Genomic DNA, 56,731 nt, shown 5'->3' with positions numbered 1-56,731 from the left:
CATTGTTCTCAATTTCCTACTATAGTAGATGATGGATGCCCTATCATTATCATTAGCCTGGTGATCCGTTCGGCAGACAGTCTCAGGCACCTGTGTTTCCCAATGAATAAATCAAGTGACCCTAAAGAAAATCCCTTGCATATATAGATACACATTGGTGGAATAAAAGAAGAGGTTTTTCCAAATATAGTAGAGAGTAAAATGTAGATCGCAGAGAAGGTACTTGGTCCGGAAAGTCTTATGTTTATTTATAGTTTTCTTAATACATTTTCGTCCTATCTTTTCATATGCTTAAGGTTTCATGCCTTTCCATCCATTTGATAACCATCAAATATACACCTTTTCGTATCATCCAAACGAAAACATAAACCATCACCATTTCATTAATATTAGATCACACGCGATCATCAAGATAGAAGTACAATAATGAAGCCATACATGGGCATGCTTAGCAACTACATGCACCGTTTATAAAGTATATTACGTGGAGACGCACAAATTCTCATAACTAGCTATAGTTAACAAATGACCGATAGGTGGTTCCTGCCTGCCACCCCGTCGGAATCACGTTGTTGGCCACCAGCTTCTGGCCGGAGTACTGCGTCGTCAACCGAATCGAGAACGGCCCATGGACCGGCGATGAAGTGTCGAGCCTCCATACCGCACCCCATGATTGTCTCATGGCACGCCACTCACCAGAACCTTCCTTAATCTCCACAGCAGACAGGTCTCCGTCGCCGTCCTCGAACTCCACCACCACTGCGAAGTAGTAGGGATTGGAACCATGTTCCACGTGGAAGGTGACCGTCCTGCCTGGGTACTCGCATGCAACTCTGAAATTAAATATATACAAACGAGGTTTTAGTTTGGTTGGTCATAGATGTTAAAATTAAGGAATTTGTAGATCTAGTTTAGAATTTGTACCTTGAGTATTGGATATAGATGTATCCAGCGCTCCTTAGCTCATCGGCCATGCCCGGCTTGGCCATGGCTCCAAATGCGGTGCCGCTGAAATCAAAATGAGCGGATTCTCTTTGGCATACAGTGCCGGGACATGAGTAGTCGGCGATTACGACCGTCACCGGCTTCCCTGAGCATGCCTTGTGAGTGGTGCACATCACCTGCATGCGTTCAACACAAGGCAAGGAAATGTCATTAAATTGAAGGGTTGTTGGTTGTTGTTTTATGGAGTTAACAGGAGAGCAATTGGCATGTGAACCATATAAATGACATTGGAAAGAGACTTGGGCAGCTATAGAATTATATTCAATGTACGCCAAGTCAAGTGCACGCAAGAGAATTAATTTCGAGTTAGATTTTGGAATTAATTGCATACCTGATAGCAAGAACCACAACCCTTGCCTTTGTTGAAGATGGTAGTACTTCCGGCGGAAATCATGGCAGAATAGGGGGCTTGATCCACGGCATTCCCATATCCACAGGCTCCCCCTGTTTATTTTTGACAAGAGCACCTTATCATTCTGATGCAGCGTAATATATAATTGCGATAAGGCACAAAAGATTCACAAATTTTGACGGGCAATTTGGTTAGAGAGGAGCATTTAATTCATTAATTGCTATAGATATTAGCTGCTTCTAATTCGATATTTACTATTACCATATTGCATGCACAGCCTAGGTCGATCCTTCCTCCTTTTTACTCATTGGTCAATTTAATATTATGTGAAAACAGTGGCAAACATAAATACTGTTCGAAAACAGTGCTCAATTGTAAATATCAAGTACCGAAGATCAGACAAAATTTGGCCAACAAGCGATAAAAGCAACCAGGAATCTTTTTAGCTAAAAGGGGGTTCATAGAAATCCATGAAACAATTTATGAACGCATGCATCCATGCATATTTGTCAAATTAACAATTTTTCCATATGTACATGCACAGTGACACATTAACATTACCTTCACTTCCAGCTCCACGAGGACTTCCATACCAAGTTGCTCCGGCCGGCAACCAGTCACGTCCGGCCATCGGCAAATCAAAGCGTTTGGTTTGGAAGCAGAAGCTCAAAGTAAAGAGGCATGACAAGCTAAGAAAAGTAGCCAGGAGAGAAATAGCCATCTCTCTATGCTCACTCTCCTGCGACTACAGGTATTAGGATATTAGTCGTTACTAGTGGTTTGATAGCTTTATTGGAAGGTGCTCGGCCATTTATAGAGGAAGAATGTGGCATGTTACACGCGGCCCCTTCAACGCCTTGCACCGAATTCAACTGTCACCTACTGTGCACCCACATGGAATGCCTTCTTCCGCCAAGCATTGGAAATTTTTAAATCGATAGAAGTTTCTCTTTTGGGTTTGCCTCTACCTTAAAACTCGGAGAACCTACCGTTGTGATTCCCTTATGATCGGTGGTGTACCCAAGAAGAATAAAACGTAAAGAAACAAGCTAGGAAAACTAAGTTTTAAATATACGAAGTTAATAAAAATAGTATTTTACTTATAGAGTAACATAATTTGTGTCGTAAATTAGTCATCTAAGCATTTTTGAGGGGGGAAAAAAGGGTTATCAGAGTGTCAAATCGAATAAAAGTAGGGATTCACGATAGAAATGACAACTTTGTCAGAAATGCAAGCTGAGGGACCTTTGAAGGATTTGTGCCGTTGATGATGGTTACTAATCGTTGCCTTTGATAGTCACGTTTCCCGTGAATTTCGCTTGATCAATGACTAGTCACCGGATACCTGATCTCCGTTCCTATTAGCGACGTCAAGTCGAACGGTTTGACTTATAATTAGAGGAAGATGTGGCTTCACATGCATTTTTGCATGGGGACAAGGATGCTTCATGTGATTCAAGATCGCCTGACAAAGAACACTTACCTGCTAAATCTTTTCTATCATTTGTTCCGGAATTGGAAGAAAGTTTTAAAATTTACAGGTGCCATCAAGAAACATTAAATTTGTTGATTTATTAAACGAATTTTGCAATGGTAACCCACCATTTTGCTAAAAAATATCATTTAGTTATTCTCTAATTTAACTCTCAATCTCCATTGCCTCTTCAGGAGTCCATATAGATGACTCGACCATGCTCATGGTAAATTTAAGAAAAGGTAAAAGAAAAGAAAGCAAAATTGGGGCTTCATAATTCATCTCGCATTGGCTTGTTACATTGCGGCTTTCTCTTTCTTTCTTTCTTCTTTCTTTCTTTCCTTCTTTTAAGTTCACAGCTGTCCACCAAATACTCTTTTTTTATTCACACATGTGAGGTAGATGCCAAAACCTTATCTTAGAAATAAAAAATTTGAATACATATACCACGCAACGTTTCTCATGGCAGATCTACAATTCACTTTGGAGGGACATGCCCTCCTTCATAGAATGCTGATCTCACGTCATCATACCTTAAATTTTCTCTCCAAATCACCCGATCCTCCTAATTAAACCATAAATGAACTATGTTTAGAAGATTTCTTGTTATATCCTTCACACAAATGAATGATTAATTTTTCGCAATGTCAATTATTGGATTGCACTTCGCACAGTTTTCAAATCTTTCATCATTTTCTTTCTATCTGTCAGCACAAATCACAAGGTAGACACTATATTTAAAGGTTGTGCAAAGCACAATCCAACAGTTCATGCCGCTAAAAAAAATCAATCATTCTTTCATGCTAAAGATACAACCACATCTATTTAAAGAACACAATTGCTAAAAGTTACTGAGATCTTCCGTAATAAAGTATATTGACGACTACTTTGTATTACAAACCTTCCAATGAGATCCATTATGAGGATGTGAAAGAGGACACATCTACAAATTGTGAATGCAAAACGATTTTCTTTTCCCATTTCGTTTTAACTTAAATCATCTTTTCTACTTTCAATGACCTAAAATCTTTATTGTTTAAAACAGATTCTTGATCCAATGTAACTCCATTTGTATTATACCAGCAAGATCCAATTCAAACTAGATTATTTTTGAGCCGACCATATTGACCTTCAGTGAATACAATATCACAGAATATCAATTGCATGTCTTAAGGTTCTGCACAAGAGCTTTTGTCAAATTTGGTGGTTCTTAGGATCCCTTTGTCTAGTGCTTTGCATGTCAGGTTCTGCTCAAGAGCTTTGTCAAACTTGGTGGTTGTTAGGACCCCTTTGTCTAGGGCTTTGCATGTCTTAAGGTTCTGCTCAAGAGCTTTGTCAAATTTGGTGGTTGTTAGGACCCCTTTGTCTAGTGCTTTGCATGTGCGAAGGAGGGCGAGGAAGATGGATTGCTGCTGCTAGGTTAAAATTTCATGTATCAGACGCCCAATAACATCCGATCAATAACATCTCTTATGGGAGAATGTTAATAACATCTCCTATGAGAATGATCATCTCAGTATGCAGGTTTCGAGTGGGAACAGGTTGCATGGTGCAATGATGGGAATTGTTTGGAATAATCTTGCTGCTCATTACATTTCGAGTCATGGTGATCACAGATTCTTATCAGTTGCACCACCACCCTGTGGGTCACCAGTATTTATCAACTAACGATCATCCGAGTCCTGTTCTATCATGACCTATGTTGGGTGAATGTCTGGTCAGGACACCACCTCCCAAGATCCTTTCAGTACCACACGATGCAGCAGGAAGAAAGAAGAAACAAAACAAAAGGAAAACAATCAAAATACGTTGATCAGCCACAAAAGGGCTCGTCTCCACGGGCATGCAAACTTCACTATGAAAAAAAATTTTACAAGAGGAGACCTCACCCTCAACCCTTGTACACCCAATTCTCTCTCACCTGAAGTTCTCCTCACAAAAGCTCTCTCTCTCTTGGAGACCCCCCTGAACCCCTGAAGAGCCTGGCGACCGCTGTCCAGGAGCCTCCTGCTCCTTCTCTCTCAGCACTCTCGCCTCTCTCTCTTCTCGGATTCGTACGGCTCCGTACGTGCAAAAATCGAACCCCTTACTCTCTGTTTCATCACAGGACCCTTTTAAAGGGCTAAACAGAGTTTAAACCTAATCTAATTAGGTTTAAGAGTCCTAAACAAGCCAAATCAGCGTCCCAGACCGTCGGATCAAGATCGGGAGCCACCTGGGCCGTTGGATCGCGCTCCGGTCCATGGAATAGTGTCGTGGACCGCGAGAAACGCGTGGGAAATGCCCATGTGTCCACAGGCCCCGCCGTGGACCGTCCGGTCCATGGTGGACCGGGGCAAGGGGGCCAGCAGGGCGCTCGCCTGGGCCGGCCCGCGCGCGCCCGTTGGGCCGCGCACCGCCTGGGCCGCGCACCCGGCTGGGCCACGGGCCCCCCCACGAGGGCCTGGGTGCGCGTCCCGCGCGCCGCTGCCGGTCGCCGACGGTTCTCCGTCGCTTCGATTCTCGTGCCGACTTCAAAAGCTCGTATCTCCTCCATTCGAGCTCCGATTCAGGTGATCTTGGTCTCGTTGGATTCCGTTTTTCGCCGCGAACCTCACTGTGGGCTCAATGTGGGCTGAATCTCGAGGCGTCAAATCCTAACAATCTCCACCTCGACTCGATATTCGGCCTCCTCCAAACTCTGAGAGCTTTGGATCTCCTCGCCCCCATGCCCTGGGGCAATCGCCTGCTGATCATGGATGGGCAAATATGGGAGTCGAGCCAGGCTGCTCGATCCCATCTCCGTCGTATGCTGTGCTCCTCCTGACCTGAGACCTGCTCTGGGCATCATCCTGCGGCAATAGGAATCTTACCTTGCGACGTCGCCTCTCGTCCTCCCGAGTCTTCTGTCTCGTGCCCGATCCGCCTCCTGGAGCTCCACCTCGCTCTGGGCTCTACCTGGCTCCCGAAGCTCCACCTCGCACTGGCTCCCTGCCAGGTAATAATATCCTCTGCTCCCTTTCTTCCCCTCCAGCACAATCCTATACCGCGTAGCACCCTCCGGATTCCTCCACCAGCTACCGTCCTGTAGTCTCTCGAATCCAGTCTGCTAAGTGAGATAAGATTCCGTCTGAAATCGGGTATGTATCGGACCTCCCCCAATCTCCTCACTGCACCGTCATGTGTCCTCCAGCTGACCGTCCCAATACCTCTGATCGCACAGCTCGATCCATCCGACAGATATACAGTGCTCTCACTATTCTCGAGGGAGTCAAACTGCTCCTCTCTGCAACACACATGATAGGGGCATGCAGAATCTAATATCCACTGCTGAGAAGAAGTAGATACCTCGTCAGATATCTCCAGGACATCTCCATCTGAATCGCTGCCGGCCGTCGCTACAGCAGCCACCGTCCGATTTTTCAGTTGAGGACAATCTCTGGCTAGATGCCCCAACTCCTCACACCGGTAACACCTGGTTTTGCTCAAGTCCCTCCTGGACTTAGACCGCCCTCGTTGCGATCTCCTGTCGCTCTGTCTACCGCCTCCTGCACCTCAGAAGCCACCAAAGCTGAGCTATTGACACCTGAGCTCGAAGCTGGGTTTTCCTCCTGAGAATCTCGTTCTGGAGTATCGCCGCGGTGACTTCGTCCATCTTGATAGTGCTCTTCCCCACTAGAAGAGCAGTCACCAAGGACTCGTACGAAGGGGAAAGCGACGCCAGCAAAACCAGCGCCCTGGTCTTCTCCTCAACGTTCTCACCAATGCTGAGAAGGTCGGTGAGGATCTTCTGGAAGTGCTCAGATGCTCTTGCACGCTCTGTCCCTCAGTCATCCGCAGTTGGTAAAACTGCCTCCAGAGGAAAAGAGTGTTGGTGAGAGACTTCGCCATGTACAACTCCTCGAGCTTCGACCACAGCACCGTCGGGAAGTCTCGCTCAGCATATGGATCACTACCTCATCCGTCAGGTACATGCGGATGGTACTCACCGCCTGCATCTGTAGCCGTTTCCAATCCCGCACCTTCATGGTGGTCAGATTCTCATCGCACAAGAGAGTATCGATCAACCCCTGCTGGATGAGCACGTCCTTCACCCTTGCCTGCCACAAGGAAAAATTGCTCTTACCATCGAACTTGTTGATCTCCATCTTGATTGTTCCTGTTTTCTCCATCTTCAGTCTTGCTCACCACCACTGCAATCTGCGTCCTTGTACCGCCTTGCTCTGATACCACTTGTTGGGTGGATGTCTGGCCAGGACACCACCTCCAAGATCCTTTCAGTACCACGCGATGCAGCAGGAAGAAAGAAGAAACAAAACAAAAGGAAAACAATCAAAATACGTGGATCAGCCACAAAAGGGCTCGCCTCCACGGGGCATGCAAACTTCACTATGAAAAAAAAATTTTACAAGAGGAGACCTCACCCTCAACCCTTGTACACCCAATTCTCTCTCACCTGAAGTTCCCTCACAAAAGCTCTCTCTCTCTTGGAGACCCCCCTGAACCCTGAAGAGCCTGACGACCACTATCCAGGAGCCTCCTGCTCCTTCTCTCTCAGCAATCTCGCCTCTCTCTCTTCTCGGATTCGTACGGTGCGAAAAATCGAACCCCCTACTCTCTGTTTCGTCACAGGACCCTTTTAAAGGGTTAAACAGAGTTTAAACCTAATCTAATTAGGTTTAAGAGTCCTAAACAAGCCAAATCAGCGTCCAGACCGTCGGATCAAGACCGGAAGCCACCTGGGCCGTTGGATGCGCTTCGGTCCACAGAATAGTGCCGTGGACCGCGAGAAACGCGTGGGAAACACCCACGCGGTCCACAGGCCCCGCCGTGGACCGCCCGGTCCACGATGGACGGGGCAAGGGGGCCAGCAGGCCGCTGGCCTGGGCCGGCCTGCACGCACGGGCCTGGGCCGCGCCTGCGCGCGGGCCTGCGCCCGCCTGGGCCGCAGGCCCCCCCGCGCGGGCCTGGGCGGCGTCCGCGCGGCCTGGGTCGCGCGTCCGGCGCGGGCCTGGGTCGCGCATCCCACGCGCCGCCGCCTGCGGTCGCGCCGCTGCCATCCGCCGCCAGTCGCCGGGGTCCTCCACCGTCTCGATTCTCGTGCCGACTTCAAAAGCTAGTATCTCCTCCATCCGAGCTCCGATTCAGGTGATCTTGTTCTCGTTGGACTCCTTTTTTCGCCGCGAACCTCATTGTGGGCTCAATATGGGCTGAATCTCGAGGCGTCAAATCCTAACAAATCTAATATTACACACACTCATAAAACTCCTTAGCATTTTTAACTTTACCTCTGGCTGATCCAAAATAAATCATATTATATATGCTACATGTTGTCAAATAGTACAGCACAAAACTTATTAAAAGGATTGCACAGTGAAACATCGAAGGCCATCATCTTGAGAAGTTTTCCTGCAAACACGTCCATAAAAGAACAAGGGAATTATTGAATTGAATAATTAGATCATGATGATATCCATGTATAATAATTACCAGGTTGCCGTAAGATGTCTCTTACATCTTCCTTTCCAAGGAAAGCTGAATGCGTACCTGTGGCACATTATCCTTGCAAGGATATATTATTAAATTTTTTCATGGCACCTAGTGTATTTGAATATATGAGTTTTTTCACCATATGATTAACTCCTTGTGTTGATTGACACTACACTTTTATACTTGTTTTTTTTTTATAACAACACCTTTATACTTGTTAACCACGACTTCCCACTCATAGTCTTCGATCAGAAATGGGCTAGAATTCATGGTATCCCACAGGCAAAATCAATTCATTTTGCGATCCTTCCATGCTCTTTCATAGAGGACAGGATAGGAAGGCCCATCATAGTGGCCAAGAAGGCAACGGCAGAGCCCAGGTGATGGTTGGTCTAGTTAAATGTGTGAGCAAGAACTCCGGCATTGGTAAAAATCTGCAACAAACCATGATTGCAGCTAATAACTTTGAACATGATCACTTATTTCATCATAAGTTGCATCTGTGGAAATTTTCCTGGGATAGGAATCAACCAGTAGCCAATCCAAAATTAAAGAAGGGTATAAACTCTCCTAACACCACCAAGATTAATAAATTAATTACATTGAAAATGCCATAGCATGATAGCAATCCAATACTGGAAATATGAAGCTCGAAGCTGCTCATTTACTAATGCAGCCTGCTTGATTGCTGCCTGCATAACTGGCAAAGTCTTTTTGAAGCTGTTCTTTGATTCCCTGTCCTTGAGTGTCCCGTTGTAACTTCTCAGTAAACCTGAAATAAATATTAAGCACCAGATGAAACAATAAAGATGGATATATAGGATGAAGAAGTTGCCATTGAACGCAAGGACGGATGCAAGTCTAGAAGAATTGGTATATGTCATCATGGATTTGAGTAATTTTAGCACTGGCAATTTGCCGGGGCTTGGTTTTATACACAAACATTGCTTGACAAATTTATATCCACAAACAGTTAATCATCACTTGGTTGGGCATTTATTAATCCAAGCTACAAAACTGTAAAAGCTCAAAGGTTTTGTTGGGTATAAAATAACCCTAGCCGAAGTTTGTAAAAGGCCGGCCCTTCCAGGGCTCTTTCGACTTCCGACCTTGTGTGGATCTTTCCGAACTCCCCTGACCGTCCGAGCTTCCATAATACCATCCGGACTCCTCCAATAATGAGCTCCTCCATTCATCTACCGGACTGCCCCAAATGCTCTCTGAACTCCACTATCAGTCGATTCTTTACAGTGATTGACTATTCTCCGAATCTCTTCCAGACTTCTTCCGGCCACGAACGACTTTACTCCGAACTTCTTCCGAACTTCGTCAACGTCCGAGTTTCTCCAACGGCAGGACATCTACAGTAACCAGACTCCATCCAATTTCTACGGTGATCGACCGCCTTCCGAATTTCATCCGAGCTCCTACAAGAATCGGACTCCATCCGAACTTCTACAGTGGATGGATTACAGATGAACTTCTCCGACGGATAGGCTCCACCAAATCTCTACTCCGAACTTCTTTCGGACTTCGTCAATGATCGAGCTTCTCCGACAGCGGGACTTCTACAATAAGAAGCCTTCATCCGAGCTTCCACGATAACTGATCTTCGGTCGAGCTTCTACAATAAGCGGACTCCATCCAGACTCCTACAAGAGCCGGACTCCGTCCGAACTTCTACAGCAGAATTGAATCCCGGACTCCTCCAACGTTCGACCTTCCACAGTGTCTTCAAGACTCCTCCAGCGAACAAACCTCCACAACATCATCCGAACTCCACTGTCGGACGACCCCCTGCCAGATTTCTCATGAAACTGGACCTCTCCGATGGACAATCTTCAGACGAGCTTCCACATCAGCAAATCCCAGACGGACTTCTCTAGCAATAGAACTTCTACCGGACTTCACCAACAGAAGTCCCCGTCCGAACTTCTACAGGAGATGACTCTCGCCTATAGCATCAGCGCCAAGGCATCCGACAATAGTAGACTCATCAGCAACCTTGGAAACATTCGAGTTTCTCCTGGATTGTTGAGACAGAGAGCCATTCCGCTCCATCGGACATCCCGACCAAGCTTCAGTCGTCAGGTCCGAACTCTCTGGCAAGTCACAACAATGGCCACTATCCTACTCCACTCTTTGTAATGGATTTCACGTGGCTCCACCACTCTTTGCAAGTCGCGACAACGAACGTCACTCCATTCTCCATAACAAACTCCACGTGGCCCTGAATGGCCCCTTGACACCACTACTCTCTGCAACAAACTCTTCGTGGCTCTGAACAGCCCACTACCAGGCAGTTACAGACGTCGCTGTCAATCAGTTACGCTCTCTGTCTATAAAAAGGGATCCCAGAAACGTTCTTCTCTAAGCTCAAAAACTCTATCTCGAAACTCTGCTAAAATTTCATTTGAGTGCTCCATTTCTGTTGAGGCAGAGTACTGACTTGGACGTCGGAGGGTCTTGCCGGAGCACCCCAACTCCGATTTAGACTTCCCTTGCAGGTCCCAATGGCGGATGCGATTCCTCGACTCCAGCTTCTCCGAGTCGGTGAAATTCTGCACCAACAGAATTGACGCTAGAAGGAGGGGGCCTGTGTCTTCGCAGTACCCTTATTCTTAAAGGAGTACTCAACGGGACTGTCTTCGATCATCTTCTTCGACACTTTCTCCTTCTTCCCCTGCTAGACCTCCACCTGATGCCTCCCCAAAAGGCATCCACTAGGCGATCTATGGCCTCCGCGGTCAGATCTCAGCGAGCCTCGCAAGCTCCGCCTCGTCTCCAGTTTCTCAGGCTCCTCCTTCTCCGACAACGACAGTCGGCATGGAGCAGTTCGACTTGCTGGTTCAGCAGATTAGGGGCCTTACCGAAGCAGTGCAGGCCATGCAACAGCAGCCGCAGCAGCCGCAGGCATCAGTGCGGCTGGAAAGAGCATCATCGGAGTTCCAGAATCCAGTGATCGGATGGGTCACTTGGGCCAGTCGCCCTATCTTCCCCGAAAAGGGAAGCAGAAGGTGGAGAGCCCTCCGTCCGATCATGATTCCACCCCGGAGGGTCCCTACCTCCGTTCCACCAGAAGATCCTCGAGACTCGCAGTCGAGAGGACCTCCTGGATCAAAGATTCCAAGAGATGAACTGACGGATTGTGAAGCTCATCAGACGAGATCGGCTCGACAGATTCACCCAACACCGACCTGAAGGTAGGGAGATCAGCCGAGGGCCCTACCCCAGCTAGAGCCGCCAAGGAGGGAGGAACAGCCTGAAGATCAACCTCCAATCGGGATCGTCAACACCATCTCTGGAGGACCCCGATGGGGAATAGCCAGTGGATCGACCGTACCGCCCAAGCGGCAGAGGACTGAAGAGTCTATAACTTTACTGAAGAAGATGCCCGGCAGATTCAATTCTCCCATAATGATGCGTTGTAGTTTCTTTAAATATTGCTAACTATGATGTACGCCGCATTCTTGTTGATAGTGAAAGCTCGACCGATATTCTGTTTTACGATCTCATGTCATCATACCTTAAATTTTCTCTCCAAGTCACCCGATCCTCCTAATTAAACCATAAATGAACCATGTTTAGAAGGTTTCTTATTATATCCTTCACACAAATGAATGATTAATTTTTCGCAATGTCAATTATTGGATCGCACTTCGCATAGTTTTTAAATCTTTCCATCATTTTCTTTCTATCTGTCAGCACAAATCACAAGGTAGACACTATATTTAAAGGTTGTGCAAAGCACAATCCAATAGTTCATGCCGCTAAAAAAGATCAATCATTCTTTCATGCTAAAGATACAACCGCATCTATTTAAAGAACACAATTGCTAAAAGTTACTGAGATCTTCCATAATAAAGTATATTGACGACTACTTTGTATTACAAACCTTCCAATGAGATCCATTATGAGGATGTGAAAGAGGACACATCTACAAATTGTGAATGCAAAACGATTTTCTTTTCCCATTTCGTTTTAACTTAAATCATCTTTTCTACTTTCAATGACCTAAAATCTTTATTGTTTAAAACAGATTCTTGATCCAATGTAACTCCATTTGTATTATACCAGCAAGATCCAATTCAAACTAGATTATTTTTTAGCCGACCATATTGACCTTCAGTGAATACAATATCACAGAATATCAATTGCATGTCTTAAGGTTCTGCACAAGAGCTTTTGTCAAATTTGGTGGTTCTTAGGATCCCTTTGTCTAGTGCTTTGCATGTCAGGTTCTGCTCAAGAGCTTTGTCAAACTTGGTGGTTGTTAGGACCCCTTTGTCTAGTGCTTTGCATGTCTTAAGGTTCTGCTCAAGAGCTTTGTCAAATTTGGTGGTTGTTAGGACCCTTTGTCTAGTGCTTTGCATGTGCGAAGGAGGGCGAGGAAGATGGATTGCTGCTACTTGGTTAAAATTTCATGTATCAGACGCTCAATAACATCCGATCAATAACATCTCTTATGAGAATGTTAATAACATCTCCTATGAGAATGTTCATCTCAGTATGCAGGTTTCGAGTGTGAACAGGTTGCATGGTGCAATGATGGGAATTGTTTGGAATAATCTTGCTGCTCATTACATTTCGAGTCATGGTGATCACAGATTCTTATCAGTTGCACCACCACCCTGTGGGTCACCAGTATTTATCAACTAACGGATCATCCGAGTCCTGTTCTATCATGACCTAGTATTACACACACTCATAAAACTCCTTAGCATTTTTAACTTTACCTCTGGCTGATCCAAAACTAAATCATATTATATATGCTACATGTTGTCAAATAGTACAGCACAAAACTTATTAAAAGGATTGCACAGTGAAACATCGAAGGCCATCATCTTGAGAAGTTTTCCTGCAAACACGTCCATAAAAGAACAAGGGAATTATTGAATTGAATAATTAGATCATGATGATATCCATGTATAATAATTACCAGGTTGCCGTAAGATGTGTCTTACATCTTCCTTTCCAAGGTAAGCTGAATGCGTATCTGTGGCACATTATCCTTGCAAGGATATATTATTAAATTTTTTCATGGCACCTAGTGTATTTGAATATATGGGTTTTTTCACCATATGATTAACTCCTTGTGTTGATTGACACCACACTTTTATACTTGTTTTGTTTTTTATAACAACACCTTTATACTTGTTAACCACGACTTCCCACTCATAGTCTTCGATCAGCAATGGGCTAGATGTATTCATGGTATCCCACAGGCAAAATCAATTCATTTAGCGATCCTTCCATGCTCTTTCATAGAGGACAGGATAGGAAGGCCCATCATTGTGGCCTAGAAGGCAACGGCAGAGCCCAGGTGATGGTTGGTCTAGTTAAATTGCAAGAACTCCGGCATTGGTAAAAATCTGCAACAAACCATGATTGCAGCTAATAACTTTGAACATGATCACTTATTTCATCATAAGTTGCATATGTGGAAATTTTCTTGGGATAGGAATCAACCAGTGGCCAGTCCAAAATTAAAGAAGGGTATTGTTGGGATATACCGATGACCCCCATACGCCGACCTACCCTCGACGACTCCGACGGATGACCCCGGCGTCCGACTCTACTGACCGTACCAAACGACGACTGCCGACAGTAGCTGCCGACATTATCCGGCCGAAGGAGTGTCGGCCGAACCGACCCATGTTGTTCCCGACTGATCGAGCGGCCGAACCCATATTACCGACTCACTGTCAGAGGTGGCAGTTGACGTCCGACTTAAGCAAGGCACCAGACCAGCCGACGGTGCCTCGGGTCATCACCCGACGTCCCGGCAGCCGAATACCGACGTATGGTCGGCCAGCCCCCCCAAACGCCGTACGACTGCTGAGGGCCGCCGTCCTGACAAAGGCATGCGGCGTAGCCGCTCTGGGACATCGTTCCACCCAAGATATGGGTCAATCCTATGATTTGACAGCCCCACGATGATTTGACAGTCCCACGGTGACTCTGACAGCCTCCGGCATTTGACAACTTTCCCATTGTCTGCGCCATTAATGAAGGCGCCATGCCGCGCTTTACTATAAAATGAAGAATGCAACAGTACTGGAAGAGGTTCCTTCGAAACCCTTGGGCTTACTCTCTCCTTCTCTCTGCTGAGCTCCCTGATTCTTTTCTACTGTTGCCTAGTCTCCTCTCTGACTTGATCGTCGGAGGGTCCCCTCGGAGTCACCTCCGGTCATACGGATTCTTTTGCAGGCGCTCGTTCCGGCGATCAGGCGACGAGGGATTGGCCGCAACAGGTATAAACTCTCCTAACACCACCAAGATTAATAAATTAATTACATTGAAAATGCCATAGCATGATAGCAATCCAAAACTGGAAATATGAAGCTCGAAGCTGCTCATTTACTAATGCAGCCTGCTTGATTGCTGCCTGCATAACTGGCAAAGTCTTTTTGAAGCTGTTCTTTGATTCCCTGTCCTTGAGTGTCCCGTTGCAACTTCTCAGTAAACCTGAAATAAATATTAAGCACCAGATGAAACAATAAAGATGGATATATAGGATGAAGAAGTTGCCATTGAACGCATGGACGGATGCAAGTCAAGAAGAATTGGTATATGTCATCATGGCTTTGAGTAATTTTAGCACTGCCAATTTGCCGGGGTTTGGTTTTATATATACATAAATATTGCTTGACAAATTCATGTCCACGGACAATCATCATCACTTGGTTGGGCATTTATTAATTAAGCTACAAAACTGTAAAAGCTCAAAGGTTTATTCGATATTAAAATCAAGCTCATCCATAGGCATGGCCTTCATTATTGGCATATTTTAGGCCATCTTTTGAATCATTGACATTATATTCATATTAGGCAAATAATGCTGTGAAAAGATGAATGCTGGAGGAGTTCTGGACGGTGGGAGGAACAACTTACTTGGATAAAATAATTAACTGGCTGTGAGTTATAGCAGCCTCCAATAAATCAGCAAGCTCAGAAAAACCTGAACAATATGAATTTGAAGATAATGGAAAGTGAAAAAGGAGAATAAACAGTGCATGACAGTCAAACTAGAACATCAAATTGTCATACTAGTGGTAGATGGCAGAAGAAGAAACATGAACAGGAGTAGAGCGGGAAAAACTGGCCTGGCCTGGCGGGTCTGGTAGCTTGAAATTGGATGGGCTCAGGAAGGGGATATTTTGCGAATCCAAATTCAGGCTGTCTGCGCCAAGTCACAACTAGATAGGCCTTGGTTTCCCAATTTCTTTCCTTTGTTGAGCCATGGGGGCATCTCACTCACTTCAGAAAGCAAGCCCTAGATTATTTTTAAAAACTTGAAATTTTGTTTCTAAAGTGCTTTAGGGGCCAGTTACAATACCAAATAAAAGCTCTATTGCCATATGTCGCTAAGCAATTGAATAACCAAAAGTTAGTCACACATCAGTTTCCATTATATATAGTATGGAATTTGTATTTTAGATTTTCTATATCATCTTTACTATTTCAACTATAGTTACTTAATTCACCAAATCATGAGGGAATCGTTCACAATATGGTCTGACGTAAAACAACACCTACTCCATCAGAGCAGCTGCTGGCTGCTGCTACCACCACCTCCTCTAGACCTAATTAAAAACCCATCATCTAAACCAGAGGATTACGTGCGCAAAGAAATTAAATCCCACTTTGCTAACCTTTAAGGAGTATTCTTTGAAGCAGAATTTTTCAACATTTCAAGAAACCAAAGATTTGAAAGTATCGGGGGGAGGATAGTCGATGTTCTTGATTCTTTTTTGCCACAAGTAGGATCGGAAGGATGATCCAAGGGCAGTTCTAGAGGTACAAATTCACCGTTTACAAGGATCACCAAAGGGAAAACTGATACATATCTCAAGTGATCATATGACATATTTAAATCTAGAAAATTGGTGCATAGATACAATGCACTGGACGCTACTTCTGGATTCAGTTATGTGTAATCTGCAACACTGAGCATGCATGATGTTTATGCATATGTCTCTGAACGGCTTCTGAGATGATTCATGATTTATGTGATGCTGGATTCAGTTTAGGTTGGTAAATCTTGTACGGGGGGTGAATGTGGAATTAAAATCACTGAAAACAACTAAGAAAACTTCATATTTATGAACGTTTAAAGTTACTCTGACAAGAAAAGAGCATATAAAATGGAACTCATGGTGAAATTAAGCATGCAACAGAATTGTGCTTAAAGAGGTACCATTAGTGCTAGCTTGAGTTTTCTTGGCTTGGGTATACAGAAAGGGCATATGGGTGTCTCAAAAAGGATTAATTCAATGTGTCACACAGAGGACCTCGTTTGAGGGTTACGTGGTCGTTTAAGTCACTGTGAAATATCTTTACTTGCATGATACAGAATGTTGGGTTAATGGAAAGGGATGCAAGCATAATTGAGATGAGGCTGCTAATCTTGGTAGAATTAGAAGGCTAGAGTTAGAATGTTGCAGAACTGGAGGGAGAACTGCATGCACTGTAAATTTGGAAAGCTTTGTTTATGAGCTTGTGATTGAGGTTGAAAGGCTAGAATGAGGGGGAAGCAGAAGATGCTCAATGGTGGTGTTAAAACGTACATGAAGTCGCTATCCATTTTTACAGGTAGAGAGAGAGTGTGAGTGAGTGAATTTGAGGGAACTTATACCAAATTTATGTGAGGAGTGTTTATAAAATTCTCCATGTATTGATCGCTCTGTTTTGTTTGATAAGTGGTTATATTATGATTCATGTTGTAAGTAGTCTGGCCATCGTGATCTTGAGAAAATTTCCTCTTCCATCTTCTTCTTTCCTCAATTAGCTACAAAAGGACAAATTTCGTTTGAATTACATATATTATTTGCAGCAAGCTAGCAAATTGTCCATGAGGGTTAATCTCCCTGGATGGTTTTTCTCTTAAATCAAATTGATTTTCTCCTAACTGTGTTAGGCAGGCAGGCATTTCTCTAAGAGATCCTATGCACTGATTCTGCTTTAATAAGCTAATGATAGAGTTTTCTAAGATGTGATATAGTAAGAAATAAAAAATTAATGCCAGACATTCTGCCATGTTCTTCATAATTTTGTCATTAATGGATACACACGTAAAGTTGATTGGATAAAATATATATATATATATAAAAAAGACTCAGAAATTGCACTTATTACAATTTGGCATAACTTGGAACAAGAGTTCAATAGGTAAGTATTGATATCATATCATGATGGCTTCTTATTTGCCGGTGGTTGCTTTGTTTTCAGTCCTCTTTGGTTATGTCATTGTGGTCTCACTGGTCAGATTTTCAGGAATGGAAGCTGTGGGAGTGGTGACTGCTGTAGGCCCTTGGTTGACTGCCAGAAAAGTAGGGGATATTGCATGTTGCTTATGCTGGCAATCCAATGGGTTCTTCTACTGAAGAGCAAATTCTTCCTGTAAGTATTGCAGTTCCTGTTCCTCTGCAGTTGATTATAAAATTGCGGCATCTGTTCTGCTGAAGGGCATAACTGCTTATGTTCTACTTCGCCGGTGCTTCAAGGTTGATTCTGTTCATTCCAAGTCTCTAATCATGTTGTAATCTCTTGCATTTATGTGCCCTTCTAAATGATCTACTATCTTCTTACAATGACATTGTGAGCCAACTTTAAGTAGAGTTATCGGGGCTCTGCTAGGACTGAAATTGGGCTGGGACCGGACTGATTTCAAATCGGGCTTCGGACTAGGTCTGAAATAGTTTAGGATAGGCTTGAGCCTAAATATAGAACCAGTTTATCTTTCAAGCTGGGCTTGGACATATCTTTGGCCCGACCTGAGCTTGAGTCCAAATTCCAACCCGATCAACATGGCCTTTGATAGAAAGGTTGAAAAAACCCAATCGGTCTCTAGATAAGGAATCAGCACTGCATTGAAGCACCACAGCACCAGGTCTAAAAACTTCCATTACTTTTGAAACGATAGGTTTGAATAGAGACTCATAGCTATCATCATCCATCCCAATATCTAAAGAAACATTTACAGCATAGTCTTTCCCTTTCCCAAATCCAATGTCATGTATATCTCCCATTCGGAAAATAATCTCCAAATTTATGAAAAGAAACTATTATCACTCTATCAGTTGTGTAGAAGACCTCTACACCATCTCCATGATCGCTATCGATGTCCATATAAAGAACACGCTGCCAGAAGTGTAGTGAAATTTACCATCAAACAAGGCGGATAAACAAAGCAAGTGAAATGATAATTTGATAATAAAAAAATTAAATGTAAACAATTGGGTTGTGAATTTAAATAAATTTTGTCTGGTTAAGAAAAATATTGAATTGTATAATCCATGAGAAAAGAGTTGGCAATAGAGCTATTCACTAACCAAAGTCTTCTCAAGTTATTATATGAGCTATTCAGTATAATACAATATGAGTGCATGCTGCACATACGCATGCATTTATTAAACTAAATTGGAATTGCATCTAATTCAGTGAGATGGCATCAAGTGAGATGGAGTTCTTTTCATTTTTGTAGATTCGGGCCATCTTAATATTTGGCCCAAATAAGTAATTCGAGCTAGTCTGATTTGGTCCGGATAGGGCTCGAGCTCTTGCCTTAAATTTTAAAATACTTTCGAGCCTAAGCCAGGCCCGAAGCCTAAAAAATAATTCGGGCTAAGCTCGGGTAGGGGTGCAGCCCAGTCCTATCCGATTCGTTTCCAATGCTAGTTGTTGTTGGCTCATATTCTTAACAAGATATTACTACTAGTATGACTCGTACTACATTTCTTTGCTATCTTAGAGGGACACAAAGCATATGCCTGATAGCCCAATACAATCATCATTATCATTTTGTGGATTCTCATAAAGCTACATAGAAGTTTATATGCCTCTCCATGAGAAATAGTTTCGACGAACTATTACTTCTCTAACTAAAGCTGAAACTAGATCGGATATTAGTATTTCCATATCCATATTTATTTATTTTTTGATGAATATAAATATAGATACAGATGTTAATCGAATATAAAAATTTATATTCATATTTATTTTAAACGGATATAATTACAAATCAGATGTCGGAAGTGTAGATATAAATATGAATATAAATCGAATAATTAAATTTTATGAGTATAGAATTAAAGATATTGCTAAATGGATGATAAATCGAGTTAATAATATGTTAATATAGTTATATATTTTTTTTTCAAAAATTAATAAGTACCATATAAAATTACATAGGAATACAGATAGAATCAGATATTCAAATACGGATCACATATGAATATAAATATGGATATTAGTTGAATATTCAAATTTTTATCCATATCCAGATGTATTCAGATCTAAAAATAGATCCGAACCGATATTTTCTATACCACATTCATCGCTATCTCTAAATGACCATATTGACCTTTGACATGAAATGATATAACATATTCAATCACTTACACTTTTCCTTTATTTGACCTGCCAAAACATGCTCCCGATCAAGTTCTACGGTAAAGAGCGCATGGGCTTGATTTATACAGCACACAATCAATTAAAACCTGAATGGCCCTTGAGATGATTATAATTCTCTCCGTCGATTTTTCTGGTTCTTATTTTAACCATTAGTGACACTAACCCGCATAATGCTGATTAATTCTGATTTTAACCATTAGTGATTATATTTGTATACATGGTAAACTAAAAGGTTCTGATTATATTTGGAATGCAGGTGGAAGCAGGACACACTGTTCTTCTTCATGCTGCAGCGGGTGGTGTTGGTTCACTACTTTGCCGGTGGGCAAAGGCCCTAGGTGCCACCATCATTGGAACTGTTTCAAGTGAAGAAAAAGCATCTAAAGCGGCTGAGGATGGACGTCACCATTTCATAATCTACACAGAGGATTTTGTAGCCAAAGTCAATGCAATAACTTCTGGCAAAGGAGTTAATGCTGTCGATGATTCTGTTGGAAGAGATAAATTACAGGTAGATCGCACAACCTTTGCTGCAATATTTCTCTTCACATGGATGATGGTCTAATGAGTAATGACTGTATAAAAAGTAGAATCCACTTCATGCCTTTTCTATTTTTACCATCATGGATGATGATTCTCTATCAAAGTTAGGAGAACTGAAATGGCATGTGCTGTTCCGGTCGAGGATAAACTGTCTTGATAAGTAAATTACGTTTCATTTCAAGTGCAATCTTTCAATGAAATTATGTTTCTTCCTTCATGACTGGTAAAAGGAAATACAAATTGTGATAACAATTAACAACTGGAAACTCAATTGGGACCTCTATTGTATGCAGGGATAGTTGGCATGCTTGATGTCACAAGGGTATATGGTCAACTTTGGGCAGTCATCAGGAAGAGGAGATCCAGTTCCACTTAGCGACCTTGCTCCGAAATCTGTGTTCCTTACCAGGCCCAGTCTCATGCATTATACTGCTACCCGCGAAGAGCTTCTGCAAGCTGCTGGAGAGGTCTCTCCTACTATTGCATCTGGCATGCTGCGGGTTCGCATCAACCATACCTACCCATTGTCTGATGCAGCACGTGTCCATGCTGACCTTGAAGCAAGGAAAAAACTTCTGGTTCCATAGTTCTGATACCAGATAGCAAGATGACATGTTACTTCATATCAAGTTGTTGGTGAATACTTCTGGGAAAAATGTGAATTGTATCGCTTTCAAAGTGAATTTTGTCTTCTATGAATGCTATAAGAGAAGAGAGTTTTCACGATAAATTTATTTGTGATGGATAAAATATTCATCGCAAATAAAGATATCAATGACGAATTTAAATTTTCGTCGATAATTAAAAAATATTTACGATGATTCTAAATTTTTATCATAAATAAAAATATTAGCGACGAAAATAATAATTTTATCGTAATAAAGAACTTATTTTCGATGAATATTTTCGTTGTAGATAATAAAATATTATTTAAATTATAAATATCTAAATATTAGCGACTAAAGAGTTTTCATCGTTAATAGATAAATTTTTTGCTACGAAAAGCTAATTTTTGTTTCCAATTAACTTATTTACGATTAAAAATTTTCATCACTAATATTGAAAGAAAAATAAAAAATTGAATATCATTACTTATTAGCGATGTAATGCTCCACCGTAAATAATTTAATTATTTTCGATGAAATAACATATTGTGTCGCAAATAAGCATTATTAATGACGAAAATTTTCATCGTTAATACTTAAAAAAGTTAGAGAATTTAAAAATTTAAAATATAAAGATTATTTGCGATGAAACCATTAACGTCGTAGATAATTAAAATATTTATGATGAAAAAATTATTATCCATCGTAAAAAATTATAATTTATGATGAAAATTTTCATCAAAAAAAATTTCATCGTAAAAAATTATAATTTACGATGAAAAATTTTTCGTCGCTAATAGTTGAAAAATTAAAAAAAAAATTAAAAATTCAAAATGTAAGATATTTGTGACTTAAAAAAGTTTTATTGCAAATAAGCTATTATTTACGATAAATTATTTTCATCGTAAATAATTAAAAAAATAAAAATTTAAAAATTATAGAATATTTATGATAAAAAATTTTCATCGCTAATATTTATATATTTACGACGGAAAGACACATTTCATCATAAATAAGCATGTTTTAAAAATTAAAAATAAAAAATAACTGACGATGAAATATATTCATCGTAAATAATCAACTATTTGCGATGATAAATCGAATTACTGTCACAAAATCGTTGGTTATTTACAATGTATACCTTTCATTGCTAATATTTAAAAAATAAAAAAATTTTAAATTTTAAAAACTAGACTATTAGCGATGGAAAAAAAAATTCTATCGCTAAAAGCCCTTTTAACGATGAAAATTTTCATCGCTAATAGTTTAAAAATTTTAAAAATTTAATAGCTTACTCTTCTAATCGATGCCATGACATTGTTAGATTGCATATACATGTAAAAAGTAAAAATATTAGATATTGTCCTTCTTTGTCAGACTTAAGTTAGTAAATTATTGTCACACTAACATCAACATCATAAAAGACCTATAGGATTTATCATAGTAGAAAAGATCATATCGGGCTCTATATTAATTTGGAACGACAACCATAGTTTCTAAGGTACCACTAATAAAGCCAATAGTGATAAGTATATATAAACTCTTATTGTTAATCAATTTTAGTATATTTACTTAGCATCTCCTCACCCAAGGAAGGCTCATAATTTAAACCTTGGTGGTGACATCATTATTATACTATTTATACCAACAACTTAAATTTATAATAATGATAATAATTAATTAAAAATAAAATATTATTAATCATCTAAAAATCTAATGGCTATTGAAACTTAAGATTATAAAGCTTCGAATAAAAATTATAAGCAATAAATCATATTTTCAATCCCAAAAATTAATATTATATTTATTTATTTATTTATTTGAGATAGAGTAGTCATACTCCATGATCAAACTTAGAACTTCAGCACCAAGAGGAGGTGCCTCTTGGAGAGCACCATTTATGTATCATAATTTATAATTAGTCGATCTTAATTACCGAAAAATAAATTCTTTAGGAGTATACTTTTGAGCTACTGAGATCGAGAAGAAGACAAGGTGAGCTAGGCAGCCTGCTTCTATCAACCAAGCATATAATTAAGAGGCACATTATTTGTTAAACTCCTGGCCCATTCCAAGTCGACCTTACCATTCTCTTTTCAAAAAGACTTTTAAATTAAAACTTTATTTTTTTTATTTTTAAATTTTTAAAATTTTAAAAATTTTGAAATCAAATTAGAACTTTATTTCTTTGATCTAGGTGGATATTAATAATTTACATTAAATTTTTTTAAAAATAAAAAATTTAATGTAAATTTTTTTAAAAAAATGAGAAAAGATAATTATTAACGATGAAAAATAATTTTCGTCGCTAATAAGTATTTAATGATGAAAATTATCATCGTAAATAACTTTTTTATCGAGAAATTTTTGGCGAAAACTATTAGCGACAATTGTTAAAAATTATTAGCAATAAAAAATATTTTTTATCATAAATAATATTTTTGAAGGAAATAATATTTTTTCAGCAAAAAAATTTTTTATTTGGCGAAAACTATTAGCGATGAAAACTTCTTCATCGCTAATAATTTTATTAGTGATGAAAAAGCATTGTTTCGTTGTAATTTTTTTTTTATTTAAATTATGAGTGATAAATATTTTTTATTAGCGATGAAAAATTTTTTCACTAATACCACGCGTCCCTTCACGTCCTATCTGAAACTCATTTTCTTCTGAGTTGCCCCCCCTCACTCCGGCCCGGTAGCTTCTCTCGCGCTCCCCCCTGCATCCACATTTCTCTCTCTTACCAGTCGCCGTCGCCATCGCCGTCCCTATAGCCATCGTCAAAATGAGCCGTATATATTAGCAACTCAAGTGAAATAAGTAATATATTTGAAGGATCTAAAGTATCGAGGTAATTGACATATTATATAAAAAATAATACCTAGAGGCGTACATGACATACCAACTCGATTAGAGATGGATAAAAATTTGAATTTATATGAAGAGGAAGCTTTTCAAGAAGAAGAACAAATATTAGCTGAGCTTTTGGTTGATGAAGAACTTGTAACGGCACCTTTGAATAGGACTGATCTCCCGTCCAATGAAGTTGAAGCTGATTTTATATTTAATCTTGATGAGTCGAAGGGCGACCATCAGTTCTTAAATGACGATGAGATAGAAGACGACATATATATCGATTAATGTGATTCGGACGAGGATCTACACATCGAGAAAGATACGAATATTGATGAGTAGATCTATATTCTTCGTTCAATTTTTTCTTTCGATAATGGTATGCGATATAATTATATTCATTAAGATATTATTTGATTTTTATTATTATTATTCAATATTATATTTATTTATATCTCAATTCCTGCAAATATGGTACCAGGAGACAAACGACGACGTTCGCATTCATAGTTACCTGCAGATACCTCGGAGGTTGAGGCACCTTCATCGATCTCCATTGCCGTACCGATTCCACTGTCAGAGGGTCCTGCACTGGCAGGTCCCAGTAAGCTGGATCTCAGTGAGGCAGGTCCCAGTGGTATTAATTATTACACTTTATATATAATAAAATTTGATTCTTTTATTTGGATCATACTAATGATTTATTTATTGTTGTTTCAAGTCAGTCTTCATCGATGGTGAGGTGAGGGCGAGGTCCATCGAAGAACCTCTTTCTGGAGCGTTGGAGATGCGAGCACTCGGGACAGCATCTTCGGATCGAGATACCGATCGGCTACACCAGACCCATTAGGAGATGATGTGAGCCATGGCAGACTGAGCTGGACATTATATGCCGCAGTTATGCCCTCGTGATGCTCTTCAATTGGCATCACGTTCTATTGGCTCAGAGAGAGGTTTTCTACATCCATTTACAGGTAAAATAAATTATATTATAAATATTTAATTTATATAATATTCTTCTAATATTTGTTATCGACAGGGTGTATTTGACATCGCTGATTTTGAGGAAGATCGTATGAGGCGAGTCATCGACACTCAGTTATCGTTGTGTTTCAAAGATTATCGCCATCACATGCATCAGCATTGATACCGGGTGATGCAGGATCATGGGGAGAAGGCAGCGCAGCAGCAGCCCTATGACAGCATCACCATGGACGATTGGACTGCCATATGCCGGCAGTATGAGGATCCGACATATCAGGTTACACATCTAAACTTCTTTTTTTTTTTACAGTTTAATGACTGAATCATTTATTCTTAAATTAAATTTATTATCTACTAATTTAACTAATAATTTTACAGAGACGATGTGCCCAGAATGCGGCGAACTGGACGAAACAGACCGTGCCGTATTGTGGGGGTTCGAGATCGTTTGCTCATCACATAGAGCACATGATAGGTAATTTTTAATTTTTAATTAGCATATAATTTTCTATTTATTTAAAAAAAATTTAATTAATTATCAAATTATAGAGAGATGCTGAGAGTGGCAAGCTTCCTAGTAGGATCGATGTCTACCAACGGACCCACTAGCGACGGTCGGGGGAGTGGACAATGGGGAGTCAGAAGCTTTTTGCAAGTTTTTTCAATTATTTTTTCATTCGTAATCTGATTTTTATTAAAAAATTAAAATAACTTTAATTTTAATTTTCAAAATCGTATGATAGATATGAGATCTCCGCCTACCCTTGAGGGCTCGATCGTACCTACAAATGATGAGATCTGTGATCAGATGCTCGATACGAGATCCTGTTATGTTAGGAGTCTAGGGTATGGGATCACTGCTCTCTCATCTTCATGCTCATCTATGACTGACATCCATTCTACATGCGAGGCTCGGCTGATGGAGATGCAGAGGCAGATTATCGAGGATCAACAGCAGGCTATCATGGATCAACAGACTGAGCAGCGAGCTCAGGAGGCTGAGCAGCGAGCTCAGGAGTTGACTACACGTATCGATGACTATCAGCAGTTCCAAATCGATCTAGATGATGGAGTGGATGGTACAGATAGAGTAGACGATACAGTTGATGAGACAGCAGCAGGCCGATACGAGCTCCAATGTCGGTCTGAGCTCCGTCGAGCGCTCTTTATCCTCAGCTCGTTTTCCAGATGTCGATATTTGACGGTATATTGATGTATCTTTTTATTTCAAATCTCTTGTAAATAAAATTTAATATAATTAAATAATAAAATTTATTTATCAGCTTATTGTATAAATTTTTTATTTTTATTTTTTTAATTTATAAAAAATATTATACATATAAATTTAAAATATATATTCATAATTTTTTTTAAAAAAAATATGACTGAATTATTAGTAACGTAATTATTTCCGACAAAATTTTCATCGTCAAAAATATTTTACAAACATAATTTAATTTTTTAATAAATATATAATTAACAGCGACGAAAAGTTATTCGTCGTAAATAATTATTAGCGACATAACTTTCATCGAAAATTATCTTATTTACGATGTAAAATTTTCGTCAATAATATTATTTAATTTTATTTACTAAAAAAAAATTATTAAATTAATAGCAATAAATTTTTTTTGTTGCAAAAATTATTTTTTGCGACGTCAATTTTTCATCGTTAAAAATTTTGAAAATAATAACGATGAAAAAAGTTTCGTCACTATTAATTTTTTAATTTATCACCGACGGTATTTTTCATCCCAAATACTTTTTTTTAGGATTAAATTTTTTTATTCCTTTTTTTAGTGATGAAAACTATTCGTCGTAAATATCTTTAATTAGCGATAAAAAATTTGTTTCATCGTAAAATATTATCAACGACGGAATTATTTGCGACGAAATATTAGCGACCAAACTTTCGTCGCTAATATTATTAACAACAAAAATCGGTTATTAGCAATGAAAAATTTTCGTTGCTAATAACCTATTTTGTTGTGGTGGAATATATGCAATAAAATATTGGTCCAAAATTTTGTCCACGAGAAATATTTGATGGCTTTTTTAGTGCGGGTTTTCAGAAATGGACCAGGCCCAAGCAAAAAAAAAAAAAACAATTATTTCATGACTCTCCATCATTTTCCATGCTTAGATCTGTAATGGATGAGAACAATACTTGAGAAGCTAGTTCATGCAATTTCTTAATCCCAGTTGGCAGATATGGGACTAGATAGCATTATTTCAAGACGGAGCAGATGGTCGTTGGGAGATTGCATCATGAAAGATATTAGCAGATTTGTGGGTGTTGGAGCTCAAAATGGATTTTGACATCCTAAAGCAGTCCTAACAGCTGCATTGCCAATCCGATTTCATTGCGGAAATGTAGGAGGGGGGGAAAACGGGAGAGGAAACAACCCATCTATCGCGAGCATCTTGTTTTGGGTTATCTAATTCAATGCAGCTAGCGTTCGATTGAACACAGAGGGACTTAATCTGATTAGTGTTATCATAAGTTTAAGGATGGACTCAACAATCTGTCTGGGGGAAGCATCGGAGTCGCTTGGCTCAAATTCTTACTGATTCAATTGTCAAGTATTAAGCTTGAAAGCCGGTGATAAAAACAGGTCGGCTGGTATAAAATAAAAAGGAAAATCTGAAAGTTAGATTGATAGTAGGGCTGGCAAAATATAATTGGATCCGTCAATCAAATCCATATTCAGCCCGTTATAAACAGATTTGGATTTAAGCTAAACGGGTTTGGATCATAATGAGTCAACCTGTTTAATCCATTTAATAAGTAGGTCGGATTTGAATTTTAGATATTTGACTCGTTTAACCCATTTAATATTTAGGCCGGATTAAGTTAGATAACCTATTTGACCTGTTTAACCTATTTCTGACCCATTTAACCCGACCTGTTTAACATATTGAACCCATTTAAGACCTATTTAATCTGTTTAAAATCTGTTTAACCTGTTTCTGACTCATTTAATCCGATCTGTTTAACATGTTTAACCCGTTTAACCTGTTTAACCTATTTAATCTAATTTGACCTATTTAATAAACAGGTTAAATGGATCGGGTCGGGTTATCTGTTTAATAAACAGGTCGGGTTTATGTTTGAATTTTTGATCCGTTTAATAAACAGGTCGGATTTGGGTTGATGATTTTCTGATATGATCTGTTTATGATCCGATCCATTTATGATCTGATCTGACCCGATTGCCATCCCTAATTGATGGATGGATGGATGGAAGCTTACGGATAACTATGTCGATCACTGGGGGGAAAAAAATCATATACAAACAGACCGAGTTAACATTACTTGGTTTATGAAGGAAAATCTCTATGTGGTGGGGACCTAGTTAGGTTAAGTTCTAGTAAAATAGTTTACAGAAAAATTAAAACAAATGGGGTGCTACCTAAAGACTGCTAAAACGGAGGGTTACATTGGGGGATAATACAAACTGCTATTCAAATAGGCACTGTGGCCACAACGAACTTCTTGTCTGATGACTCCCTTTCCATGATCTCGTGTCACCAAACTCCAAGTAACAAAAAAAAAAAAAAAAATCAATCGATTTTCTAGATAATCCAATATTATATGAATTTCTACGGATGAGACACCCTGAAAATTTTTTCTATGCTAAACCTAAAATAATTAGGTGCTATCAAAGAATTACACAATCAGGGGATTCTCTTTGGGGGAATAAGAACCTCTATTCATATATGGTTTTTAAATGTTACTAAAACAAGTTTGCAGAAACCGTAAGATGAATTTGTTCCATTAAAATTCAACTTTGGCGGCTTCCTGTAAAATCTGTTCCAGCCATTAAAGCCTGAAACATAAGTTCGAGGAAATACGGGTACATATAACTAATTTCACACAAACTTAGGTTTACCGAATGGTTACCGAACAATAATGACAATATCAGTTATTAATGCACTAATTCAGCCATAGTAAAGTATAATGATACCAACAACTCGTTTATAATATGCCTCATTGTTGACGTGAATAGAAAAATAATGCTTCTCATCGGCACATATTTGAAAAATTGTGAAACAGGCACGTGAAATTAATAAAGATGAAAACAAAGTTTCTTCTGCAATTCTTTCACATCAAATTTGTGAAACAATGTTTTTTCTTATCAAAAAAATAAAAATAAAAATGCTGATCTAACAGCTGAAGTTGGCAAGGATTTGCACTGTTACTATACGGAAATGGTCGTCATCTGAGAAGGGACTTTGGTCGAGCTCTTTACCAACCTATTTGGGCATGGCTGCCCTCAAGCGCTGCAACAAGGAATTCTGAAGAGCTTGAGGTCATCAGAGTCAAGGATGAACTTATGATCCTCACCATCTCTCCCCATCTTCCCCTCACCATATGCCCTCTCTCTTTCTCTCCGATTTATCCAAATAGGAGAAATTATTGGTCAGAACAAGCCTACCATTTGTATCCCGCATCATCCAATAACAAACTAGCACACTATCTGAAAAAATAAACTTTTTTCCCTTCAAAACAGTAAAAGTAAACTTTTTTCATCTAAAAATTTCAAACAAGCATGGACAATAGTGCACCTTTTTACTTTTTTGGATGGTGTACTGGTTGATTATTGGATGGTGCAAGATACATATGGTAGGCTTGTTCTAACCAATAATTTTTCCCCGAATAAACCCTGAAAAGGATTTTGGCATGGAAGTATCTCATACAGGAAACTCTGGTTGGTTCTTGGGCTCAATATGGGCCAACTTGGGCCATCTTAGGAACATTGTACAAATGTGTTTGATGTTAAGACACCTGCGAAGAGAAATCATAAACATCAGCACATGTGAAAGGTTGATGATAAAGTATCCATTTTTCTAGGATGATTCCACATTTTTATTTATTTTATTTGTCTTCAAATCACTAAATATGTTTTTTTAATGATTTATAATGAGTGTTTATCCAAAATTGCTAAATGTATTAAGAAATAATTCATCTATAATAAGAAGTGCATTATATTAATCTTTTTCAAATGTGATTGTAATCTTAGAAGAAGATTAATTCTCCATCACTATATTTGGAAAATTTAGATGGTACTATGAAGGATGAGAATGTTTTCCATTCAATTCGACTCTTCAAGAAAGTTAGTGTACATTTTGATTGTATATCCTTTGAGCTACCAATCATTAAGCTTTTCCATTCAACCAAAATTATGACCTTTTGTTTTCTCAAAAAAAATATAGATCAATGGTGAAGTGCCACCAATTGTCTCACAGAAATGATTTAGAAATGAAAAAAGAAAAAAGCGCCTGTCCATGCCACGGATATAGCACCTGTACACGGGCGCGCTTGTCACCTACATGACCCCGTACACCGATGGATTAGTTTAGTGAGAAAGTGGTGCAGAAAGAAGCATCCTTTAAAAATTATTTGTGTTTAATATTTATAGAAATAGTTTTTATAATCAAAATCAGAACCATCTTCCCACAAAAAAGAGCTACAACCATTATGCAACAACCATTAAAATTTTTATACCTTCATTTTCTATGATTGATGTTATGGAACCAACTCCTCGTTGATTCACTACTTTGCTTTTTTCTGTAATTATCACTTTCTATGTTGGATACGATGATGGAGTCCTTACAATCGATGATTTTAGAATGATTCACTACTATTTTGCTGAGTTCGAATACTGTTCTCTGAGTTTTTTTTGCCTACTATCCTATATTTTGGATCATTCCTACTATCATTGTTTATTTTTTGTAATCCTCTAGAATGAGTTGTATAATTCTCTAAGACATTTTTTCTTTGTTCCATCTTTATATAAATATTTAATTTTTTTTCTTAATAAATTCCTTAGTGAGTAGTCTATTGTTCCCACTACTCTCCAATATATTAAAAAAATAAAAATCTGCACCTTTTCTTTAAATTTTTTTATTAAGTTAATTTATTTATTAATTAAAAAAAAAAGAAGAAGAAGAAGAAGCCCCCATGAAACTTACAACTTTAGGATGTGTTAGTTTTAAGCTGATCTTGTACGCCTCTCTCTATATAAAACCAGACACAGCAACTATAACTGCAATTGCAAACTAATTAGCTTGATCACTTGATTATGAGTTTAGATTGTATCTTGGGTATGGAAAAATGATTGATCTTTTTTTCATAACATCAACCATTGTTTCATATCTTGTGCAGCTCTCAAAGCATGCCAAATGCTCTTTTTTATCTGCCTGCACACAGATTTTATAACAGCTATTGCACGATCCAATAGGCCATATCGTAAAAACAGTGAATCATCCTTTCATACGAAAGATACCATTCTAACCCCTTGATTACAAAGTTGTTGTCTCCCTACTTTGCCAGCGGTCAAGTCCCCTTGGTGCCACGGTCGTTCGAACATTCTCAAAGCAGTGCCGCGGTGTCACAATTTACACAAAGGTGACTCTGGCCAGAACCAACAAGATAATATATACCAGGCCAATGCGTCAATACGTTCTTCAAGATCCTGTTGAAAAAGATACATTCCGAATTACCACAAAAAAAAAAAAAAAAAAAAAGTTAGATTTAGAGGAAAAGCGTTTCTGAAATATTTACTACAGACGCATCCACATCCTTACCCAACCCTATTTTTTATTTTGCGATGGGACAGGAGAGTCGCGTCATTTTAGGTCCTCACATCACGCAGCACTTTTTCGGTTAGACTAGGCTATCATAGCTTTCATGTCCTTCACATGCAATGTTCCCTGTCACGTTTGATTATATATAATTAAGTGCACATGGTCCGCTTTGGGAAGTCATTATCAGGGAGACCACATCCGTTTCCGTTAGGTAATCTTGCTGCAAAATCTTTATCCTTGAGCTGTCCGACTATAACGTTACACTACTGCTTCGCGTGACGGGCTGCTGGAAGCTGCAAAGGGGGCTTTCGCTAGTAATGTCGCATCTGGGGTGCTAAGTGATTGCATTAAGCACACATGCTTCTTGTTATTGGATATTTTGATGTTCTCAATCAATTGACTTGGCAAATGAGGATGCATTAAGAGGGCCCAAGTAGTTGGGAAAGACTAAATGATTGTGATTATATGTGCTGGTTTTGTAGATTTACAGTACCAGAACGTAATTAGTTAGCCTACTAATGATATTTAATTAAGGGAAGTTATATATTGGTGTAACAGAAGTTTTATATGTTTAATTAATTATAAAGTTGGATCTAAGTGTTTTAAAGAAGCAAATGTCAAAATAACTTTAATATTGTTTATTTAATATTTGAGAAGGTATGATAAGATAGTAGCCCTTGAACTTAAAAAATAGTGTGTTAATATGCAAAGATTGTAAACCATGGTATGATGCTATGGTACTTCCTGACAATTAAACTCTGTTGATTGGTTCGGGATGAATGTAAGAGCTCATTAACCACCTTCACCATCATAATCCACCATATTGTGGTAAGGCAGTGAAACATATATAGCTAAAGGTTTATTTATTAGTGAGAATGTACATTGGACTCAATTTCCTACTATAGTAGATGATGGATGCCTTATCATTAGACTGGTGATCGATCTGCTCGGCAAACAGTCTCACGCACCCATGTTTCCCCAATGAATAAATCAAATGGCCCTAAAGAAAATCCCTTGCATGGATACACATTGGTAGAATAGAAGAAGAGGTTTTTTCAAATATGGTAGGAGACTAAAATGTAGATCGCAGAAAAAGGTATTTGGTCTTGAAAGTCTTATGTTTATTTATCGTTTTCTTAATACATTTTCGTCCTATATTTTCATATGCGTAAGGTTTCATGCCCTTCCATCCATTTGATGACCACCAAATACCAACATCCTTTGGTTATACACCTTTTCATATCATCCAAACGAAAATATAATCCATCACCATTTCATTAATATTAGATCGCACACGATCATCAAGACAGAAGTACAATAATGAAGCCATACATGGGCATGCTCAGCAACTACATGCACCGTTATATAGTATATTACATGGAGACGCACAAATTCTCATAACTAGCTATAGTTAACAAAAGACCGATAGGTGGCTCCTGCCTGCCACCCCTCCGGAATCACGCTGTTGGCCACCAGCTTCTGGCCGGAGTACTGCGTCGTCAATCGAATCGAGAACGGCCCATGGACCGGTGTTGCAGTGTCGAGCCTCCATACCGCACCCCATGATTCCCTCATGGCACGCCACTCACCAGAACCTTCCTTAATCTCCACAGCAGACAGGTCTCCATCGCCGTCCTCGAACTCCACCACCACTGCGAAGTAGTTGGGATTGGAACCATGTTCCACGTGGAAGGTGACCGTCCTGCCTGGATACTCGCATGCAACTCTGAAATTAAATATATACAAATGAGGTTTTAGTTTGGTTGGTGATAGATGTTATAATTGAGGAATCTGTCTATCTAGCTTCGAATTTATGCCTTGAGTATTGGATATAGATGTATCCAGCGCTCCTTAGCTTATCCGCCATGCCCGGCTTGGCCATGGCTCCAAATGCGGTGCCGCTGAAATCGAAATGAGCGGATTCTCTTTGGCATACGGTGCCGGGGCATGAGTAGTCGGCGATCACGACCGTCACCGGCTTCCCTGAACATGCCTTGTGAGTGGTGCACATCACCTGCATGCGTTCCAGAGAAGGCAAGGAAATGTCATTAAATTGAAGTGTTGTTGGTTGTTATTTTATGGAGTTAACAGGAGAGCAATTGGCACGGGAACCATATAAGTGACATTAGAAAGAGACTTGGGCAGCTATAGAATTATATTGAATGTACACCAAGTCAAGCGCACGCAAGAGAATTAATTTCGAGTTAGATTTTGGAATTAATTGTATACCTGATAGCAAGAACCACAACCCTTGCCTTTGTTGAAGATGGTAGTACTTCCGGCGGAAATCATGGCAGAATAGGGGGCTTGATCCACGGCATTCCCATATCCGCAGGCTCCCCCTGTTAATTTGACAAGAGCACCTTATCATTCTGATACAGTGTAATAATTGCCATAAGGCGCAGAAGATTAACAAATTTTGACGGGCAATTGGGTTAGAGAGGAGCACTTAATTCATTAATCGCCACAGATATTAGCTGCTTCTAATTCGATATTTACTATTACCATATTGCATGCACAGCGTAGGTCGATCCTTCCTCCTTTTTACCGATTGGTCAATTTAATCTTATGTGAAAACAGTGGCAAACATAAATACTGTGCGAAAACAGTGCTCAATTATAAATATGCAAGTACCGAAGATCAGACAAAATTTGGCCAACAAGCGATAAAAGCAACCAGGAATCAGCTTAGCTAAAAGGGGGTTCGTAGAAATCCATGAAACAATTTATGAACGCATGCATCCATGCATATTTGTCAAATTAACAATTTTTTTTCCATATGTACATGCACAGTGACACATTAACATTACCTTCACTTCCGGCTCCACGGGGACTTCCATACCAAGTTGCTCCGGCCGGCAACCAGTCACGTCCGGCCATTGGCAAATCAAAGCGTTTGGTTTGGAAGCAGAAGCTCAAAGTAAAGAGGCATGACAAGCTTAGAAAAGTAGCCAGGAGAGAAGTAGCCATCTCTCTATGCTCACTCTCCTCCGACTACAGGTCTTAGGATATTAGTCGTTACTAGCTAGTGGTTTGATAGCTTTATTGGAAGGTGCTCGGCCATTTATAGAGGAAGAATGTGGCATGTTACACGCGGCCCCTTCAACACCTTTCACCGAATTCAACCGTTACCTACTGTGCACCCACATGGGATGCCTTCTTCTGCCAGGCATTGGAAATTTTTAAATGGATAGGAGTTTCTTTTATTTGGGTTTGCCTCTACCTTAAAACTCGGAGGACCTACCATTGTGATTCCCTTATGATCGGTGGTGTACCCCAGAAGAATATAACGTAAAGAACAAGCTAGGAAAACTAATTTTTAAATATACGAAGGTAATGAAAACAGTATTTTACTCATGGAGTAACATAATTTGTGTCGTCAATTGGTCATCTAAGCATTTTTGAGGAGGGAAAAGGGTTGTCAGGGTGTCAAATCAAATAAAAGTAGAGATTCATGAAAGAAATGTCAATTTTGTCGGAAATGCAAAAAAGAAAATTAAAGAAGAATAACTAATAGTGAAAATTAACAAAAAAATAAAATATATAATATTAATAAAATAAAATAGATAATATTAATAAAATATTTATACATTAATTATGTGATAACAAACAAGTGAGAGACAAGAAAAGCAAATGTGAACCAAAAGAAGAAGATCGTATAGCACTAGTAGATTGAAATAAGATTTCTCGAACTACTCATCAATAACCTGTCAAATGTGAATAATTTTTTAATGATATTGATGCTACTGGATTAATCCACTCCCTAAAAGTTATTCAAGGAACTATTTCGTCCATGAAGAAAGGCCAAGAATAATTTAGGATTTTTTCAATAAATTGAATAATGTTGTTATCATCACAAGCCTTACAATAATTCAATGTTCTGTGTCCCATATAACAGAAAGGGATTGCATCTAAGACTAAAGCGAAGTCTACCTCTACAAGTTGTGCATCAATAAGCACCGCAACTCCTACTTGCCACATGGGCCAACCACCTTTCTGTGTCGGAAAATTGAGTTTTGGCACTGTCAAGGCCCGGCAAAAGGTATTTAGTTGATCAAATTAACTCAGACCTTGGGCAAACCATACCCAAATGAAAATTTACTGCATCCAAAGGACAGTGATGCGGATTTACAGGATAAGCTATTTGTTTTTCTTGTGTCAGTCACTGCCTGAAACACGGTATATTTCAGGAAAAAAAAAATGTTCTCCCCCCCTATAATCATACTTCACCTCTTAGTTTCCGACTGCAAGAACCAGCAACATTCCCAACATCCAGATTAATACTTGGAGCAAGTTATGTCGGTACCGCATTTATCCCCAAAATTTGATGGTCCAATTAGATGGAGGAGAGTAAGTCATGGTTTAAATTTCCCCCGCAATCAAGGAAATCTACTTGTCAGGAGGGAAGCCCTACCTAATATTTTTTAATGCAAACTGAGGGATCTTTGAAGGATTGTGCCGTTGATGGTGGGGTTACTAATCGTTGCCTTTTACAGTTACGTTTCCCGGGAATTTCGCTGGATCAAAAGCTGTCACCGGATACTTGATCTCTGTTCCTATTAACGACGTCAAGTCGAACAGTTTAACTTATAATTAGAGGAAGGTGTGGCTTCACATGCTTTTTTGCATGGGGACAAGGATGCTTCATGTCATTCAAGATCGCCTGACAAAGAACACTTACCTGCTAAATCTTTTCTATCATTTGTTCCGGAATTGGAAGAAAGTTTTAAAACTCACAAGCATCAACACCAAAAACTAGATGGCTTCACAGGAGCCATAAGGAAACATTAAATTAATTTGTTGATTTATTAAACGAATTGTGCAATGGTAACCCCACCAGTTTGCTCAAAAAAATCATTTAGCTATTCTCCAATTTAACTATCATTCTCCACTTCCTCTTCAGTATCCCATATAGATGACTCGACAATGCTCATGGTAAATTTAAGAAAAGGCAAAAGAAAAGAAAGCAACAGTGGGGCTTCATAATTCATCTTGCATTGCCTTGTTATAATTAATGCTGCCTTCTCTTTCTTTCCTCCTCTTTTTTTTTTTTTATTTCTTTTTTTAAGCCCACAGCTATCCACGGAATACTCTTTTTTCTATTCACACATGGGAGACAGATGCCAAAACCTTATCGTAGAAATAAAAAATTTGAATACATATACCACGCAACGTCTCGTATGGCAAATCAACAATAATTTCACTTTGGAGGGACATGCCCTCCTTTATAGAATGCTGATCCCACACACCTCAACTTTTCTCTCCAAGTAACTGATCCTCCTATTAATTAAACCACATACAAGCTATATTTAGAAGGGTTTCATGTTGTATCCTTCACGCAAAAGAATGATTAATCTTTCGCAATGTCAATTGTTGGATCGCACTTGGCACAATTTTCAAATCCCTCCGTCCTTTTCCTTCTATCTGTTAGCAAAGATAACAAGATAGACACTACACTCAAAGGTTGTGCAGAGCACAATCCAACAGTTCACGCCGCTAAAGAAGATCCATCATTCTTTCACGCCAAAAATACAAGCAGCATCTGTTTAAAGAACGCAATTGCTAAGAAATGCTGAGATCTTCCGTAATAGAGTAGATTGACAACTACTTTGTATGACAAACCTTCCAACGAGATCCATGATGAGAATGAGAATGAGGACACATCCACAAATTGTGAACGCTGAAACGGTTTTCTTTTCCCTTTTTGTTTTGACTTAAATCATCTTTTCTACTTCCAATGACCTAAAATCTTTGTTGTTTAAAAAGATCCTTGATCTAATTGTCACGCCCCGAACCCAACACCCGGGTCGGATACGTGATGGCCGCACACTCCTTAGAGCAAGCCCTAAAGAATATGCAAGGCCAAATTAAATCATTACAATCTTATCAACCATAATATTTAATTTCAACAATAATTCATAAAACTTGCATAATTACAATTAACATTCCTTCAATCCTCTGATCAAGTATCAACGGTACTCTATCTATGCATCCGCTCACTCACAAATCCATACCATAGCCAACCATGGACATCTTGTAACTCTGAGAAGAAAAGAAAGATAAAGGGGTGTGAGCTTTACAGCCCAGTAAGAATTCCCATATCACACTGATATAGTAATATAGTCTGAAAATAAAGAATAGCAATAAAATATAAAATCTCATGTTCAATGTCCAGAATAATGCAAACATTCATAAATTTGCTGTCTTGTCAAAATAGATGCATCATCATATGTTAACAGGTGAAACACTTTTGTTCAACAATTGTTTCATGTCTTATCTTTCATTTCTCCTTTCATAATCACATGATTTTTAACATTTTCTTTCTGGCTCTGGACTATCCAAGTCTATACCTCAGTCATCATCCGGATCGAATCCACTTTAAAAAGTCTTTCAAGACTGTCCCAGGATGAGCTCCTGGCCGGCTGTCCCACGTACCAAAGCCCGTGAGAGGCTGTCCCAGGCATAAGCTCCTGGCGGGCTGTCCCAGGCATGAGCTCCTGGCCGGCTGATCCACCTGTAAGCCAGTGGGGGCTGTCCCAGGCATAAGCTCCTGGCGGGCTGTCCCAGGCATAAGCTCCTGGCCGGCTGTTCCACATGACAAGGCTAGTCCATACCATATATCTCTTTCTTTTCATTTAATCATTATGTGTTGATTTCATCAATCAATTATGTCTTGCATTATGATCAATTCAGATATGTCATATCCATATAATCATGCCATCAATCTCTGATACATATATATTGACATAACATACTCATTGCTCAAAATCAAATAACAGTATCTCAGGTATAATAAATTCATCGATCTCAAATCCGACGATGCAAAACCAACGATGCAAGACCAACAGTAAAATAGCATATACATAATAGTGATCATGTACAGGGATTCTTACCTTTACCGGTGACTGATCCAAACACAGAAATCAATGTTCTTCTTTGATTTATGAATTTCTCTAACAAGATATTCCACTCGATATCATATGCAGACAATCATCTCTTCATAACCCTGATCAATATAAAAATCACATATATGGAGAAAATTACCGATAATCGATCTGATAACACAAATCTAGGATCTCTCTTAGGATTAACCAAAATTAGGATTTACCTAAGTATCTGGATCCTCCACTGATCCATAAGACTTCTAGAGAGAGAAAATCCATGAAGAGAGAGAAAATTTTAGAGAGAGAAAGTAGAGAGAGAAAGTGGAGAGAGAAACTTTCGTATCCTTCCGATGAGGCACTCATGATCGAGATCATCAGAGGTCCTATCAGGGTAACTCAATATGAATCAAGTGTTACAAATTTTGAATAGGATCGAACTGGGATCAGATTTACTGCACGAATTTCGGAGCAACCTCAGATCATCTTATTTTCATCTTCAACTTTATTCTAGGATTCATGATGCAATCAGAGAGAAAGAAAAGATCCTAGAGAGACAAAATCCGTAAAGAGAGAAAAAAGTCTAGAGAGAGAATCTAGAGAGAGAAAATGTAGAGAGAGAAGGTAGAGAGAGGAGAGAGAAAAGAGAGAGAAAGAAGAGAGAAAGGAGAGAGAGGAAAATTCTCTCCTTCTTCTTCTTTTTTATTTTATTTTATTTTCTTTTATTTTTATTTTTTTTTCTCTTTCTCTTTTTCCTTTTTTTTTTCTTTTCTTTTTCTTTTTCCTTTTTCTTTTCTTTTTCTTTTTCCTTTTTCTTTTCTTTTTCTTTTCTTCTTCTTCTTCCTTTCTTCTTTTCTTCCCGCGGCCTCCCTTGGCTGAAACAGGGGAGGACCGTGAGGTCCCCCCCTCGATGGCTCGGGCTCCGACGGCTTGGTCGGAGATCCGGCAACAGGTGGAGGCGGCGGTGAGCAATGGACGGCCGGCGGCGAGGTTCGGCCGGCAAAAAATCAAAAAGAGATCGGAAAAACAGGGGATTTCTTGTTCATGAATTTTCCGGCAAAGACGGTGGCCGACGGCGAGGCTTTGGGCCAGGGGAGAAAGGGAAGAGGGAGAGGAAGAAGGGGAGGGGCTTACCTCGAGCTCCGGCAGCCGAGAAGAACTCCGGCAATCTTTTTCTTTTCCATCTAAGAACCCGCGGATCCTTTTGAAAAAAAATCCCTCAATCTCTCAAAATCCCGTGATAAAAACCTAAAGGAAGGGGAAAGGGGATTTTATAGAGGAGGAATCCGGTTTTTACTCGGATTCCCCACTCCTTTTCACGGTGGGAAGAAGACTCTCAACGGGAGTCTTCTTCCTCCCGATTTCTCTGTTTTTTTTTTTTTTTTTTTTTTTTTTTTTTTTTTTTTTTTTCTGGGTCGTTACACTAATGTAACTCCATTTGTATTGTACTAGTGAGATCCCATTCAGACTAGATTATTTTTGAGCCGACCATACTGACCTTCAGTGAATACGATATCACAGAATATCCATTAAATGTCTTAAGGTTCTGCTCAAGAGCTTTGTCAAATTTGGTGGTTGTTAGGATCCCTTTGCCTAGTGCTTTGCATGTCAGTGAGTACAATATCACAGAATATCAATTGAATGTCTTGAGGTTCTGCTCCAGAGCTTTGTCAAATTTGGTGGTTGTTAGGACCCCTTTTTCTGGTGCTTTGCATGTCTTAAGCTTTTGCTCAAGAGCTTTGTCAAATTTGGAGGTTGTGTTAGGACCCCTTTGTCTAGTGCATTGCATGTCAGCGAATACAATATCACAGAATATCGATTGAATGTCTTAAGGTTCTGCTCCAGAGCTTTGTCAAATTTGGCGGTTGTTAGGACCCCTTTGTCTGGTGCTTTGCATGTGCGAAGGAGGGCGAGGAAGATGGATTGCACTGCTACCTACTTGGTTAAAATTTCGTGTATCAGGCGCTCAATATGTGCTCACTTTTTCTTGCCACGCTCTTGCTTTCCTCCGTGAAAAAAGAGAATTTTGAACTTAAGTTGTACCTATCAGAAAGGAAATATTTATGAAACAAGAAAATGAGGGAAGGCACAGACCGAGAGAAGTATCCGATGAAAGAAAGTTCAAGTCTGGCAGCAGTATTCTAATATACAGAGATTTGCCAACATACACCAAAGAAACCTACCAACGGATCAATAACATCTCTTATGAGAGAATGTTAATAACATCTCCCATGAGAGAATGTTCATCTCAGTATATATGCAGGTTTCGAGTGGGAACAGGTTGCAGGGTGCAATGATGGGAATCGTCTGGAATAATCTTGCTGCTCATTACATTTCGAGTCATGGTGATCACAGGATTCTTATCAGTTGCACCACCACCCTGTTGGTCACCAGTCTTCATCAACTAATGGATCATCCGAGTCCTTGTTCTATCATGACCTAATATTACACGCACCCATAAAACTCCAAGAGACCAGCTTAGCGCATTTTTAACTTTACCTCTGGCTGATCCAAAACTAAATCATACTATATATGCTACAAGTTGTCAAGTAGTACAGCACAAAACTTTTTAAAAGATAGGTTTAATATATATATATATATATATATATATATATATATATACAGTGAAACATCGAAGGCCTTCATCTTGAGAAGTTTTCCTGCAAACACGTCCACAAAAGAAGAAGGGAATTATTGAATTGAATAATTAGATCATGATGATATCCATGTATAGTTTGCTGTAAGATGTCTCCTACATATTCCTTTCAAAGATAAGCTGAATGCGGTATCTGTGGCACATTATCGTTGCAAGGATTTATTATTAAATTTTTTTCATGGCACCTAGTGTATTTGAATATATGAAATTTTTCACCATATGATTAACTCCTTGTGTTGATTGACATTACATTTTTATACTTGTTTTTTTTTTTTTTTTTTTTCTGATAACAACCCCTTTATACTTGTTAACCACGACTTCCCGCTCATAGTCTTCGATGAGCAATGGGCTAGATGTATTCATGGTATCCTACAGGCAAAATCAATTCATCTAGCAGATCCTTCCATGCCTTCTCATAGAAGACAGGATAGACATTCCCATCATAGTGGCCAAGAAGGCAACGGCAGGGCCCAGGTGATGGTTGGTCTAGTTAAGTGTGTGAACAAGAAATCCGGCATTGGTAAAGATCTGCAACAAACCATAATTGCAGTTAATAACTTTGAACATGATCACTTATTTCATCACCAGTTCTATCTGTGGAAATTTTACTGGGATAGGAATCAACCAGTAGCCAGTCCAAAATTAAAGAAGGGTATAAACTCTCCTAACACATAAATATTGCTTGACAAATTTATGTCCACAAACAGTGAATCATCACTTTGGTTGGGCATTTATTAATCCAAACTACAAAACTGTAAAAGCTCAAAGGTTTATTCTATATTAAAATCAAGCCCATCCTTAGGCATGGCCTTCGTTATTGTCATATTTTAGACCATCTTTTGAATCATTGACGCTGTGAAAAGATGAATGCTGGAGGAGTTCTGGACAGTGGGAGGAACAACTTACTTGGATAAAATAATTAACTGGCTGTGAGCTATAGCTGCCTCCAATAAATCATCAAGCTCGGAAAAACCTGAATAATATGAATTCGAAGATAATGGTAAGTGAAAAAGGAGAATAAACTGTGCATGACAGTCAAACTAGAACATCAAATTCTCATACTAGGGGTAGACGGCAGAAGAAGAAACATAAACAGGAGCAGCGTTGGGAAAGACTGGCCTGGCCTGGCGGGTCTAGTACCTTGAAATTGGATGGGCTCAGGCAGGGATATTTTGCCCATAGGGCCAGGCCAGTCCAGATAATTGAGGCCGGAATCAAAATTCAGGCTGTCCTGTCTGCGCCAAGTCAAAACTAGATAGGCCTAGGTTTCCCTTTTTCATTTCTTTGTAGAGCCATGGGGTTATCAAATCAAGTCCTAGATTATTTTTAAAAAATTGAAATTTCGTTTCTAAAGTGCTTTTGGGCCCAATTATAAATACCAAATAAAAGCTCTATTGCCATATGTCACTAAGCAATTGAATAACCAAAAGTTAGTCACCCATCAGTTTCCATTATATATGGTAAGGAATCTGTATTTTAAATTTTCCATATCATCTTTACTATTTCAACTGTAGTTACCTAATTCACCAAATCATGAGAGAATCGTTCACAATATGGTCTGATGTAAAACAAAAACTCAAGTAATTTCAAAGTTCTGTATGGAGATTTATTCAATTAATTCACGGATATAGTAAATTATCTCACATGGATCCTTCTAATTCTCTTTAAAAAAAAAAAACTTATACCTCATTATAAATTCAATATATCATCAAATAAGGACAAAATTAAAATAAAAATTGATATTACAGTATATAATAATCACTGAAGATGTATTTTTGATCCCTGCTCTCATCGAATTCAATTCACTAAGGAAGAGTGAATTGCAAATTTTGAATGCAAATCCAGACACACACATCCCGCGTTGCCCCTAAGGCTCCCTCTGGTCCTACTGCATGACAACCACTGCCACCTATTGCCACCACTGCCATCTTTTAGGATGTGTTTTCACCGTCAGGGGCAGGATCATGTGCGCAGAGGGACAGGCGGCCCCTCTCCACAGTCCGCCACCGCCCCCTCTCTCTCGTTTGGACCTACCATATCCACTAGGAACAGAGAGAATCAGGGCAGTGGACGGATCTAGAGAGCAGTACATCAGTCGGCCCAGCGACAGTGAGTTAGAGAATAGGTTTTCACGACATGAAGATCATACAACTTGATTGTGAACAGCATCTCTTTTCATGAATTGTGGGGCATGCAGCTCATTTGCAGCAAGAATAAGCGGAAGTGTCTTCTTTAATCATGTAAAAGGGATACTGAACATGTAATATCTGCATTTGAAGCAGAAGGTACTTATTTGCTCTGGTTTAATAGTGGAAATTTTATCTTGCATACAGCTTATTCATGGCCAGAATATATAAACAAATTTCCAGTATTATAATCCAAGTCAATAGGTTATTTGAACCATCATGGAATTCACTAACCTCCAGAAGCAAAAGAAAATTGCCTCCTTTGTATGTGTAGGTACTAGAATATACAGCAAATCATGGTTCACCGAATTGGTCCAAACCGAACGGTTTGAAATGACTCGAACCAGATGTTCAGGACATGCCAAATCATACTGGCAGGTAATCGATGCGATTCAGACATTTGATTCGAAATGCTAACAAAAATGAAGTGAAAGAAAATAAGAGAGAGAGAGAGAGAGGAGGAGGAGATGGAAAGGCCTGTGGTGGCCCTATCGAGACTGCCAAAGAGCCGACGAGACTTCAGGTCTCCACGGTCCTCCGTGAGAGACTAAGAAGAGAGAGAGATAAAAAGAGCAAGAGGAGAAGGGAGGGGAGAGGAGAGAGGGGAAGGCAATAAGGAGATGCCAAAGGGCTGCCGGGTGGTCGTGTTCACCGAGCAGCCCAAAATCCCCTGTAGTGTCCGCGGGTTCAAACTAGAGGATTCGAAATTTGATGAAACATGGATAAAGCTCCTGTTTTGAATCTACAGCCACTATAGGAAGTTTTGGACCATCCGACGGCCACGACGACCCTTTGACAGCCTTCCTGCTACCTTCTTCTCTCCCCTCCTTTCTCCTCTCTCTCTCTTTCTCTTCTTATTTCTCTCATAGAGAACCGTGGAGCTTGGAAAGCCTCGATGGTCCTTCGACGGCCTCCGCAGCCTTCTGACGGCCACTGTAGACTCTATAGGCCATGTTCCTTCCCTCCCTCTCTCCCCTTCTCTTTCTCTCTTCCTAATTTATTCTCCTATTTCTATGTCGGTTCGGATATGATATGAAAGCGTACTCACTCATATCACTGGCAAACTAGCATGGGATCCAATTCCAAGTCAGCAATGCATGCAGCAAATAACTCAAGAAGGCCATTGCTATGCAGATATCCGTGACCACAAGAAAGTTTTTAGTACTCTTCAATTGCATTCTGCAATTTAAAATACAGTTCAGTTACAACATAGGATTACACAAGGCGGCGAATAAAATTTTCTCCTTTTTTTTCGCAAATAGAGAATGATATGCATATGGCACAGACAGCCAGCATACGGTTCTATCATGTGAATGTTACATCGATGCTCCTCCATATTGTTCCTCATATGCTATGTGTGGGCTGTCCGCTGCAAGTTTATATGGCATTAAAGCGAAGTTGTCTTCCTATGTTCCTTGTAATACGTTTGCAGGCGTAACGGAGACGCTGGATTATAACTCACTACGGAATATGAGCATTTCATTGAGCCCTTATGTAGCATTTCAACGGCATATCTTAGCTGGAATTTCAATTAGATCTCATCGATTAGCCGTCAAAGACATCAAGAAAACGTTGCATGATAGCAAAGCTATAGCTCATATGCAGGTTGATAATATATGCCTGAAAATGCAGTAATTTCAAGAGAATCTGGTGATTCAGTATCAGTGAATGCCCAAACAAAAAACATTCATATACCTCATCTTTCCTAGTTGAAAGCTGATAAGATGTTGGTTGTATTGAAATTACAAATTGTCACTGTTTCTTGCAGCATTTTCTTTTGAATACTTTCTACAACCAAGATCCCATCCTCAAAATTTAGATCAATCGCCACTGAATTAATCCTTCTGATGCACCTCACCTTTTCCTCCAAACATTTTCTATCTGCATACTTTTCCTCATTCCTTGCTTCCAAAAGACTTAATTCAGAGACTTCAGATAGAGTTAAATAGCAAATGTGTAAAACCTTTGCTTCCTAACCATCTGGGCTTCCGTCAAACTTCTCTGCTAAGGGAATCATATTTCCTCCTCCATCTTCTTATAAGTGAGCTGGAGGTCCGGATATGTCGCCAGAAAGTTCTCTAAACTCCCGGCTTACCGGTTGACTAGCTTGATTTTGGATTCTTGCACATATGAAAAGGATTCAGATAATTGACACCGACCTAAGACACGTCAAAAATGGTCTGACATAAATTTGAGGTTGAGTACCACATAAAAGAACAATTAACAACATATTCATGGGGCTACATGTATTTGAGGAGGGCTACCCCCATTATGTAGCTCATTGTCGACAGGCTCCTCTATCAAACCAAAAAAAAAAGGAAGGCATATAACTGGGGCTTTCATGAACCAGCAAAAAGAAGAAACTTCACTACGATAGATCTTGTGCACCGATAGATCAAGGAGGTGTTTGGTTGGGGGGAATAGGGGTCTAGAATCAAAATCGGAATGGATAACTCCCATTCCAATCATTTGGTTGGATGGAGTTCCATTCCGATTTCGATTTTAGGATGGAATGGGAATGGCTCAATTTATATAAAATTCAATCTCTACTCTCCTCTATGGATTCAAATTTCTATTTCCATTTCGATTTCCATTTCGATAACGAACCAAATACTTCAGAGGATTTGGCCATTCCGATTTTGATTCCAAGCCATTCCGATTCCCATTTCGATTTCGATTACGAACCAAACACCCCCCAAAAGACCAATATCTTGCGACTGAATTATGCTGGCAGCAATAAAGCAAAACCATCTATACCATTTTTCAGAAAACATCAATCTCGTGAAATCTCTATCATAAGACTATCCACCTGATAATATGATTTCTTAACAGTGGACATGAGTAGGCTTATGCCTAACTTGTTACACATTAACATTAAACATCAAAAAACCCTATTTCCCCACAAAATACCATCTTCACCAAAAGATCAAAAGCAAAATATCTTGCAACTGAATGGTGCTGTTAATAGTACAGCAATACATTTACCTCCACCATTTTTCAGAAAACAAAAAAAAAAAGAATTTATGAAATCTGTAGCATGAGACTGTAATCCACTAGATCATATGTTTTCCAAAATTGGGCATACAGATAGGTTTACATCCAACTTGTTATACATTAATAGTAAATCGCAAAATATTCTGTTAAATATCATCAAACCCATACAAAAATTGCCAATTAACTTCCTGAGTGTTGAAAGCAATACTTCTGCTGTATACTTCTCTGCAATAAGCAAATAGACCCATTATCAGTAATTTCTTGTTGTCCCATCTTGTTCAGATCGTTAGAAAAGTGAATTGAAGCTTCTGAAGTTTCTTTATGGTTTAATGTTTCATTGAAGATATTCATCAGCCATATTCATGAGGCAGATAAATTCATGCTGAAAAATTCTTACATTCCAACTCTTTAATTGCTCCAATAGAAACTGCCATGCTAATCCCATAAGAAATATTGGTAAGTGTCAATACTGCACCACTAATTATACAGCTTGATCTTTCACTTGCTTTCTGGCCCTGGCAGGTAGACCTAACAAGCATTCTGTGTTCTCTAGCAAGTAGATCTTCTGATTTTTCCTTTTTTTTCTTTTTTTTTTTTTTTTTGCACACACGCATGTGTGTCTATTAGAGCTCCTAGCATTACCAAATTTTGTTTCAGCTAACCCTCACCTGAAATGCCTGCTCGCCTGCCCACCATGGCAGACAGTAACGAAGACTCCCTGCTCAAGAGGTTCATTTTTGGTCATTGGCCTATATTTTACATCAGACAGAACCATTGCACAGTACATCCCACTGTATATTAAGATCCTACTCCTCAATTCAATTAATGTTAAACGGTTCAAACTGTCTACTGTTTCTGGTAAGCAGATATACTTTAGAGATATTTACAGGGGAAGTAGTAAGAGTGGAAATTAGTTGACCTGGCCACATAAACATGAAGAAAAAAGCTATACCATAAGGAATGGAAACTTGCAGCACATAGCAGCAAAATATCAAGATAAAAGCTCAGTATACTGCATATCTTACAGAAACTAAAGTTCTTTTTCTTTTTGTTAAACTCTAGAGCAGCTAGCAATTAAGCCATCTCTCCATAATTTGCAATAATATCAACATTTTTTTTCTAATCCAATTTTCATCTGTGTAAGATGATCCTTGCTAAATCATCATGTTTCTTAGTTGGGATGATAACAAACACAATTTTCTGCATTTGCAGCATATCCATCTTTTCTAAGGTGATCATCAATCCTCATTCTTTTAACAGATCACCTGGAGCTTCCTCATCACTGTAAACAAAAAATCAAGATGTTTTCTTTTGTCGATAGAGTGATAGCATAGCTAAATTATAAAGTTTCTCTGATTGTTTATCTCAACAAGAATATTGACAACAGAATCAGCCTCCTCATTATGAGCTCTGGATAGGAAGTTCTTTGTCGGTCAGGTTTATGTTCTTCCAATGGAAGTTCTTTGTTAGTCGGATTCATGTCCTTACATTGTTCACAAGTTACCAAAGTTGCTTGCCTTAGCAGGAAAACACATGATCACAGTTATCATCAACAAAGACAGACCATACTAAGTTATTGAAACTTTTTACTGCCTAATGCCAGGCAAAGTCTGAGCATCACTTGATGAACATGGTTTGATGACCCCAAAGAGAAATAACATCATAATTAAAATCATGAATATGCATATATTTCATGCCTTAGCTGCTTAAGCAGTCTGAATTGAACCTTTATCTGAAGCTATTATTGAAGATCTATCCACATTACAGCAATTTACTGCAGCCTCTACAGAAAGGTTGTCTTTGTAGAGAAGTCACTTTTCCAAACTATAATCAGTTCTGTCATGACTTTTAAATTGGTGCTGCTAGATATCGCCTCCCCCCCAATAGATAATATTCTTGAAGACATTATTCTTTTCCTTTCATTTTTTAGACTCCTAAAGTTCCAGCTAATATCTAAAACAGTTCCCCAAGAGATCAGTTAAGTCTATATCCCGAGTGGCCTGTGAATATTGAACTTGACCATGTCATCGACCAATTTAGACCGAAAGTAATCAAAGTCGTATCATTCATCCATATAAATATGTGATGAAAGAAACTGTTACGAACCATTTCCTTCTTCCATACAATGTAAAGGATGATCTGTTCAACCAACATCTTTAATAATTTTATTTAAAGAGGGAGTAAAGAGGGTTCAGTGAAAGATAAACTATTCAACCTTTGTGTGTCTAACTTATCATTAGGCCATTCATTAAAGGACTCATGTTTCCTCTGATTACTGGAAGGAGAAAAAACTGATAGAGCATCAAAGAACCTGGATTACCAGATATAGTTTACATGGATGCAACACAATAAAGATAAGCAAGGGTATCACCAGCAGAAAAGATGAAGAAAGACAGAACAGTCCTCATCAGCAGGGGTGTAAACAAGCCAAGCCAAGCCAAGTAGCAGGCCGCTCAAGCTTAGCTCACTATATATATGAGCTTCCTGAACTCAGCTTGAGCTCAACCCAAGCTTGACTTCCGCTGTTCAACCCTGGTTGATTTAAGCTCTGCACTGAGGTTTTATCAAGCTGAGCCAAAGCTTATCCATTATATCTGCAACTGGCTCATCTTCAAACTTGGCTCACTATGAGCTGAGCTCCAAAAACTATTTGAGCTCGGTTCATTTTCTAACTGACCTGGGCCTGCACCTGGACGAGCCCAAGCTGCTTCTGAGAGCAGCTCAGATCATTTGCAGCACTACTCATCAGCATTCTTGGTATTCACACACAATCAAATTGTTGAATAACACCACCCACGGAGTTGTATGCTCCATTTCCAAATTTTATTTCAAAATTACAAATGGTGATGCCAGGAAAGTTGACTGATTATCCAGACTTTGTATTTGTTAATGAAACCTGAAAGTTTACAAACATTGAAAATGTGGTCTAAGAAAGAAATAACAATCACCATGGCTTTTAAGCAAGACATGAATGTGCTACCATGTGTATCATGACCCTGTGCATCAGTGATAAGATGCACATAAATAACTGCATGTGTGCAAGCTTTCCCTGAGCCATCAGGCTACCATCCACGATAATGAAATATGTAAGCAGCAGAAATGCTCATTCACATGAACTTGTTCTTCTCCAAGAATCATGTTGTAACTAGCATAACAAGATCCCATTAACTAATAGAATGCTCCTCAAGCAGTCAGGGAAAAAGCTTTGAAATAATAACACAGTTTCCTTTCGAACCTAAATTCTGAGGTGGTGAATCAGCCAATTCATTAAAATAGAGTTCAGAGAATGTAGTCCAGGAATAGAAAAAAAAAAAAAAAAGACTTAAGCTCTATGTGGAATAGAAGCTTTAATAACAAAACCAGCAAAAATGTTAAATCTTCTGCTTCAGATGTTTGTAGAATGATAAAGAATTTGCAAATTGAAAGGTTGGATAAAAGAAACTGAAAACCCATTTTGTGATAAGAACTATCACATAAGTTAAAAAAGAAAATGAAATAAATCCTGGCAGCTGTACCAATTGGAAAGTTTTGGCCAATAAAGTTCAATGACAAGGGGGAGGCCAAATAAGAAAAAATTGAATTATTAGATATTCAAGGAGTATAATTTTAAATTGTGATATAACTTGGCACTGATCAAGTCAAAATGCTAACTGATCAACCCTTAGTAGGATTTATCTCAAAGGTGGCAAAATATAAATACGTAAGAGAACATGCAATTTGATATAGCGAGTGGAGCCCTTATATGAGTCTAAATCATTAAAGGCATAAGCTACTCCTATACACAGTCCTTAAACATAACCAACCATAAATAATGAATTTATGGATCAAGACTGATGACAATTTATGACAGACTTTTAACATGGCATCAACCAACTATAATTTGGTGTATTTCCTAGCTAAGGCAACCTTAAGAAAGAAAGAGTCCTAACATGAAATGGAGAGGGCAAAATGGTGGACCAAGATTGATCTCATGGTTCAAACATATGCAACTAAGAGCAAACCTAGCAGATTTGCTAGACATGGGAAGAATCTAGGCTCTAGTGAAGGAGAAAAGGGCCAAGGTTTTGGTCTTTTGGCTAAGATTAGCTCAAAGGCACAGATAAGCTCAAAATAAATTAAGTTGTATACACCTGTGTGAAATAAAAATTACTTCAAATTTAAGAAATAATTTTTCAGGATTGCTTAGTTGATGCTCTCCCCAAACATATGTGTTTTAAAGTGTTTCTTGTATCAGTCTGTCTACATCCAGGAATAAAGAATCCCATATAATTTCTGTATAGACATTGGGCCAACACAGAGGGCATGATGTGCCGGTAATAGCATGCACCATCACATACTGACAAAGGACACTGGCTGCACATACACAAAAGATAGAAGGCTTACAGTGATATAGACCAACCTTAATTACTTCAAAGTGACGGCTCATGCTTCAGATTAGACTGCGTGAAAGGGTGTCCTAAAATCTGCAGTTCAGCTTTATCTTCTTTCTTCATGGTGCACCCAACAAACTAGATTTATGTCGCTCTTTGGTCCTCCATAACTTCCTTACAAGACATTGTTTGATCCAAATGGCATTAAATGGTGAAATTGATCCTTTATTGATGATGCAAGGACTAGTTGTGGTTGTTGTTTATCGGAAAAAGAACAATCTAAATTCAAGCAATAAGAACTCTATCACTCAACAAGCCTTTGCGAAGCACATCATCTTCATCTAAAATTGTCGCTAAGAAAAGCCTAGAACAAAGGACTAAAATACAAATTTCATGCCTATGCCAGTCAAAGACCAGCGGGCTTCTAATTTCGAGCTTATTCATCCAACAAGGTGAATATCAATTTTAAGCATCAGGTGAGTGATGTTTAAGCAAACTATCAAATTTATCTTGAATCCTTGATATTGGATCATGCCTTTTAGCCTGATAATAATAAAAGCTTCAAAAAACTAGCCATTGACAGATACATATATGTTAACATAGATCCATTCTTATCATTAGCATGCACAACTGCCATAGAAGTACAGGAATAAAAAGTACATGCTTGCTGAAGATCAACACAAACAGTTCCAGAATGATCCAAAAGAATATTGTGCCTCTAGTTCTGTTTATTAAAAATGTCTGACAAGGGGTGAAAAAATAAGCATGATACTCAAAGAATTATTCCAACTTTTAAGTACCAATGATGATGAAATATACAAATGAGTTAGAAAATTCATGTAATCTAACAAACTTCTCCCAGAAATTATAAAACATACTAGCAAATATGGTTGAATTATAGTTGTTATGGAAATGAAAGACTCTTCAGACCATCTATTTGACAGCTTACTAGAAGTAAAAATAACCCAAAATTTTATCATCAAAGAAATGTAGCAAAAAAAGGTCAAACAACTGTTAATAAAAGTTCCACTCAAGCACTTTGTCATTATGGTATCAGAAGCCATAGAACCCCCTAACGCAACCATGTTACCGAAAAGGAGCTCTGTCAGAAGGTTACTAGTAAAAACAAGCTCATAGATGAGTTTCCACACATGGGCCAGTTTTCTTAGGTTGCTCTTAAACAATTCCTTTCTCCCAAGAATTGCTCTGTTATCCTTGTGAAATTCCTAACAAACAAGGTAGGCTATCTCGTGTCAAAAGTTCCACAGTTAACAAAGTCCAAACACAAAATTCAGTAGTCAACCCTAGAACGCTGGAGTGGAAGGTTATTCAAGATCATGGGTACAACTTCCCTAAAAACTCCAGAATTCAACCCGAAGCCAGCTGTAGCCAAACCACTAAGCAGTAATCCAAGTTCCACATATAGTCTATATATGTATACGGATGCAGCCAAACTAGAAATTCATGTTCATTTTTATTTCCGAATCCCATATAATATACAGAACTAATGCAATCATAAAACAAGTTCAGATCTTGCAAAAACATTGATATTTCAATCCCATACTTTATGAAGAAAGAAAAATCATAAACGTTAACAAGAATCCCAAGAAAGCTGATTCTAATAAGTTTGGGTCGGTTCAAGATGATACAAAAACAGCAAGACATGCAACAGTTCAAAGAATATCGCAGTAAATTAAAAAAGATGGAAAGAAAAAAGAACTGAGCACACTGAGAAATTACGTGGTTCGGCACGTTGGCGCATCCACAGGCAAGATCTCCATAGCTTTCTTATTGATTTTTGGTGACGAACCAGGAGAGAAGAATTACAAGAGAGTATTCAATTTTTTTCACTTTCTCTCATGCGGCTACAAGGCAAGCCGCTACAAATCAGCCCCCAAAAAAACAAAAAAATCCGAAACACGTGCTTCACTAACATGTGTATATCACGTATGCAATAATTCTCCCACTTGAAGCACATTTCTCATCAACTAAGCACCAACCGGAGATCTTGCCACCAAGCCGTTCGTCATCCGACTTGAAATCCGAGAGAAGTCTTTGAGCATTTGAACTTCTTCCATATCACAGGCTTCATCAACATATCTGCATGATTTGAATTTGTATGAATCTTTTGCAATAGGATTTTGCCTTCGTCTACCACATCACGTACAAAGTGATAACGAACATTGATGTGTTTCATCTGAGAGGGAAAAGTAGGATTCCTCGCTAAATGTAATACACTTTGACTATCACAAAACACACGCATGTTCTTCATTTTCATCTTCAGTTCTCCAAATAGCCTATCCAACCAGATGGCTTCTTTGCAAGCATGTGTAGCTGCCATGTATTCTGTTTCAGTTGTTGAAAGAGCTATGACCGACTGCAATTTCGATTTCCAACTAACTACACCGTCTGCCATAGAGAAAACATAACCTATAGTAGACCTTTGCCTATCTCTGTTGCCTGCAAAATCTGCATCAACATATCCAATAAAATTCAAACTCATAGGTCCATAGCACAAAGCCTGATTAGAAGTACCTCTCAAGTCTCAAGTATCTAAGAATCCACTTTATAGCTGGCCAATGACCATGACCAAGATTTATCATATATCTACTGACTATTCCCACTACATGTGTAATGTCTAGCCTCATAGACACCATAGCAAATATAAGACTCTCTACTGCTGATGAATATGGTACTAGAGACGTGTCTGCCTTCTTTGCTTTAGTGCTAGGTGAATTTTCTGAAGACAACTTTAAGTAAATAAAAAACTAAGTACTCACTGATTTTGCATTCTGCATATTGAAGCGCCGTAGAATCTTTTCTATATAACCTTTCTGTGACAACCAAATCTTCTTACTCTTTCTTTTCGTCGATACCTTCATCTCAAGAATATGATTTATGGCATCCAAATTTTTTATGTCGAACTCCCTCGCCAACCAAGATTTTAGTATAGAAATTCTATTCATGCTATTGCCTGCAACAATCATGTCATCCACATATAATAGCAAGATACAAAAGCTACCATCACCATAATCACAAAAGCAAGCACAGTGATTAGCTTCTCATCTACCAAAATAGAGCTTTCAGTATAGAAATATTGTTCGTGCTATTGCCTACAATAATCATGTCATCTACATACAATAGCAAGATACAAAAACTACCATCACCATAATCACAAAAGTAAGCATAATGATCAACTTCAATATGGTACTAGAGACATGTCTGCCTTCTCTGCTTTAGTGCTGGGTGAATTTTCTGAAGACAACTTTAAGTAAATAGAAAATGGAGTACTTACTGACTTTGCATTCTGTATGTTGAAGCACCACAGAACCTTTTCCACATAACCTTTCTATGACAACTAGATCTTCCTACTCTTTCTTTCCCACAGTACCTTAATCCCAAGAATATCATATATGGCATCCAAATCTTTTATGTCGAACTCCCTAGCCAACCGAGCTTTCAATGTAGAAATTCTATTCGTGCTATTGCTTGCAACAATCATGTCATTCATATATAATAGCAGGATACAAAAGCTACTATCACCATAATCACAAAAGTAAGCACAGTGATCAACTTCACATCTACTAAATTCAAGCTTCTAATGAAGGAATCAAATCGCTTATACCAGCATCTAGGCACCTGCTTCGAACCATACAGTGATTTGTTCAGCCAACAAACCAAATTTTTTTTACCTTTCTCAACAAAGCCTTCAGGTTGTGTCATATAAATTTTCTCACTCAATTCACCATGCAAGAATGTAGTTTTCACATCCAATTATTCTTATTCCAGATCAAGAATAGCAGCCATAGCTAAAACAACTCTGATAGTAGTCAAACAAACAATAGAAGAAAATATCTTATCAAAGTCAATACCTACTTTCCGAGCATACCTTTTGATCACCAATATGGCTTTGAAACTATCAACATTCCTCTCAAAGTCTTTCTTCAGCTTGTAAACCCAGTGACATCCGATTGTCTTTCATCCTTTTGGTAATTGAAACAAGATCCCATATTTTGTTTCTGTGCAAGGATTCCATCTCCTCTTCCATGGCGTATCTCCATCTATTTGCACTAACTGATTCATAGGCCTCTTTGAAAGTAGGCTCATGATCCTCTGCCAAATCAACAAATGCACTGATAGAGTTAGATTTGGGCCTAAAAGAAGTGACATAATCATTATACATCGCAGGAGACCTAGGAATCCTTTTTGGACAACTTGAATCGGCATGTACATCAGCAATTGGAGTCTCCTTGTGGGGTGAATCTTCAATTTCAGGCTCATGCTCCTCATGAACTATCTCCTCCTCATCAATGACACCATCAACCTACTCATGATCTTCTTCAACAATGTGCTCAATTGGAATATTTTGCTTTCCTGCTCTTTGCCCTGAAAAGAATTTTCATTAAAAATAACATCTCGGCTAACAATTATCTTGTGGGCAGTATGATCCCATAATCTGTACCCCTTTATTCCTGTAGCATAGCCAAGAAACATACATCTTTTGGAATTAATGTCAAGCTTAGTCCTCATCTCCTTTGGAACCCAAACATAGGCATCATAACCAAACACACAAAGGAAAGAATAAATAGCATGTTTACCGGACCAAACCTCTTCAGGAGTTTTGAGTTCTAATATAACAGTTAGTGACCTGTTCACCAAATAACATGCAGTATTCACAGCTTCAGCCCAAAAGCTCTTTGACAACTTCACAGTGCTCAACATGCTCCTAGCACGCTCCATCAGAGTCCAATTCATCTTCTCTGCAACACATTTTGCTGTGGCATTTCAGAAATAGTTAGATGCCGCTTAATGCCGTGCTCACTGCAAAAATTCTTAAACTCCTTTGAATAAAACTCTCCTCCATTGTCAGTACGAAGACATTTGATTTTCAAACCCTTTTCATTTTCAACCAAAGCCTTGAAAACTTTAAATTTTTCAATGCATCTGATTTTCTTTTAAGAATAAAAATCCACATCTTTCGAGAAAAATCATCAATGAAAGTCATAAAATATGAACGACCACCCAAAGAAGCATTAGGTATTTCACATGTGTCAGCATGAATCAAATCAAGAAAATTTTTGCTTCTACTGGTAGACAAAGAGAAAGTCAATCTATGCCGTTTGCCAAACAAACAATCATCACAGAAATCAAATGATACTGACTTATAATCAGAAAGAAGATCTTGTTTAGATAATACCTGCAGCCCATGCTCACTCATACTGTCACGCCCCGAACCCAACATCCGGGTCGGATACGTGATGGCCGCACACTCCTTAGGACAAGTACTAAAGAATATGCAAGGCCAAATTAAATCATTACAATCTTAACAACCATAATATTTAATTTCAATAATAATTCATAGAACTTGCATAATTACAATTAACATTTCTTCAATCCTCTGATCAAGTATCAATGGTACTCTATCTATGCATCCTCTCACTCACAAATCCATACCATAGCCAACTATGGACATCCTGTAACTCTGAGAAAAAAAGAAAGATGAAGGGGTGTGAGCTTTACAGCCCAGTAAGAATTACCATATCACACCAATATAATAATATAATTTAAAAATGAAGATAAGCAATAACACATAAAAGCCGATGTTCAATGTCCAGAATACTGCAAACATTTGTAGATTATCTATTTTATCAAAAGAGACGCATCATTATATGTTAAATAAGTGAAACAATTTTATTCAACGATTGTTTCATGTCTTATCTTTCCATTTTCTTCTATTATCACATCATCTTTAATCTTTTTCTTTTTGGCTTTGGCTTTGGACTACCAGTATCATGCGACGATCTTTTATTCGGATCGATTTCTGTGATCTTCCTCGGATCAAAATAGTTATGATCTTTCTCGGATCAAAGTGGCTATGATCTTTCTCGGATCAAATCATTCACTTAAAAAGTCTTTCAAGACTGTCCCAGGATGAGCTCCTGATCGGCTGTCCCACGTACGAAAGCTCGTGAGAGGCTGTCCCAGGAATAAGCTCCTGGCGGACTGTCCCAAGCATGAGCTCCTGGCCGGCTGATCCACCTGTAAGCCAGTGGGGGCTGTCCCAGGTATAAGCTCCTGACAGGCTGTTCCACATGACAAGACTAGTCCATACCATATATCTCTTTCTTTTCATTTAATCATTATGTGTTGATTTCATCAAATCAATTCTGACTTACATTATGATCAATTCAGATATGTCATGTCCATATAATCATGCCATCAATCTCTGATACATATATATTGACATAACATACTTATGCTCAAAATCAAATAACAGTATCTCAGGTATAATAAATTCATCGATCTCAAATCCGACGATGCAAAACCCACGATGCAAGACCAACAGTAAAATAG

The 56,731-nt window shown here is 38.9% G+C and overlaps 1 protein-coding gene and 1 pseudogene across 3 annotated transcripts; one reads left to right on the top strand and one right to left on the bottom strand.

Annotated features, from left to right (window-relative positions):
• Window positions 1-340: 340 nt before the first annotated feature.
• LOC105043690 (expansin-B5) lies at window positions 341-34,345 on the bottom strand. 3 transcript variants are annotated; one of them, XM_073255687.1, is made up of 4 exons: window positions 34,101-34,345; window positions 1,337-1,449; window positions 925-1,121; window positions 341-833 (listed from the first exon to the last, which is right to left on the bottom strand). In XM_073255687.1, the coding sequence occupies exons 1-4, from the start codon at window positions 34,258-34,260 to the stop codon at window positions 509-511; spliced, it is 795 nt and encodes a 264-aa protein (XP_073111788.1). In that variant the 5' UTR covers window positions 34,261-34,345; the 3' UTR covers window positions 341-508. The 3 variants fall into 3 exon arrangements, with proteins under 3 accessions (XP_073111788.1, XP_010919653.1, XP_019705836.1); XM_010921351.4 differs by lacking the exon at window positions 34,101-34,345 and adding an exon at window positions 1,919-2,157; XM_019850277.3 differs by lacking the exons at window positions 341-833; window positions 925-1,121; window positions 1,337-1,449 and adding exons at window positions 32,526-33,017; window positions 33,109-33,305; window positions 33,521-33,633 and having other exon boundaries at window positions 34,101-34,331.
• On the top strand, window positions 17,495-25,913 carry LOC140850883 (uncharacterized; annotated as a pseudogene).
• Window positions 34,346-56,731: the final 22,386 nt, after the last annotated feature.

The sequence above is a fragment of the Elaeis guineensis genome, chromosome 4, assembly GCF_000442705.2.
Source record: "Elaeis guineensis isolate ETL-2024a chromosome 4, EG11, whole genome shotgun sequence".
Lineage (NCBI taxonomy): Eukaryota > Viridiplantae > Streptophyta > Magnoliopsida > Arecales > Arecaceae > Elaeis > Elaeis guineensis.
This window is presented reverse-complemented; position numbering and strand designations above follow the sequence as displayed.

Bases quoted from the DNA above. Each gene is read 5' to 3' on its own strand.
- LOC105043690 (XM_073255687.1), bottom strand. From the start codon at position 34,260: ATGGCTACTTCTCTCCTGGCTACTTTTCTAAGCTTGTCATGCCTCTTT. The intron at 1,450-34,100 runs GTAATGTTAATG...AAAAATAAACAG, and splicing joins CCGTGGAGCCGGAAGTGAAG to GGGGAGCCTGTGGATATGGG. The intron at 834-924 runs GTACAAATTCTA...ATTTAATTTCAG, and splicing joins ATCTATATCCAATACTCAAG to AGTTGCATGCGAGTACCCAG.